General features: G+C 27.3%; 4 protein-coding genes and 1 non-coding gene across 15 annotated transcripts; 4 read left to right on the top strand and 1 right to left on the bottom strand.

Moving 5' to 3' along the window:
- The first annotated feature begins 8,990 nt into the window (after positions 1–8,990).
- Positions 8,991–11,979, top strand: LOC113873522 (transcription factor bHLH111). Its single transcript, XM_027511676.1, has 7 exons — positions 8,991–9,329; positions 9,893–10,628; positions 10,716–10,838; positions 10,948–11,019; positions 11,145–11,210; positions 11,686–11,724; positions 11,815–11,979. Exons 1-7 carry the CDS (start codon positions 9,022–9,024, stop codon positions 11,977–11,979), a joined length of 1,509 nt encoding a protein of 502 aa, XP_027367477.1. The 5' UTR covers positions 8,991–9,021.
- Positions 11,980–20,978: 8,999 nt separating this feature from the next.
- LOC113871758 (myb-related protein 308-like) lies at positions 20,979–24,144 on the top strand. The gene is made up of 4 exons (XM_027508860.1): positions 20,979–21,117; positions 21,435–21,564; positions 21,656–22,139; positions 24,037–24,144. Exons 1-4 carry the CDS (start codon positions 20,982–20,984, stop codon positions 24,142–24,144), a joined length of 858 nt encoding a protein of 285 aa, XP_027364661.1. The 5' UTR covers positions 20,979–20,981.
- A 9,382-nt stretch (positions 24,145–33,526) lies between these two features.
- Positions 33,527–34,894, top strand: LOC113871759 (transcription factor MYB23-like). Its single transcript, XM_027508861.1, has 3 exons — positions 33,527–33,659; positions 33,790–33,919; positions 34,309–34,894. Exons 1-3 carry the CDS (start codon positions 33,527–33,529, stop codon positions 34,892–34,894), a joined length of 849 nt encoding a protein of 282 aa, XP_027364662.1.
- A 12,503-nt stretch (positions 34,895–47,397) lies between these two features.
- Positions 47,398–51,596, top strand: LOC113872867 (protein indeterminate-domain 5, chloroplastic-like). 11 transcript variants are annotated; one of them, XM_027510735.1, is made up of 5 exons: positions 47,507–47,645; positions 47,796–48,014; positions 48,417–48,813; positions 50,324–50,727; positions 50,902–51,530. In XM_027510735.1, the coding sequence occupies exons 2-5, from the start codon at positions 47,876–47,878 to the stop codon at positions 51,426–51,428; spliced, it is 1,467 nt and encodes a 488-aa protein (XP_027366536.1). In that variant the 5' UTR covers positions 47,507–47,645; positions 47,796–47,875; the 3' UTR covers positions 51,429–51,530. The 11 variants fall into 11 exon arrangements, with proteins under 11 accessions (XP_027366532.1, XP_027366527.1, XP_027366531.1 ...); XM_027510731.1 differs by having other exon boundaries at positions 47,398–47,645; positions 47,848–48,014; positions 50,324–51,594; XM_027510726.1 differs by having other exon boundaries at positions 47,415–47,544; positions 50,324–51,566.
- A 6,483-nt stretch (positions 51,597–58,079) lies between these two features.
- LOC113873971 lies at positions 58,080–58,168 on the bottom strand. The gene has a single exon (XR_003506035.1). It is a non-coding gene; the product is annotated as a small nucleolar RNA snoR31 (small nucleolar RNA).
- Positions 58,169–64,769: the final 6,601 nt, after the last annotated feature.

Below are 64,769 nucleotides of genomic sequence, written 5' to 3' on the forward strand. Positions count from 1 at the left end.
TAAAGTAATAAATTATAACTCGTTAGATGTAAATTAAATGAAAGATTCAAATTAAGAATAAGAATTTTTAAACTTACATTAGCCTAAGAAAATTTTACTTTTATATATATATATATATGCAAAATTTCTGAACAAGGAAGATGTGAATGTGCATTATCAATGACCATATAATATGTTGTCTAAACGGATTCCAGTTAGCAGTTAGTAAAGTGATATATGTGATGTATACTGCTTGGAACGATGAAAAGGCATTCGCCACACGAAATGGTAGAGAGAAATATTGTTGAATGTCGTCACGTTTTTTCCTTCTAATAATTTATTCACTTTTACAGACATAACAAAGTTAATCCAACAGGAGCAGGTAGTACAGGGATTATCATGTCCTGCTTCGGAATTCTAATATGATTTGGTATTTATTTTGCCAGAAAAATAAGATTATCGGTAACGAAAATCTGCATAAAAAATTTGTTAGCTGTATATACATGACTAAACTTTTCACAAAAAATCTGTATAGAGAACTGTATTATTACAGTTTTAAATAACTTTTTATACCTTAATTAGTGTTGATACTGATTAATATTTTCTTTTAGATTCATTAATTTTCACATAAAGGAGTAGTTTCTTTATATTTTATTTAAAATAAACTTTTATTAACTTAGACATACAAAAAAATAAGTTAAAATGTTTATTTACGGTTCAATCACTTTTCAGTGCTAACTAAGACTTTGGGAACAAGTTCTCCAATTGTAATGTTCCACACTATAAAGAATATTAGGATAAGAGAAAGAGAAAGAGAAGAAATTCGTTTCGGCATATTTTTCTTGTAACCCACTCAGCATAAAAAGCTTAACAACTTTAACTTCTCTGTGAATAATATATGTATATATGTGCATATAACTTTAAGCTAAACATTAATGCTAGTTTTCTTCTCCAGAAAACATCGACATCAAGAACGTTAAGAGTACATCAGGGGCAGCCCAATGAGATTTTAATCGCTCTTTAAATGGGAGTAGCTAAGATTTATTATTATTATTTTTATAGGCCATCCTCCACCAACACCCAACTCCTAGTGGAATTTGGACTTGGAACAAAAGTGTGAGGAATCCCACATGAAAGTAGAAAACACATCACAATAGAAAAAAGCAAATGAAAAGCTCAATAACAATGCGGGATAACTCCTCCACAAAGAGAAAATAGGTCAACATGCTTTTATTATAAGTTGTGAATATACAATGTAGACAAGCAAGCACCACTAGACCACAAATTATTCTAGTTTAACAATTCTTTTTGGTTTGGATTTTTCAATCTCCAAAAAGTCTTGCCATATTTTTTATAATTACTTCAAAGGGTCGCGTGCAATGGCCACATCCAAACTTGTCCCATCCAAAATATGTTTTTAATTGAAAAGTAGAGGACTCGTGCTCTCTACTCACATGTGTAAAGGCGGTTTAGTAATTGAAATTCGTTTCTTAAAAGGAAGATTACAGTGTTTAAAGCATGTCAAGGTAGGACAAAACTGGCCATTATTACTCCGTTTATTGGATACCCTTATCTAATTTGGTTCAAGCCACTCGTATCGAAGGGTTTTGTTTATATTCACACCTAATTTGTTCTTTATACAGGAAGGTCATTGTTTGTGAAATTTGTCGTACCTAATGATGATGATGATCTAGATATATGACTAAGATTCTGAGTACTTGGCATAATGCTACTCGATGGGCTGTTGAGAAATACACCCCGCTGTTCGTGGAATCATACACCCCTGACCCAAGGGGAGAAGAAATTTGAGGAAAACGAAATCAAACTAGCCTTCATAATATACATTTTTGTACTTGTGATTAACTGTCACTTTTTTTTTTAATCTAAAGTTAGCTCTATTAAAAGTTTAAATAGATAAAAAATATGTAGCTTGTAGACACAAAGATGCATGCTTCGTACCTTTTACATATTATTCATGCTGCCTTAGGTTACAATCTTTAAGGGAAAAAAATTTGATCTCAAAAGAATTGAGCTTAAAAAAGGATGCTTAGCTATCATGATGACAGTAAATAGGTACTAATTCTAAGCGTAAACTTTTCAACAGTTTAGAAGGAATAGTAATTTCAAGAATGTTAACTCTTGCTCAGGTATTAATTTTTGTATCTTAGAGAGTTGCAAAATTATAAGTTCGCTCTTTTTTATTGTACTTTGATGATAAAATGTTTATTGATGAGGAAAGATGGGAATGGTATACACTTAAACAGGTAACTGAGGGAGGGAAGATACGGCATCTTCAGATTAATTCGATGCCTGTGAGTGATAGAGTTGACTCGCAATTCCAGCTTAGCCCATGAGTAATTAAATTTATCAGTTAAAATTTACATTTTAAATTATCTTTAAATTAAATATGTTGTGTCCTCATATGTGTGTGTATATATATATAATTTTTTACTTTTATCTAGCGTATACTTAGAAGAAAAGCAAAAGCAAAAACAAAACTTCTAGCTTTGTTTAATTAGGGGGGGGGGCGGGGGAGGAAATCTAACGTCAGTGTGTTCTTTTTATCTTAGATTCTTACATAATAATCGAAAAATATTTGAAAGCTTGATTTATGGAATGAATGGAAGTCGAAATTGAAATTATAAAGAAGCGTGGTAGGCCCTCATTTTGACAATCTTAGTACGACACTTTCATTGAGGTCAACTTCCAACATTCCATGCCTTGATATTCGGAAAAATCATAATCAAAGTGCACTGCTAAAAAAAATTGATCTGAATTGGCGTTGTGAAAATTTTGATCTGATTTAATTATATACTTTTTCATATTATAGATCAATAACAAGTTTGATTATAAAAGGGTAATCATATTAAACTTAATATTATTTTATTATATTTTGATTTAAATATTCTTAATTATCTTTCTTATATTTTGTTATTATTTATAAGAATGACGATTAGCTTTGGTATTTATGTGAAAGAAGAAAATATGATATATCTTTAGTAATTATAAATTTAGTTTAATTAAGAATTTAGTCTGCTATTTTAATTGATAAAAATTTGTTAAAATATATAATTTTAAACTTTTTTATTCTATTAAAAATTGATTTTTATAGTCATTAAATAAGTTTTATTAAATGATAGGTGGATTACTCATTATTATCGTGTGATATTATTTGATGTTAAATAAAAATAAAAATATTAAAAATTTCTAGATCAATTCATAACTCTTACTATTAAAGTAATTTGAGCATGTGACATTTAAAAACCGTAATTTAGAAGTTATTGTGTCTCGATTTTGTTTGAATTTCATTTTGTATTCTTCTAAGTAGGCAGCAGAAGGACAAAAGTTTTAAATAAAAAATAATGGTAAAAAAATTCAAAAAAAATAGAGTTATTTAATTATAATTTAAAAAAATTGTTATATTGGATGGAATTTTAAGTTGAAGGACTTGTGTAACTTCTTTGAATGTGTGGTTGAAAAAATTTATAAGAATATAATGCATATGTCCAAATAAAGTTGCTATTGTGTTATGCATAGAATTGAAAAGTTAAGGAGAAAATTCTTGGATGAAAAGATAAAATAACTTATTTTTACTTGCATGACTTAGAGTTACATGCTCCAACTCATTCTATCTTTTAAGCTAAATATCTTATTTTTCCAGTTAATACGTGTTAAATGTTCAAAAATACTACATAACAGTGATGAATTATACTTTTTTTTAATTATTTAATTACTTAACAAAACTTTGTCGACGATAAAAATTAATTTTCATAAAAACTAAATTCAATCAATACAATTTTTGTAGGAATTAAATATTTAATTAAACTTTATAATTTTTTTTTTCAATTAGGCACCTAAAAAAAATGTTAAACCGCCATGATTATAGCCGATGGTAAGAAAGACGTAGGTTTTTATTTAGCTACCCTTGTTTTATTGTTTATTTCCTTTAACCATGTTTAACTGTGGCCGCTACCTTTTAATTTTTTTTTCTTATTTATAATTTTAAAATTCGGAAAGATTAAAAGAGAAGAAAAGAAAGTATGAGATAAAATGAGTGATATAAGAATTAAACATAGATAAAGAAAAATACATTAAAATATTATTAAAATAAAATATAAGAATAGAATATTTTTTTAAAATAGTCACACTTAGCTGAGATATTTTTAAAATTGATTTGGAAACCGGGAGCATATTTGATCTCACGAATCTATTGGAAAAGGAATTAGTCAAGCTAGAGTAGAAAGAAAATGAAAATAAAAATAAAAATTATAAAAACTAGAAATAAACTCTAAGAACGGAAAAACCTGTGTAATTAGCACAAAATTATATATATATATATATATATATATATATATATATATATATTTGTTTTCATATGGTTTCAAATAATCATAAATTTCACATATACCTGTGACCATGAATCATCAATATTTGGCATATTAGAAATATATAATATTTATATTAATAATTTAATTTTTATTAAATAAAGACACAATCATAACAATAACATAGATGTTTTTCTTAATAAATGTCATTTTATAATATCATTAGTTTAAATAATTAATATATACCATGATAGTTTTCAATCTAATACACCTATTGTATCAGACACATCTTCCACAAGGAAATTTGCAACCCCTTTCGTCCCTGTCATGGAATTCGCAGCTTTCTTCCCCGTGGCACAAGCGAATTACATTTCTTAAGCTACAAGTTAAAAATCATTAGACCAAACTATTAAACTATTAGCTATCCCTCTCATGGTTATCAGTTGTTCTAATTGAACAGTATGACAAATGGACATGATATTAAAATAAAGCCACCTAACCTATCAACTTAACGTATATATATATATGGTCTCCTATCCAACTTTTATATCTTTCAAAATAAAAATACAGCTATTAAAGTATACTGATTAATTATTTGGTTATTATGGCTTGCTTTCTATCTTAATTAATTAATTTCATTGTAAAGTGAATGGATTATGTGGCTCAGGAACATCTCTTTGTAGTGGTGTGGCTAGTGCAGGAACTAAAAGGTTACTTTCTGGTTGAGCCAATGGTCTTCAATTCACAGATAAAGAAAACACTTGAATTTATGTTTTTTAAGGAGAAAATAAAATTGTAACTTTCACCAGCCTACCACATTTCTTTTATTCTTACGTACTTTCATGGATGTGGGGTGGTAGGTTAACAAAAAATAAAACGTTTCATGTATTACGAAGCTCTATATATATTGTTTAACTCATGTTGCACACGCGCATTTCTTACCTATCTAACTTTCTGATGGTGGAGCAAGAAATTCTATTTCGGAGTCAAAGACCAATTAAGTTTCAAATTCATGAGTTCTTTTTAAATCAATTTTAGGATTCAAGGATTCTATCCATTTAAAACCCCCTACAATTTCAAAGAGTACATTGGCTAGGTCAAACTCTTTTGAAATTAACCACAATATGTACAAAACTAAGTAATGATTATTTGGTACATCTTCTTCATTATTTGATTAGTTCCTTGATTTTTGGCTATAAGGTTTTTGGTCAATTACTCTGCAGTTGATAAAATTGAATCCTATAAAAATAACACAGCTTATGTACGTGTGTGGTTGTACACACACATCCATTTGTTAAGGAAAGCTTATAATATGTCTTACAAGTATGTATACCTTGCAAGAGTTTAATTACTTGAATTGACTTCAGGGGATAAAGCTTATGTGCTTATATATTTATATTAAGACTGGATCTAACAAGTATTTAATTAGGTCAAATAGCTATTTAAGTTTCTGTATTTAATGAAAACAGTGTATTTTTATCTGTTACCAATTATAAGGATTAGCAGCATATAATTTTTATACTTATAATTCAAATTTAAATATACTAATTAAAAATTATCATAATTTTAGAAATTAAAAATAATTTGAAAATATTATTTAATTATTAAAATCTTTCCAAATGCGTGAAGATAAAAGGAATATGGTATACCTTCCACAATTAATTAAGCAGATTAAAATATTTATGTTAGTTGCACCCACAGGAATGTGCATTGCGCTCTAATCAAGAACTGTGGCTGCAACACGGGATTGTAAGTTTGTAACTGGAATATGTGATGTTAGCTTTATTACCATATCAATTGTTACTAGACTTTTTAGTTAAACTTTTCCCCAAAACTAGTGGTTGAAATTAAGGTAAGTGCAAAGGGTGGTACTCACCCAAAGTGTTTAATTATAATATAAGCATATTGAAGAACGATGTTTCTAGTTTATGGTCGGAGTTTACATCACATTTGCTAGCTTTCCTATGAGGCTATGATGTCAAACATGGAAGGAAAAAAGAGGTAGGTTTCGTTGAATAGTTGCTTAAAATTATAATGGTATGAGATTAAAAAAATGGAATTGTGCCTCTGCTCTAAAGACTCATTTTTGGTAAGAATGGGGACTAGAAATTGGCTTCAGATTTCTTGCCTTTGCTAACTTTTTATGGGCCTGAACCTCGAGACAGAGTTGGGTTGGTTTGAATTGAGCTTAGTTCTTTGTCTTGTTATGTCAAAAGATGTGAGAAATTTTGATTATGGCTTTGGAGGTTAGTATTGGTGTTTTTTAGTTTTTATTTTTTTGTGAATTTTAATTTTAAATTATAAATTCAAATCATTAAAACTTTTTAAAGTTTGGTTCTTTTTGTATTGATTAGAGTTTATAATTGATAATCACAAAAATAAATAACACAACACCAAAGTAATAATAATGTAATAATGGTGTTAGTTGATTGTGATAATTACACTAATAACAATAACAATAATTATAATGATAATATTTGATGAGAAATAATGGTGGGTATAGTGGCAAGTATCACAGTGATAGTACTAAAAGTTGTAACTACAATAACAGTAATAGTATATGTATCTTTTGAAACAAGTAAAAATTAAATGGTGTAAAGTTATAGTTAAATATTAAAAGAAATTATTTTTTTTAAAACTAAACTGGAAGTGTTTTAAAGTTAATCAATTAAAAAATAACTCAATTCTATTTCAATTAGATATGTTTAAAAAAAAATATTTAAAATAAATAAATAAAAATCTACCACCATACCAACATGCCACAAAAATTGGTTGAATTTGAATAAATGATTGTTTTAGTGTGTCAAATGAAAATTTATTAATGAAAATTTACATGTTAATTGAATAAAAAGGTATTAATAAATGATTATTTTATAGTGTGTCAAATGAAAATTATTGCTCTTTATTTACCTATTTTTTAGTCAACTCTTTCTATGCCTGTTTATATAACAGTTTGAGTGCCTGCAACCAGGAAAAACAAATGAAGGCCCAGGGCACTTTTGAGTGGTGAGCAAAGTCCATTTGACCCCAAAAACAGACATATAAGGTTTGTGTTTGGAAAATTGATCCTTCCTCACACACAGCACCTACATTGCTACTGGTGGGTTCTACAAGCTCAATTTAGTCAAATGGACATGAAAAATATATTCAACGAGTCCAAAAACAGAGCATGGGATGTCAATGATTAATGGTTATAACTAGTAAGTAGTAGTAACACGTCATTTTTCAACTTTTAATTAGGGATTTAGCTCCTCTAAACTAAGGAAAAATGCAAAGTGAGAAAGGAAGATTATATTCACTGTTCATTGAAATATGTAGATATAATTGACTTAAAATTATGCAGTAAATATATTCTTATTTTCTCACTTTACAGGAGTCAAATCCATTAATTAGACTTAAAAAATCTGGCTTCAATATTTTTTTTTTCTTGTATAAGCTTATTTACTTACATTTCTCAAAAAAAAAGTTTTAAATAAATCTCTTAATAAATATCTATAAAAAACAAATTAAACCAAACCTATTGCTATACACACTTAACTTTTTCAAAAGTTTTCTTGATCTAATTATTTTTCCATAAGTACTTATAAACTTTTTAAAAAATTACTTTCTTACCTTTTCTGAACAAAAGGATTTTAAAATTAAGTTCTTCTCATGAACCATAACTTATCTCCACTCTCAAACCAAACTGGGTCAAAATCGTCGCAAAAGAACTTCATTAGATCTGCCCAATTTCTACCCCACACCCATATTTATAAACTATACTATGCCAAGGATGGGGATTACATGTAGTTCTTTAGAACTGGTAGATCCCATCTTCTTTTTTTTTTTTTGATAAAAAAGTAATTATAAACATAACATAAGCATGAATAATTGTATGCGAAATTACACTTTCTGCTCTTATTTATAGACCCAACGTTAATTTATATAAAGTTGGATCTTTTCATGTTATTAAATAATATGATATAAAAATATTAAAAAGAAAAATATATGATTTTGATTAAATTTAATGAATAGATCTTACAACTAATTATAGTGAGTTCTTATTCAATAAAAAATTTATATTTCACTTTTCTAAACGATTATATCATTTATTTAACAAATTAGAAAATTCAAGTTTAATTTCTATTAAATTTTTACTGTATTTAAAGAAAACCATTTGTTCCCATGGAATGAGCGGTAATACTCATCACGAAAGACAGGAAAGGAAGTGCAAGCTAGATATATTGTGACCAATAATATTAAGAGTTGTTATTTTTTGTGAATCAATATATTTTCTACTATTTTATACTTTATATATATATATATATATATATATAGAGAGAGAGAGAGAGAGAGAGAGATGATGTATAATTTTCATTATCTAACATGAAAGTAATACAAAACAAAATTAATGTGTAACCAAGCTTTATATATTGATGATAAAACTAGCAGCCCCAAATACCATGCTTACCAACATTAAGCCAAACTCGTGCTGGCCCATCCCCTTATATAATAATTGCCCACGAACGTTAGTGGAAAAACTCAGGTTGCATATTTTATTGTCTCCCCTATAATTGATATAACCTACAAACTTATACGTCACTGAAAATGGAGCAATCCCCACCACAACAACAAAGAAACAAAGAGAGTTATATATCCAACCCTAGCAAGCTCCATTACATTCCACCAATAAAAGGGAGAGTAAGAAGGAAAATTTTGAGAGATATTAGAGAGAGAAATGACTGAAGAAAGTGCTGGGAACACACTTGCGACCACTATTGCCCCTCTAAACTGGTGGTATCTCCAGGCAAATTCTCTTTCTTCCTGGAACGATACTAATAACGCATGGAACAACCAACCAAACCCTAATTCTTCCTCTTCTGGTGAGGAGGATATATCTGTTTCCACATCTTTCACTAATGCTTCCAACCATTCAAGCCTCACTGTTGAATCCTCTCGTAGACTCGTTGATCCACCTGCACCTTCCTCCAACGAGTTGATGGGAGAACATGCTTCAGATAATCAACTTTGGAGTCATGTTCTATCGTAAGTTTGTATGTTAGTAATGATTTTACAATAAGTTAATAAATGGAATAATAAATATAGGTAATATGAATGAGAGTATTTAGAGTACTTATAAAAATAAATATAATTCGATGTTTATGGCTTTATAATCGACAGCGGTAGGCATGGATAATATGTATATGTAAGTCCTAATTATGAAGGGGTTAAGGTACTTGTATATGTTTGATTTTCATAATAATCTTCTAGACTTTTGCTTTCCACTATCTAACAGCTGTTATGTGCGCTACTCCAGTCAACAAATCGTCTGTGTGTTCATACTATAAAGCTATGATCTTAATTTTCTTTGTTTTTCTTCTTTTCGCTCACACCAATAAAACCCCTCTTGGACACTAGCTATAAGGTATACAACTTATATAACTGTAATATATCTGTTTTATTATCTTTGAAATCTTGTGTGTGTGTGTATATATATATATATATATGAAATAGTTTTTCGTAATTTGTGCACGAAATATTAATATTGATTTGATATGTTTTTCATTTAGTTTAATTACAACTAATTTTTTTAAACAAATAATTTATAGAGGTGTTGGATCAAATGGCGAGTTGCACAACAGCCAAGAAATTGGAGAGAACTTTCTGGATGCACTATCATCAAAAAACATTACAAACACTATGTTTCAACCAGCCTGTGACTACTTGAAGAAACTTGACACCAGTTGGGAATATAGTGGTTCAGCTTCATTCAATAGCTTTGAGAAGAATTTAAATGGGTTTAGCGAGGCGATGATTGAGAATAATGAAAGGTTGACCAAGTTATCTAATCTTGTAAGCACTTGGTCTATTGCCCCACCAGACCCAGAAGTTAGTGGCCACTTTGATCCACAAACAAACAACATGTCTATGAGTTCTTCCATGGATCACTTCCCACAATCTGATCACTTCAAGCAGCCTTTTGGAGACTCCACATCATGTTCTCTTGGAGGAGCAAGTAGAAATTCTGGAATGCTTCCTTGCTATGATCATGACATGAAGGTCAAGCAAGAGTATCATGCAAGTGAAGTGCCAGGAGCAGTATTTGGAAAATCATTAAATACAAATGGATATCAAAATGGATTTAATAGTCCTTCAGTAGGAGAGAGTAGCAAATTCTACCATGGGTTGCCCAATCTTTCTTCATGCACAAGAAATTTCTCAGATGTCATATCCTTCAATAGTCGACTAGGAAGGCCAGTTATTGGAATCCATGCACAGAAGCCTAGAATGAAGTACTTAAACTTAACTGAATCAAAGAAGCAGGGTCTTCAGACACCGTCACAGGTGAGGTTATAAACCAATTATTATGGCTTATCACAAAGCTTTTGCATAATTTTGTTTATGAAATATGTATCATATGAAATGATGCAGATAAGAACTATTAATGGAAGAGGAGAGGGGACAACACGTGAAGTAAAGAAGAAAAGATCTGAAGAATCTTCTGAAGCCATCTTGAAAAAGCCTAAGCAAGATGCATCAACAGCTTCTTCAAAGGTACATATATATATAAAATACCATACATTAACATGAATATAAAGAAAAGCAGAAAGTGGGAAACCTACTTTTGTGCACTGTTAAGAAACTTCTATTTTTTGTTTAAAAGGTGCAGGCCCCCAAAGTCAAGCTAGGGGACAAGATCACAGCCCTTCAACAAATTGTGTCTCCATTTGGAAAGGTTACTACACATTGCACTAACAGGCCCCTTTTTCTTTTCCTCTTCTTTATATATATACCCTGAATAAGTGCTCTACTTTTCTCACTACCTACTTCATAATAATCAATTTCTCTCTTGAATTTCAGACGGATACAGCATCTGTGCTGTTTGAAGCAATAGGATACATAAAGTTTCTTCAAGAACAAGTCCAGGTGGGTACCATTATGGAAAAGTTTCCTTTCATTGCATTATTTAACTATATAATATACAATTATTGTTCATGTTTCTTAATTTCTTCATATCTTTTATAATGCCAACGAAAGCAGACGTCTTGGATAAATTCCGTCTTAAAAGAATAAAAGTATGTTACGTACATTGAACCATTGCACATTTTCCTCAATCTCATGAGCATCATGCACTATGAAACATAAAATAAATTAAAGATAACCTTATTAGAAATTAATGCTTAATCACTGGATATCTCCAACATACAACAACGTGGAAGAAAGATGCAGTTTAAACCCCCCAAAATATTTTAACCATAACTAACTAATACAATTATCCTTCTTGACTATGACTAATTAATTAGTACGATAAAGACTTAAATTTCCTATAACCTAATAGCAGCTGCGCTACGCACTCCTTTAGCTGAGTTTACAGTTACATTAATTCATGAATATTTTGCAGCTACTGAGCAACCCTTACTTGAAGACTAATGCTCACAAGGTAAGAAAATTCTCCGTCTCTTTTAAAAGTCATAGATTTTCACTCTTGGCAATAATTAACCCTATTGACGTTGGTTTCATGGGATTGAAGGAACCATGGGGAAGCTTGGATAGAAAAGACAAGGAGGACACAAAGCTAGACCTTCGGAGTAGAGGTCTTTGTTTGGTTCCTACTTCATGTACTCCTCTAGTTTACAGAGAGAGCAGTGGACCAGATTACTGGACACCAGCGTATAGAGGATGTTTGTATAGGTGAAAAATTTGTCATGTCAAATATATAGTATGTGAATGTACACGTAAGTTGCTCAATCTTGGAAAATTATAAATTAAGGTCTAGTGAATAAAATATATATCATGGTCAAAGTAACTATTTCTCTAGTGTAATGCATGGGTTATACTAGTAAACACGTCTTTTTTAGCCTTCAAATGCATAAACCGGTAATTTGGTTCTTCAATTACAAAGATGAGTATATTTTTTATTGTCAATTAAAATGATATGATTATGTTAGAAAAACTTACAAATTTTGTTAAATAAAGATTTATAATAATTAATTACAGAATTTATTAATTAAATTTGATTAAAATTATATATATTATGAATAGATCTAAGTCCATAAAAAAATTTCACATAATAATAAATTAGTGTTAATTTAATCTTCATTGATGTAGCTTTTGTTTAACAAACAATTAAACTGTTAATACGAACATCTTACAAATTAATATTAAGAGCATGATATTATAGTAACGTACAATTAGGTTGTTATTATAGAAAATTATATAATATATATTATTGACTCATCAAATATTACTATAATATCTATATTAATAATTTAATTTTTATTAAATATTGATAAAAATAATCTGAATACTTAACATATATATTTTATTTGTTTTTAAATAATATTTTTGTAAAGCTTGTGACAGTCTATTTATGTACTGAAAACATTGCAGAACTACATATTCAAAATTATTTTAAAAGATTAATTTTATGCCAACTATTAACGCAGATTAATTATAACTTTTTGTATATTTTTATGAGAAATACTAGTAATATGATTTTGTTTATTATCTTTAAAGAGCAGTCTTCATTATTATTGGTTAAATTTCGTAAAGTGAACTCGTGCTAAGTATGTGAAAAAGGTATAACGCTAGTATTCCATATTTATTATCATTCTTAGTAGATTAAATTGTAGATCTTAAGAAGGTTGGATTTTGATAGGTCATCAAGAAAGTATGATCACTGCCAGGTTAACCGAAAGATTATTCCCTGTTAATTTTCCTTACCCATAATCAATTCAGATCTCACTCTATTCTACGACAGAAAAATAAAATTGAAGGAAAAAAAAGAAGCATATTGTCTATATTTATATACCAATGATATAATATGACATGCATGTCTAAAGTCCCAAAAAGAGAAATTGTTGAGTATATTCATTTTGGGGGTTAATTCTTGCATTATGATCAAGTCATTCAACTGTATTTCTTCATGAAGTGTTAGGTATTTTGGATAACATACTTTTGCGTGTTAAGGAATACAATTTTGACTAGAATTACAGCTTGTAGTTTAAATTTGTTACAAGAAAAAAATTTCTTAAATAAATTTAATTAAAAATAACTTTTGCTTAAACTAAAGTTGTAAAATATTTTAGACCTTCGAGCTTATTCATTTTTAAACTTCAGTGAATTAAAGAAATCTTTGTATAAAATTATTTTGTCATTTATTAGTAGTCATATATGTACAAATAATTTCATTTTTAAAGGACCTCTTTAAAAAAGTGAAGAACAACAGTATGTTAATTAAAAGTTTCTCGATACTCTTGGTTTCATTGTATTTTTTTCAAAAAAAATAATCAATTATAAATTATTATACCATAAAAATCTAAGAATCTCAGATTATATAATACTATAAATATTTTTTAACTAATTTATCAAAATCATCATCTTTATCATTTTTATCATCATTCTCAACAACTTAACTCAATTTCAAATGATTACACTCACTAATGTTTAGTACACTAAACAATACATTTGAAATATTGCATGAAATGATATATACAAAAGTCTTTAATAATTAAATAGTCATTAATAAAAAATAAAAGTTATTTAAATTTGTTATAGTTTAAAAAAATTAAAATTCTAAAATATTTTACAATTTTAATTTAAGTAAATTTTTTAATTTAAATAAAAATTACTTTTTATTAAATTTACTTAAAAAAAATTCATTTAAAGAAATTTAAACTACAACAGTCTCACCAAAACTAATACAATATGTGTGTCAATAAACTACAGTTAACATTCAAATACGAATCAATCACTCCTGAGTATTCCTTTTCCCAGCTTATTGAAACAAAATTTTTACCACTATTTATTCATCAAATTAAACATAACAACAAATTATTTTGTCCTAGATAGCTACCTCAAGTATTTATAAGTTGATTACATTAACACGTGTGATTAAACACGGGAGGGCCCAAAACTGCAGCAAATACATGGTCCTCCTGCAGAAGAAACATAAGTTCCCCTAAAGACTGCAACAAAAGTAGTCGAAAACAAAAGTTTGAGAACACTTTGAAATAAAAAAAAAGGTTCGATCTGGGTCTTGGTTAGATGTTATAAAGGTTAGAGTATCCAAAAGGTTACATCTTGGCTCACCTTAAAAATTCGACATTCTTTTCCTTTTTCTCGGTAGTATATTAATTCCATATAACATTTAAAGTGATAAATATGTATTGTTTTAAAAGTTGAAGAACTTCTCATACTCTATATTAATAAAATATATTTTTATTGATAAAAAATTGATATCAACTTTTTCTTATGTCAATTGAAATTTGAAAAAAAAAAAATAAGAAACAGAAAACGGCTTAGCCTATCATCTGTTTCATCCTCATTACATGGCCTTCTACCAAGTAGCCAATAGGGAACTGTTGAAGCTTTCTGGTTGAGTTTTCGTCCACACACTTGTAATATGCTCAACTGATTAGATGCACTGAAAAATTAATGATGATTCGAATTTTGTCACCAAACTATAAGAATGCAATACCTGCAAAGACTATTGAATGATGTCTCTACATATAAGTCTACTTCAAATTGAGTTTGGCAAGTGTGCATGATCACACCAAAAACTGTAGGAATAGCTGACACTTCCTAGCTTCCCATCTCACTAGTTCTTACTTCAGAATTGTTGATGTCACGTATATAGGGTCTTTGCACAAAAAGATTCACACTTCTGGGAAATCATTCAGTTCGATTAGTAGAAGAATATTACATATATATTTTTCAGAACTTCACCTGTATAAAATTCAATTGCCCACAGTGCAATCTTTTAACGAAATTCATCGAAAGGAACTTCTTATATTGCCAGATATGCAGAACATATGCTTCCAAGCATAACCTCTCTCTCTCCGCGCGCAAGAAAAGCCAACACAATTTTATAAAACTAATAATTTTATTAAAATCCATGACCTTAAAATTAATTTTAAACACCTAAAAGTAAATTTTTATAATTTTTATATAGGAAATATTTTTTATTTTTAATTGTTTAAATAGTCCTTTTGAAAACAACGCTAAAAGCTGATATTCCTAAATCTAGTGCAAAATTTGTGAACGGCCATATTATCACTAGGAAACCTTTAATGTAAAATTTGTTACCACTATTGATGATTAAAGAGAAATTGATAATGTTTGAAAAACAAATGAGTATTGAAAAAATATAACAAAATTTCTTCTTTTTTTTTTTAAAAAAAAAATTCTACATTGAGTCACTTTTCTTTTGTAGGCTTTTTTTAAGACTTAAAGTTGACTTTTTTTTAAAGCTTAACCTAACTTAAAAGTGTAATAAAGTTTTATCTTTTACATAACGAAAAAATATTTTTTAAAATATGTTAAGAAATCTAAACTTATATTTAATTAAGTTAATAAATTTTAATCTCAAAATATTAAATTCGAAACTTATTCTATTATTAATATTTAAGAATAATAAAATATATTATTTAAATAAGCCAAGATATTAAATTTGAAAAAAAAAATTACGCTAATCTGAAAGATTAATTTTCATAACTAAATATAATTTTAAAAAGACATTGACTTAACTTCTCTAAGACTAAATAACCCGACCTAACTTATGCTTAACGTAAGATAGGCGATAACCCCTCACAATCTTCCCCACCTGTTTTCACACTTGCAAATGTAGATGGATGATTTAAGCTACTAAACCTAGTTTATTGAATAGCCTACGCTTAATTATGCTAACTAGTCTCCTCAAACAAGTTGAAACCAAAAGAGCAACAAACAAACTAAGTAATAACTTGGTTAAAAATTTAAAATGTGGGGGGGGAAAAGCCACGGTGGAGCACCATGAATGCATTTCACTATTATTTACATAAAAGCTACTCACACGTTAGATCGATTTAAGAAAATGTTAGTAGGTGATATTTTTCAATGTCTTTTTTATATTACATACATTATATTTTTAAGATCGTGTATATAAAAAAATAAAAATAAAATATCGGCAATTAAGTCTTCTTTTATTAAATAAAATTGGTTAAATAATAAAACAATTTAGGATCCCTAAACAAGTACTGGTTCTAGAAGTAAGCATGACGTAAGCCAAAAAGTTATGAACAAATGAAAAGTGGTGAAAGGAGAGATGAGCATAATGCAAATTAATGGCAAGGTTGCATTGGTGGTGCACTTGGAGATGTCCATTCGTACTTGATATAATGAGAACCAAGACAGAAACCTCTCTTCTCTTGCACATACATAAAGAACAAGACGTTAATGAGTAGTTGAATTTATTATAAATTTTTGTTAACTTTAAGGACTCAAATCATAAAGATAAGTAATTAATAATAGTAAAATTTTATTAAAAAAATATTAATTATATTTTTATAATTTTAATATAATAATTATATATTTTTTTATAATTTTTTTTTATTTATAGATATTTAAACTGAATTTTAAGAGTTGAGGTTAATAAACTTTTATTATTATTATCTTAATTATAGGAGTAGGAAGCTAGTGCATTTGAACATGAAGTTCAGAAAATATTGCAATTGGCATGTTTTCAAAACTACAGTGGAAAATTGATCACAAAATTTTCTTCACAGCCATCATTAATTTTTTTCTTTATCTTCCACATTTTTCCATCATTTTCATTGCTCATCTTTTGGTGGTAAATTACATCTTCTCGTGAAATTCAAATTACAACGTACTTCCTTTTATTTTGTAATTAAAAATGCATTCCTTTATTAATTGACATAAAATAAGTCACATTGTAGTAAGTTGTAATAAAACGCATCCTCTTAATGAGTGTCAGTTATGAAGAAGCCATTTAAAGAATGTTTTCTTCTTTGAGTAAGACTAAATATTTTCCATTTCTCAGATAATGTTTTTTTTTATAAATCGTGTTTTTTGAAAATAGTAATTTTTCAAAATAATATTAATATATTTAATATGCTTAAAATATTTGTTATGGGTACGATAAAAACTTTTCAACTTTTATGGGACTTAGATTCTCACTCCTATAAAAAATATTTTGCTAAGAAGCATTGTTAAATTTTTTTATAAAATATTAATTTCTTAGAAATATTTTCTTATAAAATTTTTAATTTAAAATTACTGAGAAACCTAGAAAGAATTGGTCCCATACCAAAAATCTCCTTAATTGATGTTACCATTAATTAGGTAATTTTGGGCAGCACTAGTATATATATTTTACTCTGAAATTATAAAAAAAAAAAACTATAGTCTTAAAATTATTGGATCAAGGATGTCCAAAACTTCATTTCACTTTATAAGTTCAAAGTCAAGTATTCAAAAGTAGTTAATAGCTAAGCTAATAAGGCCTAGAGTTGCAAAAAAAATTGGAAAATGTTTAACAGTGCTATAAGTTATTAAGAAGTTACGTTTATCCTAAAATTATATATATATATATATATATATATATATTATTTTTAAAAAATAATTTATAAAATTATTGACAAAAATATCTTAAGAAATGGTTTTTTCCTTTATTCTGTGCGACGTTCGTTTGTCGGAATGTACTTGCAAAAGAAATAATATTGTTCTAAAATTTATAAGATACTATAAAAAAAATCATACAAAATATAGAAAACTTTTAAATTATAAGATATTCAAATTAAGCAGGTCGACTCATAACTCGTTAAACTTTGAAATATAAATATTATTGTTAATAAAAATTATCAATAGTCATTATAAAAATAAATAAAATTTTATATATAATTTATAAGTATAATTTTTGAAATAGGATATTTTTAGAATTATTCTCAAATAATAGAATTTATAGAAATAAAATTTTCATCACGTCAAATAATTTTTTTATTTTTTAAAATTTAGTTTTTATAATTTATTTTAATTTTAGTTAATATAATAAAATATTTAGTATTAATAATTACATTATTTTTATAGTTTGTAAAATTTATTAAATTGAAATAAAACTTTTAAATAATTAATTAAAAATATATTATATACTTGTTTTAAATTTTAATAATTTTATAAATTTAAAATATTATAATTATTAATAAAAAAATTATTATAATAAATAATAAAAATATATAAATTAATAAGAAATGGTGACTAATAATCCAGGTGTTAGAATATATTGGTTAAACACTAAATAAAAAAATACAAAATATATTAGAAATCTTTTTCCGTTCATTATTGTTAAATTGCTTCATCGTATGCGACACATGCATTGCATTGCATTTCTGGGAGGGACAGAGAGCGATCATTACAGGAAATTTACTTTAAAGGACACGTGGCGTCTTGGGCATCACTCGTGCATTGTCCACGCAGATGCTAACAAGTTTAATATGTAGAAGACTTTTATTCATACATGATGTAAATATTTATCACTATGATATACTTGTTAATATGATTATTTTCATAAAGCAAAAAACCATAATTCAATTTAGATTAAAAAATAAACTAAGTTTCATATGAATTGTATATGCAGCATGTACTTTTAAGACATCAATTAATGTTATTTTATAATTATTATTATTTTGAAGCTTAATTCGAGTTGTTGAGAGATAACAATGGGGTGTTTCCTCGGACGGGGTGAGGTTAATCACTTGTGATATCAAAATGAAATTTCAAATTTTTTTAAGTACCAAGTTACATGTCACAACCTTCCTAAAGCGACACCACACCTAATGAAAGACTGCTGAAGAAAACCTAGAGCCATGGATGATAACTTCTTTGGCTTAAACATGTTTTTTAATATTTTATTTTGGTAATTTTTTTTTATTTTAGAAATAAGTGTTTAATTTTTTTAAAATTTAATATTTTTTGTTCCTTTCATTTATATGATATAATATAATTAATTATGTAATAATTTTTTAAGTAATCACATCATTATTAAAAATAAAAAAAATTAATTTCAATATACTTATAATATAATTTTTTGTACAACTATTCAATAAAAAAAATTGTCCTATTAGCAAAAATTTCTATTTTTTAAAATAGTTGATATAAAATTTTTATGTACAATATATTCTAGTTAGTTAAAAGTATAAAAATTTACAATGATAATAAACTAAAATTAAATTCAAATTAAAAACATTAAATTTTAAAAAATATATATCTTTTAAAGACTAATGTTAAAATATTTTGAAAATATAATAAACTTCATAATATTTTCTTTATAAAACTTAGATAATTATATTTTATGAATTAACTTTTAAAAAAAGATTGTGAGTAGACCTAAGACTAATTTCGTATATTAAAAAAATAAAATGCAGTAAATAAACAGATAAAGAAAAGAATGCTGGTTCTGCATTTTCAAGTAGAAAAGTCTTAAGAATACATTTTTAAAATATTATAAAATTATGATTTAATATGAAATTTTAAATTAATACTAATATTTACATGATTTTACAGTTTTTTTTTTAACAAATAACTCAGAGTATGTTTTTAGTATTTTTTTAATTATATGTATTAATAAATTAGTTTTAAATTATTTATTTATTTATTTAACATGAATTTTTTATCAAATCAATTACATTTTTTAATCTACCTCTATATATTAAATTTAAGTTTTATTTTAAATGATAGCAATTTAAAAATTATTTAAATTATGGAATTTTAAGATTTAATCATTCTCTTCTTATTAAGACAAGATCTTTTTAGCATTTATTTTTTATTTAATCTTAATTTATAATTTGTATGTTTTATAATTTTTTATTTAAATTTATTTATTTGTTATATAATAAAATATTTATTATTAATTAAAATATTTAAATATTCTCTTTGATTGAAGTTAAATTTTAGAAAAGAATGTGAGACTTTTGCATACCTTTTTTCATTTGAGAGTTTTAAAAAATAAAGAAAAAGAGTCTATAGATTCGTTCAATTCTCTCTTCTTCATTTTAAAATTACTGTAGTTCATGTATTTAAATAATAAAAAAATAATTTTAAAATATTATATAATTTTAGCTAAATATTTTTTATGTCAAATGAAAAAAAAATTTAAAAATTATATTAATTTTTTTATTATATTTTAATTTTTCCTCTTATTTCAATAAAGTAATAAATGTCGCTGTTATCGGAACTAATATGGGTAATTTCATTTTATTGTCAAAATACTTAGAAAGAGGCGATCTTCAGAAAGAGGATTTATTGAAGAATAATGCAAACAAGAAAGACTAACGTCAAGGTAGGGTAAGTAAGAACAATAACCAATTGTAAAAATAGTCAATAAATAAAATTAATTTGATTTGACGTGAAAAATATGAACTCCACGTTTTCTTGGGTTTTTACCCTGTTGATGATGAAAGAAAGAAATGCCATCTCTTCTAATTGATATAATTTCATTTTTTATCAATTGCAATTATAAGTTGACATCAAATAATTTTGGAAATTTTAGAAGAGAATATCAAGAATGAAATTTATGATTTCCGTTTTTTTTTATTGTCATTTCTTGAATAAATATATTTCATATTATTTTAAAAGTCAAATATAACATTATTATTTTTTAATTTGCTACATTTAACTCAGATTAATCAGATACTTCCTATTGTAATATTCAAACCTGACATAAAAGAGCGAGAAGATACAAAATAAATATAATAAAAATATGTGTGTAAAAATATAAGTGTTCTAAATTTATTCACATAAAAGCAAGTGATATGAGCAAGTATTTAAGGGAGCTAGCATTAACCCACAAAACCACGCGAGAATCCAACAACAGAATAGATTCACAACAACTTTGAGAACCCAAAGCATAGAGGAATAGAGAAAATGCCCAGAAAAACCAGCTGTGAGAATCAAGATGCTGTGAACAGAGGTGCTTGGTCTGCTGAGGAAGACCAAATCCTTATCAACTACGTTCAAGTTCATGGAGAAGGAAAATGGAGAGAGCTTTCCAAAAGAGCTGGTACATACATATGTGGCTATATGCAATGCATAATTATTTCGCTAGCTAAAACCACAAGTAATAACGTTTTTCATTTCGTTCCTAAACATATATGTGTGTTTCAAACCGCTTGATAACTAGTTTAGGCAAATGTTAATCCTGCATTCATTGAGGAATTAAATTAAAAAATTTCTCAGAAAATCTTATTAATATACCTTTTTTAGTAATTTTTAATGTATTCTAAAAATTTGCTAACCAGTAATTTAAATACACTTATTGTAGCAAGACCATTATCCTTTTTCCATTTTCCATTTCATTTTTGTTCCTTGTGAGTGTAGGCTTGAAACGAAGTGGGAAGAGTAGCAGACTCAGATGGTTGAATTATCTAAAGCCAGATGTCAAGAGAGGAAACATTTCTTCTGATGAAGAAGATCTCATTATTCGACTACATAATCTCTTAGGCAATAGGTATACATATTTTTATGATTATGCATTTGCTTGATTCTGATTTTTTTTTTCTATCATCAAAATAGAAATGGGTTTTATATATGTGGCACAGGTGGTCTCTCATTGCGGGGCGATTACCAGGCCGAACAGACAATGAAATCAAGAACTATTGGAACGCTCGTTTGAGAAAAAAGTTAGAGAAGAAAAAGTGCAACCATAGCATAACTCCACACCTTCATTCTAATAAAGTCCCAAGCAAATTAAGAGTTGAACCTGTAGAGTGCACAAAAAATTCTTCCCATGGCATTGCTACTACGAAGTCCTCCATCCCTACCAAGGTTATGGTGTCAAAGTATGCAGCCAATGATTCAGTCAACACAATGAACAGTGTAACGTGTTGGGATAGCCACAACCCTTCTGCATGCACCCCAGAAGATGATCATGACAATTGCTCTTCAGGTTTCCACAAACCATTTGAAATTTGTGACCAGCTAATGATATCATACGAGGATTCCCATTATGGATATGCATGTGTTGAAATACCCGAGCACTTTGGAGATGAAGCTACTTGCTGGCTTGATGATTCAATAGACCAAGCATGCCATGAGAGTTGGAAACTAATCGACTTGTTTCCACTAGATCAAGGGGAAGATTTTTCTTGTTTTCTTAAAGAATGATTTTGAATAAAGAATATTAAATGTATGTTATGATTTTAAGATAATATGTATCTGTTCTTTTTTATTTAAAACTTGTTTTATAAAGTAATAAGAACATTATTAGGTATACAAGTAAGAGAATATAAAAACTCTCTTTCCGAAACTCTAACAGGCATGGATCGAATGGTTGAAGTTTCTCAATGAAAAATAATGTGACTTTTGGTATGACTAGAATGAATTTTGTGAAGAAGCATAGCATCATTACCGTGAAATATTAGTCTTTCAGTTTAAAACTAATTAACTATTGTTTAGAGTTTTATGGCAAAGGTTAAAGAAAGTCATTACGTACGCATGAAAAAATTATGAGTTGGTCGTTTAATCAATCACCGTGTGCATAATATGAAATAGTTAAAATTGAAAACCAATAATTACCAATTATAACAGCTCAATTCGTATTGTTTAGTCAATTGTGTTTTTAATGTAAAATGGGAATGTAGCCATTTTTTTTTTAATTAAATTTAGGTTTTATATATAATTTTTTAATTATTACAAAAAGAATGATAAAAAATAATAAAATATTTATTATTGTATCCTCCTAAGTAGTGTTACAAAAGTAATAATTAAAAATATTCAATATATTGTATTAAATTAATGTCTCCTTTGTAAAAATCTTAAAAGCATTCGATTATATTATCTTCTATTACTTTTCAAATAATTAAAAGATAACATTTAATAGACTGTCTTTATTTTTAAAAAACCGTATCAAGAAATTACAAAAATACATGATTAAATTTTTAAAGTAAAACAATTCAAAAATTAATCTCAGTTTTCCTTCTTTCAGTTCACAGACATTCACGTTGTAGATTTAAAATTTTGCATCTTCAAAATTACGAATAGCCAATAATTTTAAAAAATAAAATAAAAACGGCTTCCTTCAACGTGAAAGCAGAGGGAAAAGTCCAAACACTATCCAAACAAAAAAGGTGGCATATTTAGGATTTATCATGACCCTTGTTTTCGAACCTACAACCCAATGAAGCCATAAAACATAGAGCTCACAGTAGAATGATGACATTTACATAAAAATATTGGATACAAAATTTTCACAACAGCATGCTTATCCCATTCATATCCCCAAATCCTATGTTTTAGCTGTTCTAATTGGACCGATTGATCGGATTCATCTATTTTGTCGTTTCTATTTAAATATTTTAATTACTTAAAAATTCATAATTATTTTACAATTTAATATGATATATCTTTCTCATTAAATTCTTTCTTATTTTATTATTTCTAACTAATTTCCTCAAATATAATATCAGCATTTACATAAGTTTAAAATTTTTACACAATTGGGATAGTTCTCAGTAAAAATTACTTAACTAGTGCATTTTTAAAGATTTTTTATAAAAATAATGTAAATCAGTATAATAAATAGCAGTTTATAAATCTTACAAAACTATGCACATTAAAAAAAAAACTTAAGTCAACTCTATGGGTACAATTTATGCAATTTCGTAATTTTGTTAAAATTTACACTATTAAAGTGGTAAGCTTTTGATTTTTTTATTATTTAAAAAACTGTAATTATTTATAATAATGTGGTTTTTTTTAATGCTTTTTAAACATAAAAAACGTATGTACATAATAAAAATAGAAGAAATATAAAGTTATGTAAGTTGGACTTCACATGTAAATATAACTTATACTACTTTGATAATTAAATACTTGTTAGGTAATTTCAAAATTACCTAAGTTGTGAAAAAAATGCCAAATCCTTCCATTCGAGGGACTTCTTCTGTTTTTTGTTTTCTACCAATGACTTTTTTATTGTTAGGTGACTCAAAAGTCGACAAAGTCCAATTCCATGTCTTGCTTAAATGAACAAAACCCATCAACGCTGCATGGTGGCACAACCATGTCCACTAGCAACTTCATTAAATGAATTCATAGTTGCGATTTTCTCCAGAGCACCTGAAACTTTCCATGCCCCTTTCGTGCGGCGAGTAATTTGCCTAGTACCTATACTTTATTGACAAACTTGCAGCTACATTAAAAGCGCATCTGGAACTCAGAAAGTTCGCTGCCTATAAATATTAGTTACTTCTTAGTTATGTTTGAAGTAGAACACTCGCAGAATCTGATATTGATTCCATATTGTTCACTGGCATTCTTATTTTTAAAAAATGGTTTTGAAGTCGAACACTCATAGGAGGAGTGCCCTATTTTGAAATAATGTACATTTTCTTTGTAAACATCCATCTACTGTTGTGTGTATATCATAAGAATATGAATATACAATGAGGTAAACATTCATTAACAAACCCATATGACATAAGTAAAAATAAATGAGTTTGACAGAATAGAGTAATTAAAATGGAAAGGTGAGGATCCCCAATTATAACTAGAAGGCACGTTTTGACAAAGATATAGTTTAGCTAATACTTAAAAGCATATTTAATTATAAAAATATAATATCACACTCTCTAATATATTTTTAATTATTAATTAAAATTAATTAAAAATAAAAATTCCCCCCCTATTTTAATAACTATTTTTTGTATTTATTTTTAATAAATTTGAACTAATAACGAATTAAAAAAATGTGCTACAACATATAATCTTATCGATCCTCACTAATTAATCATATATATTTCATGCTGCCCCTGGTCTTGTTGAAGTCATATCTAAGATGTGTATCAACTTTTTATTATGAGTTCAGCTAAACAAATGTTGTATTCAGACTTTACATTTTCAGAAATGTTCTCTTTCCACACAAATATATATATATATATATATATATATATATAACATTATTTTCACCGATTTATTCTCATGGAAATAGATTAAAATTTGATAAATTTACAACTAAAATAGATTTTACCTTAAATTTTATTAGTTAAGACCTACAAATAAAATAAATTATAAAAATATTTACATTTAATTTAGTTATTATAAGAGTGCAATAGTAGAATAATTTTATTTTCAAATAAGATATTTAATGATTTATATTTCCTCTCTCTCTTTGCCTCCCTTCCTCTCTTTGAAATTAAATACTCCGTTAGTTTTTTTCTGTACACTTTAAGGAGTGTTTTTTTTTTAACTTTACGTAGTGTTCCATTTTAACACTTATAAATATTGTTTAGGTTTGTCTTAGCTGAGAATTGGGTGGGTCTTGGTTCATCTGGGCTGATTGGCCTTGTTTTTTATCCTTCGACTGAAGACAAAAGTTTCTGTTCCCATATTGATTCACCGACTTGGGCATGTTCTCAGTTTCTTCTTAGGGATTGGATTTTAAAAAAAAATAAACTATCAGATTATGGTGTGAGTTTTTATTTGTGCTTGACTTGACAATTGTATGATTCTTCTATTTATTCATTTGATTTTGTGTTAAAATTTAATTTAAATGCTTCTATGATGTAATAATAATGTTTAATTATTAAGTATGTAGATTAACTAGTAAAAAAATATTTTACCTAAATATGTAGTCTTAAATTCAAATTATAATAAATACAATTATATTAATATTTAGAGATAGAAAATTTCTATAAAATATAATAAATGACTTTTTTTATATTTTTATTGCAGTTCAACATAACTTTTAATAAAAAAAATATTATTTTTAATTTTTTTAATATTAAAAATACTGACTAACAAGATTCTTATTTTTTTATCCATGAATAATTGACATCATCTTCACTTATTATTTAACGAATTTTTTTATTAAGTGATTTTGAAAAAGTATTTATTTATTTTTAGAAATAGAATGCAAAGAGTATAATAATTTGGGTAAAAGCAAGATTAAAATTCTATTGTTGCATTTTTATATGTGCATTATATTTCAAATGGCACGATGCTTTATATAACAAGGAACGAGCAACGTATTTTTTTAATATATTCTGTGTAATATTTTTTTATTATTAATTAAAATTTATTAAAAACTATAAAAATTATGTGAGTTTCACTTTTAAATTAATTTTTTGGGTACTTTTTTAGTTTTTAATATATTTTAATAAAAAAAGAGTATATTAAAGATAATGTATTAGAAAATGAATTACTTCCATCCCAGTTGTGTAGACTCTCATGATTGAATTATAGAACTGGCAAAGATTTCATAATGTAACCTTTTTGGAAATAGGCGTGCGTCTCCCTATACATACGCGAGTAAGTTTTATTCTATAAACATTAAATTTAATTAATCAGATTGTTCAATTAGATCACTTCTCATTAAATATATAATTTTTTAAAATTTAAAACTTCATTCATTAATTATATTTTAATGTATAATAATTTTAAAGTATAAATAAATGTTATCCCTCTAAAATTATATACATATTAATAATTAATCAATTTATTAGCATCAACAAGATTAAGTTTAAACTTTCAAAATCAGGTATAAAAATTTAATAATTTGTCTAGAAGATTGAAATGAACAAAATTAATAATTTATTTAAATTTTAATATATAAATAATGTATAACATATCAAATAATAAAAGCTTTTAATATAAGAGCGTAAGCAATGAATCTTAACGGTTAAATCTAGTCATAAAAGTTAAGATTAAAACATCAAATTACACAATAATTTAAAATAATTATACATTAGACAATTTTTAATTTTAATTATTGATACATGAGTATTCGTCATCTCTTATTAAAAAATTGACTTCATTGCATTTTTTATGTTTGTTTTTTTTTTCTTTGGATTGTTTACATTTAATTTCTTTAATTTTTAAAATATTCAAATTAATTCATTTACCTTAGAATAAAAATTTTATTTTATATTTTTTATATATATTTATTTATATAAATCAATAAAAAGTTATATTTCTATTAATTATTAAATAAAATTTTAAAATAAATATTTTAATTTAAATATTTAAAAAATTAAAAACACTTAATATAAACAATTAAAACTAAAAAAATAAAATTACACGTAAGTTAAGTTAAGATATAGGAATGAAAAGTGAAATTAAACCTGAAAATTTTCTCTCTTCATGGTCATCTTATCCTATCTTCTTTTGATATGAAAAGCCATTTGTCTCTGCCGTTATTATTAGACAAAGGCTTTAAACACTAAAGAAAGGTGTTTTGTGTTCTGCGTTAACAAGTGCTCATCATACTCACCAATCTCCGTATCTTTTCTTCTCTCTACGCACACCAATGTATATATCTGTTTGCAATTTCAAGATCTTTTCGCTCTTTCTCCACCCAAGAACTCGTGTTCTAGCTTTTGTATAACTTCACCTTTTTCCGCATTAACTATAACACTCCCCATGTTGACTAAAGAAAGTGCAACTTGATACCTGGAAATTGTTTATATATCACACTCAAAATTTTGAATTCAGTCGTTACTCTTTTTCAAACTGGCACTTTCTTTCACCAACCGCTCTGTCTTTCAGGCTCAGTACTTGTTGATATATCTAACAACAACATGTTGAGACAATCAGTGGTTGTGTTGCATGGTATTGGTACACGATCAATACGAATATTAATTACAATGAGATATCACAATATTAAAAAACTGAACATACATCTATATAAATGTTCAAACACAATTATCCGAACATAACAACATAAATAGAATTAAAGATATATTTGTGAAAATATTTATGATCAAAACTATAATAACCACGTATACAAATCACAAGTCAGAGTGGATGAGTTTAATTAAGTACAGAACCAAAAGAAGAAAACACTGAGTGGAAGGCAAAAGAACAAAACCCTAATTTTAACTGAAAAGTTGTCATTCATCTTTTTGGAAAGAAACTAATCTGGGTAGTACATCACGCGAACCTAGCCATACCCCAGCTGAACTATCAAAGTGCTCACGATAAAAGACACTTGATTTTAGTCTTAACTTTCTCAGCGATTTCTGTGGAGAGTCGTGCAGTGATTTTAGTGTAGAATGCATCGCTAATACGAAATATTTTCCTTGATGTGTCTTTTATGATGTACTATAGGTATTCCATGACTACCAACCAGTGTGCTTTTACAGAATATAAAATTCAAACTTAAATTATATTTTCATTATCGCAAAACATAATAAATAAACGGGTGACAAACAAATGATGAACAAGGATGCTTGGTCTGTTAAAGACAAAATCTTATGAGCTTCATAAATTTTGTGTTTATGGGGGAAGTGAAAGAGCTTTCCAGATGAACAAGGATATATAATGGTTTGTCACAAATAAAATTTATCATTACATTTCTGTATGTACATTCGTATTGAAGAGAAGAAACATTTATTCCTTTGTTTTTCTACAAAACATTTATTCATATGAGCTAATGAAGTGCAAGGGCGGAAGATGACGGAAGATTCTGGAAAGAGTTCTCCTTTGCAATTTTTTTGTTTTTTGGACAGTTCTTGGCACCTTGATTTTAATTAGTTATCCAAGTTTGTGTTTAGCCTACATTGCTGTTTTGGGCCTGGGCCCTTGGTTAGGTCAAGAACAATGACCAAGAAAACTGCTGAGCAAGTTTCCTTAAAGATTTTAACATTGGTTATTATGTTAACTTTGGCGTGACTGGTGTAAAGTGAACTTTGTGAAGAAATTTTGTAGTATTAGCAATGTACGTACCGTTGATTATGCTATGAATGTAACATCGCAATATAGTTGAATAACTATTTCGAGGGTTATGTATGGAACAGAGACTTTATTCTCATTTTTCGTTGCTTGTCTTTGATTTTAATTATTCCCTTTTCTGAAATCACGTGTTGGCAATTACCAACTAATTGCTTTCGGATTGTGATGAGATGAGGATGACATCAGTGACAATGTATTTCCTACAGAAAGAATATTAAAATGACATGAAAAATGGAATGATATTGATTGAACATGCAACTCACGCATTAATAAAGGTGTTAAAAGATGCTGTTTCATGAACATGATTGGATTTTGCTTTTGAACCTTTGCTACACATACTCGGGACACGAAATCCATGGCGTGAACGCAGTCATGCAGAGGTGGGGGACTCGGCAGAATGTTTGATAGCTGACATTTCATCCAAATTGTATCTTTTTTACTCCAACTATTTACAGTATACATCCACTAACATGCAATTTGAAATTCAGGATGAAAAGGAGTCGAATTTTACTATACATAGACCAGTTTAATTTATTCATTAATTATTAAATTTGAGTTCTTTTATTTACTTCATACAAGTTTTTGAAGCTGAAAATTATTTATTAGTCATATCTTGATAAATTAACTTCTATCATAATATGAATTTTTTACACAAAAATTAAAATATTAGTATAAATAAAATGACTTTATTTGTACTAATAGTATAGTATATTATATTGACATCTAAAATTCTTTATATAAAACATTTATATGTCAGCTATTAGTTTTTAAATATTAATATAATGTATTTTAATGTGAATTAGTGTTAGTTATTTTAGTTTAAAAATTTATAAACATGTAATTTAATTTATTTTACAAATAAATTTAAATAAAACTAATTAAAACAAAATTACAAATGCTTATAAAATTATGTGACCTGTATTTATCATAAAAACAAATATCTCATAAAACATTATTATAAAAAAATGTCATTTATTAACAACTAAAAGACAACCAATTATTAGGATAATATTTGTTGATATATTTTTTATTTAATAAGGAAAAATCATTGAAAAAGTAAAAAATATATATATATATTATATTAATATTTGTGTATTGATAATATATATTTATATTTTATAATGAGAAATATTTATTAATATATTATTATATTAAAGTGTTTATATTAAAAAATTAATTTTGATTTAAAAATTATACCAACGAAAGATAATATAATATTAAATTGTTAAAAAATGTAATCTATTTTATGATATGTAAAACCAATACACGAACATGTGTTGTGATCTTAGATTTGTTAGTTAAATTATGTAACACTATTTTTCTAAATTTAAATTTTAAACAAGCATTAAAAAAATAAAAAATTAAGAGTATTACGTTTATAGTCCTTTATTATTTAGTATTTTATAAAGTAAAACGCAAAAAAGAAGAAGACTCATGACTCATGAATCGATTTTGTCTTGAATAAATTTGCGAGAGACGTATCTAAAATGTGACAAGACAGGAAATGATGATATTCTCGTAGTTTGGGTATGGGACGGTGGGACCCTCTCCTCAGCGGAACCACTAAGATTTTCCCTCTTATTTTTTCCACTTTTTTTTTTTGTTTTTTCTGAATATTGTCAAAAAAGAGTTCTCGATATGACGTGTTACTTTTATCTATGACGCCCACTTTCTCTAGTTTAAGAAAGTGTTATGAAAAAAAAATGATTTTTTAAATTTTTTAACAAAGACTAATTGAAAAAAATCATTTTTATTAATTTAATTGTAGAAAGTAAAATATACATAATAACATTCTGATAAGTAAAGATAATGTGTGATAAAGAATACAAAGTAATGATTTAATAATTTTTGTAAGTATTATTTTTTTAATTCAGCTATTTAGCATTATAAGTTATTCAATTTAATAACACCGCGTCAAAGCTCGATTAGATAAAAAAAAGTTTTTGAGCTGTTTTTTTGCAGCTTATTTAACTTTTCATTCAATTTTATTTTTGTTAATACGAATATTTGGATTACTGAGTAAGATAAATTATTGCAGAATTATTTTAATTTAATTTATGATATTAAATTTGAATTTTAATAAATATATTTATGTTAAATATTAAAAAAAATTACTATTTATAATAATTTATTTGACTCAAATAAAATTATGTTGAATAAAAAATATATATGATTTAGACAAAAAAAAATTATTATAAATTATGTTTATATTGTATAATTTTTTATTTAATTTAATCTAAATTTAACACGGTGCTTATATAGATATATGGTAAGTAAGTTTAACATGCATTAAAGATTTTTTAAATACATAAAAATTTAAATTTATTTTTTTTAAACAATATTAAACCGTTTGTCACTAAAAATAATATTTATTATCGATTAACTAGTCAGATTAATAGGTATGGTTATATATTATACTAAAGTTGTAAAATATTTCAACTAACAAGTATATTGTGTTTGCACCTTATGAGTATGGTTAATATGATCCGAAGAGTTGATACGAATTTATAAACCATGTAATATTTTTTATATTAATAATTGTTTTAAACATATGAATAATAACATTAATAAAATTGATTATTATAATTTATTTATACAGAAATTCTAAAAAAATTACATCTAAAAAATCATTTGATATTAATTTGTGTATTGTAAATTTTAGTATAAACAATCCCTCAAAGAATATGAAAAATTTTATTCTATTAAGTTATAAAATAATTTTTTTATATTTTTTAAAATTTAAAGGACTTCATATCATAAATATTTACAAATATTTCAAAAACTAAATAAATATTTAATTTTTAAATAAGTTTATAAATATTATATACCTTTTTCTTATTATAATAATCACTTAATATATATGTCGACAAGCAGTATAAATTAATTATATCTACCTATCCCCCACAAAATAATTGGTTCGTAATACATGCTCTAAGTTTATATTAATGTGAATAAAAAAATTTAAATAATATATATATATATATATATATATATATATATATTAGTTTCACTCGTAAAATTTTAAAAAGCAAATGACAATTTTTTCTTTTTTATTTTACTTCTGTCTATTCATTAATTTCAAATTATTAATTAAATAACATTTGTATTCATGTAACTTTTTATTCACTGATTAAATTTACTTAGGAGGAAAATAGAGGAGAGATCTACTTGTTAAGTTTTGGTTATTTTGTTTTCTTTAACAATAAAATTCATTAATCTAACTATTAATTTAAGAATTTTTAATAAGTAAATTAAATATGTAAAAATTTATAAATTTTAAAAATTACTTGATACTACATCAAATAATTTTAAGTTAACATATATTATACTTTTTAAAATATAATTAAATATTAAGTATAAGATTAAATACCTAATAATATTTAATTTTTATAAAATTTGAGACAAATAACTACAAAGACTAACAAATTTGTATGTAATTTATATAATATATTATACTATATAATTTAATAAATTAATTAATTCCAATACTTATAAAAATTTATTATATGAAATAAATAATTAAGGCTTATTTTTAGAGTGAGTAGATTCTTTTGCCTTTTAAATGTCTAAAATATATTTGTAGTTATTGATCAAAATTTATTAAAATTTCTAAAAAAATTAAATTAAATTAACCAAAACAGTTTTTACAATTTTATAAATAATTTGAGTGTATATATATATATATATAATGTAGTTAGATACAATGTTTCTGTTTATTGTCGTACAAATGAGATTGGAGGGACCCGTGTGTTACGATAATTGAGCATGATACGCTGGTTTTTAAGCCACCACGTTGCCCTTTACTCGATATCTGTTCGTCATCATTTTCATGCTACTGTTTTTACTTTTACGTTTGATTGAAATGACATGGGCTACCACCTCATATTTTCGAATTACTTTCCTGTAATTCAGTTTTTAAACCTTACTTTAAAGTTTGTCATTAAAATTAATTTAACATTATTTTTAAATATATTTAATAGTTAGTTTTATTTTTTAAAAATGAACATCAAACGGTACCCAAGCAATTATGAATCCAACGGTAAGTGGGGTTCAAAAATATTATATTGCTTTACTAAAATTCTAAAAACATTTTGTAAGATTGAAACTTCTCATACAGAGGGGCTGATATATATATATATATATATATGGCACATGATTATAAAATAAAATGAAAGTTTTTGATAATTTTTTAAAACAAAATACCAATAAAAATATTTTCCAATTAAAATTGTTATATAAATTTATAAAATCAATATTGTGAAAAACATGTACAAATATCCACATTCAAAACAAATATTTGAAAATTTGTATATTGATGATATATTTCCTTAAGTGTAGTACAGGGATAGCGATGGAGATGAATAAATGATTGGCCTAAAAGTTCTTTTTGGTATTGAATTCAAAATGGTAAATAATGTTCGTTATTACAATATACGTATATGTCTTTGCCTCTCTGTTACCTTAACATCATGCTTATAAAAAAGGAATTATTTTATTAAAAATATAAAAATATTTTTAATATAATAAATAGTTTTTAATAAAATATTATTACTTTAAATGTTTAAATTAGTGTCATCACGATCGTGAACATAAATTAGATTTATTGAATTAATTTAAAAAAAACGGAGCAAGTATTTAAGGGAGCATTGGAGCCAAAAATACGCGTGCAAATCTAATTAAAAGGATAGAGTAGAAAAAACGTTAAGAACGAAACGAAGCATAGGGAAAGAGAAAGAGAGAAGATGGGAAGAAAGGGGAGTTGTGAGAATCAAGATGTGAACAGAGGTGCTTGGTCTGCTGAGGAAGACAAAATACTTATCAACTACGTTCAACTCCACGGAGAAGGAAAATGGAGGGAGCTTTCTAAAAGAGCTGGTATGGATAATTATTTTGTTAAAAGCACAAATGAATATTATCGATTTGAAATGCCTTGAAATATTTTTTATTCTTTTTTCCATTTTTTTTCATTTCATGATTTTGTTTGGTGTTCTTGTAATTAATGCAGGCTTGAAACGATGTGGGAAGAGTTGTAGACTCCGATGGTTGAATTATCTAAAGCCAGATATCAAGAGAGGAAACATTTCTTCAGATGAAGAAGATCTCATTATCCGACTACATAACCTCTTAGGGAATAGGTTTGATTCATTCCTTTTCTTGTTTTTTGCGAGGGAGATGGAATTACGTTAAAAAGAAAACATTTTATGTATGCTAAAAGTGAACACGTGGAACATTTTAATATACTCTCTTTATGCCTTAAAATAAACATATAGTGCTTAAAATGTGTATGATTAATATTTCTAAGTAAACTATGTGACATTTAAATTAATTTGAGTCTGATATTATATTAGAAAAATAAATGCAAATTTACTTTATAAAATTATTTCAAAGAAAGAAAATTATTATTTTAACAATGTTATCAAATTTAAGCAGTTTAAACATTAATATATATATATATATATATATATATATATATATATAGTTAATAACCATTTATTATTATTATTATTATTATTTTGTATCACAGATGGTCTCTTATCGCGGGGCGATTACCAGGACGCACGGACAATGAGATTAAGAATTATTGGAATACTTATTTGAGAAAGAAGGTTGAACAGAAGCACAATCATAACAAAGTTCCCAATCATAGCAACAACATTCCTATCAAATTAAGAGTTGAATCTCCTGGATGTTCAAAAAACTCCTTGGGTATTATTGATCCAACAAAATCCCCTCACCCTATGACGATTAAACCAAAATCAATGAGGTGCACCAAGGTTATGATGCCAACCAATGCAGCCAATGACTCAGTCAACCCAATGATGAATTTAATCACAACGAGTTGGAATGACCAGAACCCTTTTGGATCCACTCCACCACAAGATGACCATGATCATTGCTTAGCAAGTTTTTTGAATGACTTTAACATCAATGACCTATTAATGCCTTACGAGGATTGTCATTTTAATGGATATGCTTGTGTCGAAATACCTCAACATTTTGGAGATCAAACTTGCCAGGTTGATGATTTGATAGGCAATGCATGGTATGAGAATGGGAGGATTGACGACTATTTCGTACCAGAACAAGATGTGAGTCTTTTTTCATTTTAATTTTTTTTAACGCCAATAAAATGGTTGATGACTTTAAATTTAAAAAAAAAATGAAGGTAATAGAGTTTGGATGGTACCTTATGTGACTTTCGGTGTGAGTAGTGTGATTTTAGGAAAGTATATTTTATGAACTGCATGTGTTATTAGGAAAGTTATGCTGCTACAGTTATATTGCAATTTGGGTGAATTATCTCACGAGTTATGGAAACTACCAAATGTTACTTCAGTTCTTACCTTAAGTTTCTTGAGTTCTCTCATGGTCTTATAGATATTCATGTGCTTGAAATTTGATAGTGAAAAGAATTATTTTTTATGAATTTAATTCTTTAAAAAAAATGTGCGTGGAATGAATAAATAAGGGCACATAAATTATCATTACAATTTATTTAATTTAAAATAAAAATAAATGCATCTTTAATTTTTAAAAATATTTTGTTATTTTACTCCACTCAAATCATTTTTTAATACTGTTCCAATATTTCTTTCCCACTCCAATCAAGTCGTATCGATTTAAGAGATGATAAATATTTAAATTATCGTCTGCAATTTCTGCTTTCAATAATTAATCTCATCCAATGAGGAAAGCCCAGTCCAATATAGCTCTTAAATTCTAGAAACAAAATTGAAGAGGAAAGTAATATTTTTTATGATAAGCAAAAAGTAGGAAAAGAACCAACTTCAATTCGGAGAAAAGGGTTATATACTAACCCAATAACATATATATTAATCGTTAGACATGCTTCTGTCAATATATTTAAGAATAATTCAAATAAAGCATTTTCCAATTTCAAAATTGGGTATATTTATAGGAGGGCTGATGAAGTTTTGAAAATGGAGGATGCTTTCTATGGTTAAATCAAGAACTAGCTGTAAGGATCACGATGTTAACAAGCGCTTTGAAGATAATATTGTATTTGCCTTTTATGGTTCAGTAACATGTTCTTTAGGTTAAAATCATAGGACAGATATTCTACAAGTTTGTCCTCTAACGAATATATGTCACATGAAATTTAGATCAACAAACTTAATCCCCTGGCATCATATTCAGGCTTAATTTGAGATGAAACAAATGAGGCATGGAATATTAATTTCTCAATAAGCTTACACAAGAGGAGATGATTAATGTTCAAAATGTTTTATTATGATTTAATGACGCCGTCATGAAATATGGAATCATGTGTTAATCTAAAGTCTGCTGATGGAGAAAAAGGAGATGCCTTTCAAATTGCCTTGTGCCAAGTATGATATTTGACATCAACGAGGTTCAATAGAGTCAATACTCCGTTTGATGTTAGCTTAACGACTTACTAATTAAATGAATCCACACACCCAACCACGTGAAAGTTGCTTGGAGATTTTTTATTACCTAAACAACGTAGAATTGATTTTGAGTAATTATACCTTTGTCTTATTGATTTCAAACTTGTGGAATATTGTAATGATTATTGTTTGGGAGACGATGATAATCATTGGTGTAATATTTATGAGATATGTTATTTCGTGATTTTTTTTACGAACAATTTAATTTTTTTTCTACCATGAAAAAATAACTTCAAAAGTTTGTATTGATAACATGTTTGTGTCATTTTTCAAGTTCAATATTTCATGATTAAAAGAAACATATAAGCGAAATGTTTACTTTTATTAGAATGCGTTTGACGAGAGTAAATAGAAAGAACGTAATTGTATATATAAAAGCTCAATGTCTAATTATCGGTGTCCTTATATGGATTTGCTTGAAGGTTTTCTTTAAAAAAATATTGAATATAAGACTTGGAATAAAAATAAAAATACTTCAAATTAAGAGATAATATGAATTAAAAATAATTAGAGATTAATGAAAAGTTGAGACTTTATGATATGTTTAACATTATATTATAGATTTCTGTAAACTATGGACATATTATTATTTTATATTAAATAATTGAATAATTTTCAAGATATACATTTGTTCATATAAAAATTTTAAATTTTTATAAGTTCTTAAATTTTTTTTGGATTTTCAAATAAGATCTCATAATTTAAAAATTTTCAATAAAATTTATACGTGTTAATTTTCTAAAAATGGGTTCTCATTTGTTCATGGATATTAACTTTTACTAAACTGTAATAACTTATTTGAAAACTAGGATTTAATATAAGAACATGCTTTGTTATGATGTCAATTAATTAAATAGATCTTTATGATGTATGTTCTTTTAAACAGCTGTTAAAAAATTAATAGAGTTCCATTTATTATTAATGACTAAAGAGTTATTTTTTTTAAATATACGCACTTCATTAAAAAAATTTAAACTATAAAAACTTATTTAGAGTTTAATAAAATTATAAATGTTTACAAAGTAATTTAATTAAATTAAAAATTTACATTAATTATTTATTAAATTTAATTTATATGACTTATGGTCAAAAGCAGATAAAGTAAAGTTAAACTTTGTATAAGTAGTAGATTTATCTTGTTTGATAGTTTTAAAATTTAAGTATAGTTTATTATTTGTTATAAATTTTACATAAAATTTTGTTTGACATTCTTAATAATTTTTTTATATAAAACAAGGACTAAATATTCTTCTTATCAAGACATTTGATAAGTTATCAAATCTCTTTATAAATAGGTTATCTAATTATTTAAATAAATATTTATCAAAAATTATAAAATTTGTATTTAACATTATCAAGTTTAACATTTTATTTATTTCATATAATATTATTAAATATATTATATTTAATATATAAAAATTATTTATATATTATTATAAAATTAATAAATTTTAAATTAATCAATCTATCAAAATTAATAACTTTTTTTCTTAAACTCAAATTTAACGTATTTAACTAATTAAATATTTAAAAAAACATAAATTTAATTCATTAATTAAAAAGGTTATATTAAACTTTAAAAAGTTTATTTTATAAAAATTTTCAATCAATTTGACCTACTTTCATCTCATAAAAAAATTATGCGGTCCAAATTTGACTTTGAATGTGAAAAATGATATTTTATTTAAAAAATAATATTTATTGTTTCATAAAATTATGAAGATGTATAGCAAAAAAGATAAAATAAAATTATGAAGATGTCTCGTGAGGATGGTTTTTTTTTCATATTTGCATAATTTTTTTTAAGAATCTTATATATCTATCTTTAGTATGGTTTTCAAAAAGAGTTAAAAAAATACTTTCTGAATTTTTCAACATAATATATCTACAATATAAATTAAAATAAAAAATTTTGGGAAGGCAAAAAAGTTTTCAGGCATACCAAATATATTTATAGCATCTCAAAATCATAAAATTCCTAAGAAAAATAATTCACAAATCTGAAAAAGAGACCGTATAACTAAAATTTGTTCCAAAAAAACACATTTAACTAAAAGTGTGTGTATATATATATATTCTATTTATTTTAAAGGAAAAAATAATTATTAAGATGAAACTTTTTATGTTAAGCTTTATCAAAAGTTTTTTTTTTCTCGATACCAATTTTTTAAATATAAAATCATTTTAATTTAAACTCGTTTCAAGTGTCTAACTACTCCTAAGAAACTATTTTTTTTCGTTATTGATGACAGGCAAAAGGACAAGGAAACAATAATAGGAAGGCTACTGTTAAGCCCAAATTTCATTGCAGGCTATGAGCCTACCGAAGTGGATAAAAGGCCCAAAAGCCCGCTGCCAAAAACAGACAAAGCAACTTAAATCAAAGGAATGACTTTTGACCAAAAAAAAAAATCAAAGGAATGACTTAGTCAAAAAAATAAAATAAATCAAAGGAATGGGAAAAAAAATTCAAAGGGCAAGGTTAGGAAAAAAAAAAAACAAGGTCGAATCAGGAAGCGACTTTAGTTAGGCCAGAAAGTAAAAGAAATCAAATCCAACACTCATTAAGGTACAGTACATTTGACAAAAAATAAGGGGTAAAGACAGTGCATTTGAGAATATTAAGTAATGTTTATTTAATAAATTCTTTTATATGAAAACTTATACCATAAAATTTACTATCATTCTTTTAGAATAAATTGAAAAGAATTTATTTTAATAAATTATGCTATATTGAAAAGTTTATTAAAATAAATTAAAAATTATTCATAAAAAATTCTTTTTATAAAATTCATTTTTTGTCTGACCATAGAACTCTTCTAAATGCTCCAAAAATTATGCTAACTTTTGGCTATAGTTCCACTCAAACAAGGATGACCATCCAGACAAGGAGTAATTTTTCTATATTCTTGCATTACATGTTCTTTCGCAATATTTTTTTATTTTTTTATTTTTTTATTTTTGAAAATTTAGATTAGAAAAAATAATTAAATTCTGTTTAAACAAAAAAGATTATATACTTTATGAAGACTAACGTTTTTTCAAACAATACTTTTGCTGGGTTAAGGCAAAGCTTCCAAAACTATATCTTTGAATAGATAAATTGAGAAATTCAATTTCAATTAAGTTTAATTAATTAAACAAATTGATTAAACTTGTTCTAATTAATTAAATAAGGTGATTTGTTTACTATTTAACATGTGGATTAATTAATAAAATTTAAACCATGATTTCAAATTTATGTTTTAATAAATGGGACCGTATTAAATACTTAGAAATTGAGTTTTACCATGTGTAATAATCTTGTCTCACTCAGACAAAATTGTCTTAAATAAAAGATCCTTGTAATCTAAATAATTGTTTTTTTCATTTTTTACGGTTCAAAACAAACGTGTTGTTATTTTATTTTTCTCTATGGAAAAAAAAAATAGTCAAAGACCTTAACCTCTTTCAGGAGGTTAATGCTTATATGGCCAAATTCAGGTGGGCCTGGACTATTTCACACCTAATGGACTTGTTGTTTAATTGGATCAAATGCTATGATAAGTGTTTTACTTTATTTCGACCAAAAATAATATTGAAATACTAATTTATGATTGTATAATTGTGGCTCAAATAGGGGTAAGAAGCTAGGTATTGGGTAAAGTCGCCGGATCTTAGCTTAACCCAAATCACATATAAGAGATTGATAGGGTTCACAGGTAGGGAAACAATTTTGATCCAAAAAAGAAGAAAAGAAAGGTAACTTAGTTTACTTGCTATAAGAATATTATGTCAAGAGTTTTATTTGCATCTATCTAAAACAGCTTCGATGCAATATGTAATTGTTGGCTAAGATTTTTTTTCTTCTACTTATTAGCAATCTTTCGTAGTTGAAGCATTGATTGGTGTTCATAACTGCTATAGGATTCCTAAAAAATCCACTGATCCGTGTAAACAAACGGATGAAAATAAATGTTCAAACCTAAACTTGCCGAACTAATCACCATTATCACGTGGGTCAAGTTAATAAAGCAATGTAATACTTACTTTACCCAGCCCTTGCCTGCCCTTTTAGCTTGAGTATGCTTCAACGTAGGAAAAAGATAATTAATTTAAGTTTGGTTCTTATGTGCACAAACATAGGTTGTGGTTATCCAAATATGAAAAATGCACTATTCAGAAAAGTGCTATCTCAACATATTACGTATTGATGCGGTAAGAGAATGGTGTACTTGTAAAAACACTCTAATTTGTACGTCAATATTTATACTGGTAGATAATAATATGAATAAATTGCATATCTCATTAAATAAAATGTTGCTAATTATGTAGTACTTAGATATGGGTATTGCAAAATTAAGGTACAAGAGTAGGGCTCCATGATACGTCAATGTAGCATAACTGTGAAAAATTTTATGTATATATGAAGCGCTAAGTATGAAGACATAGGTTATGAAAATAAATATCGAGTTGAATAATGGATAAGAGCAAACTTGAGGTATTATTGTGAGATATTAGATCCTTCTAATTATCTCAAATCAATTATTTTTTAATTAAAATGACTAAAATATATAGCACATTAAAAAATATATAAAAACTAAAAGGTCAGTTAAATTTATATTTTATAAATATCATGAAATCTAAAATTTGTAGAACTTTTATGGTGCTAGGGAGGTAGTATGTAGAGCTTGTTGTTTAGCTCAAGTTGTTCCCGGAGTAGTGTGGCTAAAGAGGCTCTGATTAGAATCTGAATATTAAAGTTTATTTATTGTTTTTTTTTTTTTTGATAGGCAAAACAAATCTTATTAAAAAGAGTTCAAGGGGAACTCAAAACCCATATACACAAAAAATTACTAACTCAGAGAAATAAAAAGCAAAAATATACTTATGCAAAATTAAGACAGATGCAATTTCGTGGGTTCAAATACCAATCAGCTAACATAATAGCTTCTCCCTTACTAACAAGTGATAACTATTTCCAGGATCTCAGAATAATAGAATCTAGGACTTCCCACTCATCCAAAACACCATTGGAAAATATAATTCTATTTCTATGCAACCACAAAGACCACACTGTACTTACCCAAATAATTAATAAGCATATTCCTTCTCTTTTACTACAGCCAACACCAACCCAAGAAAGCAAGTGAGTCGATAAATCTGAAGGCAAAACCAGTGAGAATCCAAGCCAACGCGCAGTGAAGTACCAGATTTGAGATGAAACTGAGCACGTTAAAAATAAATGAGTTGGAAGTTCCTCCAAACCATGACAGAAACAATAAGTTATATCATCAATTTGAACACCACGGTCAATCAATAAACCTTTACAAGGAAGTGCATTTAACAACAATTGCCAAGAAAAAACCAGACACTTAAGAGGGACCTTCCCTCTCCATAGCCTTTGCAAAGCATCTGCCGTACACTGATCTACACTATTAGGACCACCAAAAAGTTCAAATAGCCATGAATACGCAGATTGCACTGAATAACAACCTGAAGAATCTGCCCTCCATACCCATTTATCTTCTTGTAGTAACTTAATAGAAACTCCATCCACAAGCTCTAACAAAAGATTAAAGCTCGACATCTCATGTTGAAAGAGTTCTCTTCGCCAACTAACATTCCAAACCCATCTAGTGCCATCATGAAAACCATTCTCCAATACACGTGATTCAGCATTTCTCGCCACTTCAAATAATCGCGGAAATGCTTCACACAATCGCACCCCTCCTACCCACTTATCTCTCCAAAAAAGAGTGTGTAAACCTGCACCCACACTTCTATCAAACTTCTCATCCAGCCATGAATTCGCTTGATGAATAACCTCCAGCAAATCACGCCACCACAAAGAACATCTGTTGTGAACTGATGAACGCTGAAGAGAAGAAGCTAATCTTCCATATCTAGATTCCAACACCCGCACCCACAATGAACTAGAACAGTTAACACCTCGCTACAACCATTTACCAAGAAGCGCCCAATTAAACCACTGCACATTCCTAATGCCCAAGCCACCATTCTTCCGCGGTCTACATACAGTTTTCCATTTCACCCAGGGGATTTTAGATCCATCCTTAACACCCTTCCATAAAAAATTCCGTTGGATAGTGACAATTTCCTTTATTACCGACTTCGGCACCTTAAAAAAGGATAACGAGTGCAATGGCATAGAATTAAGAACGGCATTAATCAAAGTCACCCTACCTCCAATCGATAAATACCTATGCTTCTATGACGCTAACTGCTTTTTAAGAGCCTCTAACACACCCTTCCATGCACTAGGCTTTCTCGGGTTAACACCTAACTGTAACCCGAGATACTTTAATGGGAAACTACCAATCTTACAATGTAGGAACTCTGCAGCCAAGTTTTCAAAGTCATCACCAGTGTTAATCCCCAAGTTTATTTATTGTTATATCTTTTGGTACTCTTATTACACCCAGATTCAACAAAGGAATGCTTTCTATGCTGATTTCTCATACAAAATGTTTATCCAACGTTACTTAATGCTTTGTCAACAACAAACTATGAAATGATAAGGCTCTTTAATCTAATTGTTAATAGGAAAATAAATAAGGGAAAGATGTTAATAAAATACTTTTTAACACACTTATATTAAAATTTGCACTATATATTGCGTATGAAACTCAATAAATGAGAGATAAGATATAATTTGGTGAGTCCAAAGTATATTAAAAGGAGTCCTGCTAGCATTTCTATTAATTTGGATTCTTAATTTATTGGCATTTCTTATTACTTGTTCAGTTGTCCTACCATATAAAGTACCCTTGTACGGAGGGAAAACATATAGTATTATAAAAATATTTTGTTTACCAAATAAAAAATATTGGGATTATTTTTTGTTAATATAATTTTGCCTTCTATAAAATATTATAATCTCTAATAATCGTTGAATATAAAATCAAAGGTTGAAATCTCAGCTGCAGAAAATCTAGATCCAAAACCTAAAATCCATAAGCAGTACAGGAACTCAAAACATCAAGATAGTGCATTCAAAACATTCTTTAGTATATGAATATATGGTAAAACTGATTCTCACATTTCTTCGTCTTCAAATTGATTATCCTTTTTGATTAATTTGTCTCACTTGTCTGTAGCTGATTTGCACAAAAGAATACCTTTAAGTGCAAGCAATGGAAACAAAACTATATTGAATACTCGAAAAGGAGACAAAGCCAAATCTCCTTGAGGCTTATTATTGTTCATCTATTTTATCTCTTAAGGGAGGGTCCTGGTTTGGGTACATAACCCCACACCATGTGTCTCAATTTTAAGCTTCTATCCAAAGGGAAGCCACACTGAATATGGTCCACTGGTGACCCTTCATGTTTCGGTCGAATATCAGTTCACATATTCACATCATGTGTTGCTCCACGTTCCTTCATCTTTTCCTAGATATTCCTGTTGGACGAGCCATATACATGTTTTTTCTTTCTTGCCATGATAAGATATCTTGCAAGTCCGTGGATTTTATTCTTAATCAATGTTATTTTAAAAATTAAATATTTTATCCATCATACCATTCAAAATAACTTTGCATTCATGTTAAGGTAAAACTTATTTTTTATACTTTTATTTTGAACATCTAAAAATGATTGTGTATAAAAAAATTATAAAAAGAGACAATTTCTTCATTGATATCTAGGTGAGTAGAGAATTAGTCTTCAATTCTTTATTAAGAAATATTTGGTATTAAAACAAGAAGTTTCACGCGTCTACAAAATAAAATTAAAATTGGATGTAATATTATAAGTAATTTTGTATTACTTTCTAAAATTTGAGTTTTACTTTAATAATTTACATGATAAAAGTTAGTATTAAATATCGACACATTACTGAGGTAAAATTCGAGTATTAATCGAAGAACGTGATCAAAATGTAGTGTTGTACCTAAAAATTTTGTTCAAAAGTATGAATAGTTATTGGAAAAAACTTATATTGAGTCCCTAGGTATTCTTGGTTATGTTTATTGACCAAAATTAAATTTTATTTTGATAATTTATGAGAACATTAACTATAAATATTTTATTAAAATAAAATATAAATTTTATTAGTAAGTGATACCAACAACGTTTAAAGAAAAACATATAAGTTTCGTACGTAACTATTTTGAATTTTTGAGAATGTAGAATTAATATTACAAAAATATTAAAAATTTACTTTTTAAAAATAATAATTTAAAATTATATTTTAAATTAATTTTATTTTTTAGATTATATAAATTATTTTTAACAAACAAAACATTATTTTTAAAATTTTGAATATTACATTTAAAATCAATTTTTTTTATAAAAAATAACAAATAATTCTCTTCAAATTAATTATACGAAAGCGTATAGAAAAGTATTTTTCTTCAACCTATAGATAGAAAACCTTGCAATCCATTCAAATGGCACAAGTGTTATTAGACACTCGCTGAAGAGAGATTAATTTACTTTAGAAATAATTTTTTCAAAAGTTGTTTTATTTAATAATTTTTTAAACATTAAATTTCTTAATCCAATCCTTATAAGTCATATACATAAAAAATAATTAATATTTTTTTAATATTTAATATAATTTTTAAATATAAATAAATATTAATTTTAAAGTCACATGTAATTTATTAAATCTTTATATATATATATATATATATATATATATATATATTTAACACGAATGTATATTTTTCAATAGTTAAATTGATAAATTTAATGTTTATAAAGAATTATTAAGTAGAGTAAGTTGTATTAAAGTTATTCTTAATATATTCAAAATTATAAATAAATAAAAAATACTTTCTTACTCAAATCAAAATGTAAACCTTAGCAAACATGCATCACGTCGCAATGAAACATTATATATTGTCTGATGTAAAAACTAAACCAAAAATACTTTTACTACCAAAGAAAACAAAAATCTCAGAACAAGTGTAGCAAAAAAGGCAAGCAGAATCTAATACATTTTCTGTCCATGTATATTAATTGTTCTTCAATTAAATAAAGGTGCTGTTAATTATAATTAATTAGGGAATCTTTTAATCAATGTATTAAATATAAGTTGAAAATTTTAATTGTTTATAGGAATTTTAATTGATGAGATTATAATTTATTAGCAAAATGATTTAATTATATTTTATTAAGATTTGACAACAGAAGTATTTTAAAAAGTTCAACATAATAGCAAAAAAAAAAAGTTAAACATGAAAGATATAGTAGTAGAGTTTTACAAATTTAAGGGGTAATATAATTTTTTTAAAAATATTATAAGAAAAAAGAAAATATTATTTTAACAAGTAGCAAAAAAGTATTTTTTTAAGAAATACGAGTAACATTTGAAAAAACACAAATAATTATTTCACTTACCCTACTAAACAAAGCTATTTTTGTTAAATAAGACTTTTAACTAGAAAAATAAGCATTTAACGTGTTGAAATGTCTTCTTAAGTACATACATAAGTACTGATGTTGATAATTTTTTAAAAAAAATTATATTTGTTCTTAATAAATAAAATTAATAAAATCTTGAATGAAAACAAATAAGTTAAATATTGAGGGTGAGATTAGGTTTAATGATATTAATTAAGGGTAAAATCTTATAAAATTAAAAAAAAAACAACTAATTTTAATTTTTTTATTAATTTGTACAGTTAATTTGAAAGGGCCTTATTTTTTAAAAAAATTAGAAGGAGTATCATTTTCAAAATTAAATCTATAACCAAACTTGCATATTCAGTTAATTTTTCATTTATTTAAGCTTTTAGAAAAAAGAAATATTGCAAAAATGGGAAACAAAATAATTACATTTTGAATTGTTATTTCTGTAAGTTTTTTAAAAATTAAAATTATTTTTAGATTCTGCTTAGTTTAAGGTTCAAATACCTTAAAATATCTTAAAATTTGATTTTTAACAACGATAATAATTTTTGGACCACTAAAAAAAAATTCTTTTAAGTATCTTTGTTATATTTAAGATATATCTTGGGATAGATGCATAGGAAATAAAAATAATTATTTTTAATATTATATATAATATATTTTAATGATTCAAACAATAAAATTATTTTAAAAAGTCTTTTTTTCACAAAATAATATCAACCAATTCACTTCTAAGCATCGTAATCATCATTTAAAGTGACAAATTCGCATCTCCTTGCACGAGGTTGTAAAAGGAATAATAAAAAAATATTTATTTAATTTTGGGGCGTATTTTTTAATTATATATATATATTATCCATAATAATGTATAGTTGTAATTTTTAAAATTTAAATAATATATTTATATATTTTTTTTATCATTTATGTTTATGGTAGTTGCAAGAGATTCTTTTGCTTGTTTTTTCATTGATTGTCGAATGATTTGACATTTTACAAAAGGTATATTTAAATATATTTTTATTCTTGACGACCTTTTAATTTTTGTTTTTTCAGTTTTATATAAAATTTAATTTTTTAACAATAAATATTTTTTAATCTTAGTAACTATTAAATAATGATATAATTAATTAAAAAGTTATTATGTGTTAAATATTTATTTATGTGAGTAAAAAAATAAAAATATTTTAGTTATAGAAATATAAAATAAGATTTAACGTGAATAAAATAAAAATTTGTGAAATATAATGAACACAAAATATTTAAACTTAAAAAATATTATAAAGAAAGTGTGAAGAAAGTAACGTGAGATATAATAATACCAAAAAGATCATTAAATTAAAGCAATTTATTAATAAATAACTAAAAATATGTGGTATGATTAATTTAAAATTGAAGAAATTTATATATTTAAAGGGATTAAACATTATAATTATTAATAATAAATATTATATTATATTAAATAAAATATAGAAGAAAACTATAATAATACTTCTAAAAGTGCTGCAGAGAATAATAATAATAATAAAATAGATGAAGTTGTGGGCTCGGAAATGACGAGAGAGGTTGTCTGGTTGTGGGTAATAAGATACGAAATAAGAGGAGAGATAAGGAGAAGGTGAGGCCTATGGGGTTCGGTGGCCCCAAACCATCGTCTGCTAAGGACACAGTAGCCTCTGCAATGGCAGTGTAATAACAGTGACATAAATTACCTCTCGCTGTTATTTTCCATCACAATTCAGCTACCAAAATATATATTATATAATATTATATAGGGAAGGAAAAACAAAGATATATATATATATGTATATATATATATGCCTTTTGGTGGACATGCTAGCAATAGCATGTTATGTTATTGTTAAGCACTGTTATTTATCCATCTAGATGACACCAAATGATTGAGAAATAACATGAGGGAGCAGCAGTAGCTAAAATTTATGCATATGAAAACAATAGCCACAAGATAAGTAGGTATATACACACAGAGTGATCAATTGTTTTCTTCTCTTCGTCTTCTGATTGCTTCTGTCTCCTTAGATACTTTCCTCTTGGTGTCTTTCGGGTTTTAATCTGTGAGTTTTTTTCTTTTTCTTTTTTCTTTTTCTGACAGACAAAAAACCTTCAGCTCCTTCTTCCTTCATTTCCCTGTAGTTTCCATTTTCTTTTTCTCTTATTCTTTCCAAGAGACAAGGAAACATGCAATTGAGTTTTTCTTTTTTCAGCAGAAGGATATATATTCAAAGATTAATTTGATAGGTTTTACTTTTGGCTCAGCAATTAATTCCAGATTCGCAAAACAATTATGGCGGCTGCTTCATCATCCACTCCATTCTTGGGAATCAGAGAAGAAAACTCAAGTCAGATTACACACCATCAACACTCCACAATTGCTCCAACCACAGTGCCTCAAAAGAAACGGAGGAATCAACCTGGAACACCAAGCAAGTAGCTTAGTTGATTTTGATTACTTAACACGCACACACGCGCACAATTTGCCATTTTTTTGTGGGTATCTTCTCAATAACAAACACAAGGAAACCCTAAATCATGAATATGAGTTAGAGCTCTCGATTTCGTCAATTTACTGTAGAGTAATTAAAATGGTTGAATTGCTTTCCTCCAAGTTTCTCAAAAGCATGAGGCTTCGAGTTTAATTTTTTTAATGTTTTTTTAACTTCTATTTTTTCTTATTATTGTTAAAATACGTACGTGGTTTCAAAAGTTAAAAAAAAAAAGAAAAAAGCATACTTCTTCAGTTCCTTGTGCATATTCAATTTGAGTAAGTGATTGAAGCATAGAATTTTCTAATAATTTATTGTTTGTCATTTTTCATGGTGTAAAAGATCCAGATGCTGAGGTGATAGCACTATCTCCCAAGACCCTAATGGCAACAAACAGGTTTATATGTGAAGTGTGCAATAAAGGGTTCCAAAGGGAGCAAAATCTACAGCTTCACAGAAGAGGACACAACCTGCCTTGGAAGCTAAAGCAGAAGACTACAAAAGAGCCAAAAAGAAAGGTTTATTTGTGTCCCGAGCCCACTTGCGTCCATCATGATCCTTCAAGGGCTTTGGGAGACCTCACTGGGATCAAGAAACACTATTCTCGCAAGCACGGTGAGAAGAAGTGGAAGTGCGAAAAGTGCTCAAAGAAATATGCTGTTCAATCTGATTGGAAAGCACATTCCAAGACTTGTGGCACTAGAGAATACAGATGTGATTGTGGCACTCTCTTCTCTAGGTAACAACCCATTTACTCTTAGCTACTCTTGCACATGATCAACTTTATGTACTCTTCACTGATTATGCGAACCAGTTTATGAAAAATTAGGGTTTCTTTTGATCTAGTTTTGTTTATTTTACACTAATCTATAGAATCTTTCAAACTTGGAGCATTTTTATTAAAAGAATTTAAGTGCATGTTTGAAATTCAGCTTATTAAAAAATATATATCTTTTTTTTTTTATCAACTTTAGGAATGAACTTTTAAAATAACAGTGATTATTTCTTTGAGAATTAAAAATTTGCACCAAACATGGGTTATATAAGTTAATTCTATCATATAATGAGTTCTAGCGATGTAGAGAAGAATATACTCGAAACAAAAGTTAAATGTGAACAAGAGATCTCTCCATTTTCCTGTAGTTTATGTCTGGGTGTTAGTGGAGGTAGGGCAGGAGACTGCTCGCACGTGAGTACACTGTTGAAATGGGGTACAAAAATTGAAATGTTTTGCGAAGAAAAAACAAGCAAGTTCAACTTTGGTCCTAGGGAACAGTGCCCCACCCTTATTCCCATTCACGTGTAGTTATGCAACAATGTGAAGGGAACATGCATAGTGATACTGGGTTTGTTCTCACATGTTGGAGATGCTGGGTTTTGTTCTCTTTCGGGTTGGCAATTAGTAGGGCGCGGTTCAAATATATATTCAGTTATTTTTGTTGCAATGGGTCCTATGTGCATAATTGTCACCACTGTCTCCCTATTTCTTCACGTAATTACTGAAACCAATTCTCGACATTAATTGGCCACTCTATAGTTTACCCTTCTCACTGATTTTTTGATAATTTAGCAATTCTTTGATGGTACGGTAGTATTCAAATGAATTCTCATCGTAGAAAATTGACAAGAATTGAGGCAGTTTGCATTTATTGAGCTGGCCCCATATTCGGCCATATGATTATTGACTTTCATCAAAGTTGCAAATAATTCCCTTTTATTGATCAAAGAGAGACCTCAAACTGGCAGTTCGATTTGGATCTCTGGTGTGTATCATATTGTGGCATAATAATCCCCTGGGCCCTCTGCTTCTATTTTAGTTTTCTTAATTTCAAAATAGTACTTTCCAATTTCAAAGAAATTATATTTCCCATTATATTTATAATTTTTTACATTTGTCTACCCTTTGGATTTTGTTGGCTATATGATTCATTTGGTTGGTCAGTTGTTAGGTTACCCATACTCATCATAAAAATAAGTATATGGTTTTATTTTAGAATTTTGCGCCCATGTGGTAGCACATAGTTAGGTTGTTTACCTGGTTAATTAGGAACATTTTGATTATGATCATATTCTCTCAGTAACTCTAAATACCACGTACTTCCAATAATTTAGGTCTTACTTGATACTCAACCTGATTAATTTGGTTTTCTATTATTTCCCAATGTCAATTTCTATAACTACAATTGTGATTAGGTTATATATGTAACATGTAGTTAATCTAACATTTATTTCTTCCAATATTTATGCAGGCGTGACAGTTTCATCACTCATAGGGCCTTCTGTGATGCGCTAGCACAAGAGAGCGCAAGGCACCCCAATGGCTTAAACCCTTTGGGGACTAATTTGTATGGCGCAAACCACATGAGTTTAGGCCTATCTCAAGTGGGTACCCAACTTTCCCAGCTGCAAAATCAGAACCAAACAGCCACTAACAACATTTTGCGCCTTGGCAGTGTTGGTGGTGCAGCAAAGTTTGAGCACTTGATCCCACCTCTAAATCAGTCTTCATTTGGACACTCGCCACAATCAATGCCTCCCTCAGCTTTCTTCATCACTGACAATACAAATCAAGCATTTGAAGAACACCAATCACATCAAGGACCATTCTCAAGCAAGCAACTACAAGGCCTCATGCAACTCCCAGATTTTCAAGGTAACACCAATAACTCCGATTCTTCATCAGTAGCTGCTCCTTCCAATCTTTTCAACCTCAGCTTCTTTCCAAATAGCAACAGCACTGGCACTATAATCACTGATCAATTCAACAACATAAGTGGTAGTGACCAAGGAACAACAACAGCACTCTATGTTAATAACAACCCTGCAGTTAGTGATCAAGTTGGTTCTGGTTTTTCTTCACTCTTTGGAGCCAATTCAATAGTGCAACATGAAAACTTGTCATCCCCTCATATGTCCGCCACCGCATTGCTCCAAAAAGCTGCTCAAATGGGCTCAACCACAACCCCAAACGGTTCTTCTTTACTTAGAGGAGTGTGTAGTTCCTCTAACAACAATGGTTCCAAATCTGAAAATGGACATCATACCACCAGTCTTCATGGGTTGATGAACTCTATTGCCAATGGTGGAAACACGTCCATGTTTGGAAACGAAAACAACCTTTTTCACAACGTGGAGGAGTCCCACAATAAGTTGCCACAAAATCTTAACGTAAGCTTTGGAGGGTCTGATAAGTTGACCTTAGACTTTTTGGGTGTTGGAGGAGTGGTGAGAAACATGAGCGGTGGATTTTCACAAAGGGAACAACAACGTGTCATGGGTACTATGAGTTCTTCGGATCCTGACCTAAAGTCAGCACAGTCAACTCAACATTTTGGAAGGTCAACGCTGCAATAAGGAAACGCAAGATCAGGGGGAGAGAAAACAAAATGCTTGTTACGTATGTATGAACTTGTTTAAAAGATTGTTCTTCCTTTTATTTTATGATCTTTTCCTCAAACGAAGTCTAATTGGTATATTAATTAGGGTTTCAATTCCAAAAATTGCAATCCTTTTGTTTTTCTTTAACACATCCCTTTCCATTCTCATTTTCATTCTCACTTTGACAGCGATAGACATCTAATAATTAAATTTACTGTTTCATTGAATTTCATGAGGCCGTGAGATAAAGTTTAATTTAAGACAGTAAAAAAGCATACGGTAAACCAGACAAGGTTGTGTACAATCTTCACCAAACGAGGATGCTCACTCTTGCTGAGAATCTTCACATATTGGCTATATTCCAATGCAAGCGACAAAGCCTGATTTCCGTTCGATTTCATCCTTGTTTTTTATAAGATATATAATATAATACCAACTAAAGCTACACAAGCATAAAAATAAAGCAATGGATTTTTATCCCCTACCTAATTCATTACTTATAAAGAAAACGTTTTTAAAATGATGTTAAAAAATATACCAAAAGTAAATCTAAAAAAATAATTATGAATTTTAGTACCCATAAAATATTATTTATCTAAGCGTCAATCTATTCTGATACAATTTAAGTCCGACCACATGAAACGCAATTAACGAATTAAGGCCCACACTATGTATGTGCGGTTACATCAACCTATATTTAATTATTAATTAAGATCTTGTTACCGACACTAGAACTTGTGAGAGTCCCTGCACATTTTCAGGTGCTTTTGTTGACATTCCTTAGTTTAACAATGACCCTTTAGGCTTTCATTTTTAAATATTCCTGACCATGTTGACCCATTTTGAAATTCATAGATATCTTCACACACACACACACATACACTCTCTCTCTCGCTCTCTTTCTATCTAAACTACTTAATTTGCATGCTAGCATGCACTTTAGGGGAGTGCCGTCGTTGGTTGGTATTAGGGTTAGGTCTCACGTCATTATTCATTTGGTGGAAGATTTTGATGGCGTTAATGAGGGTGTGGTGGCTGAACACACAGTGTTTCAGCATCCAACAGAAACAGTAGTCTCTGCAATGTTCGTTATTGTAATTATTGGTAAAGCTATTGCGACGCTTTTGTCGCACCCGATGTCATTTCCTTCCTCATATGGGAATCACCGGTCCGTGACCATCAAAGCCAGTCTTTTCATTTCGTCTTTATATAGTGTACCACTTCATTTTTCTTTTTTCTCTTTTTGGATAATTCATTCAAAGTTGAGGAAAAAGCTTCGCAATTCCAATTAATCCTCATTCCACATGTTATCATATCAAACGTGCTAAAACTCTACATGTGGGTTATCCAAACTCATCGGTTATTGAAAAAATCAGTGATATAGCCCTCTATTCATGAAAGATATATTTATAATAGTGGGCAGTGTTTTATTCCGTTAACATTTGAAACGATAGTATATAAATGTTTTAATATATTTAAAAATTTTGCAAACCTTCAGATTCTCCGTACACCAATAGCTAAGGAGTCTAAGAATTGCCACTGGGTGAAGTCCCATAAACTGGTTTCTTGAGTCTCAATAATATGTTTCGTACGAATAATATGAAAATTTCAATCACAAACCGGTTCCTTGAGTTTAGGTACGTGGAAGCTCTCTTCAAATTTATTTATTTAGTTTTTGTTAACTTTCAAAAAAAATAAATTAATGCTTGTGGGAAAAATCCATTTTTAAATACGCTATAACACACAAATGTGTGTGTATATATATATACAAAGTAGATATGAATAGTTTTCTGCCGCGTTGTATTGATAGTAATATTTCGTGAATTAAAGAATCTAACGTGAAAACCAAATTTCTGTATTTGTTTGTCGGTTTGCACGTGATATGATGTAAGCATGCGGCCTTTATCAACCATTATATATTTTGTATGAAATAGTTCTTGAACAAGGTACTTATAAATCGATAATGTTTCTTAAATAATAGTATTTTTATTATATCTTTTTACGTTATGTTTTTATTATTTTTAATTTTTTTATTTTATTTAATACAATAATATTTATTATAACAATTACAACATATTTTTAAAATTTATTAAATTTAAAAAAATTATGTAAGAAAAAGTTTAATTTAATGGTATCCTGCAGTATAAAAAATTACTAGTTAAAATTTAAAATATAGAAAAATGTAACAAATTGGATTTGGCTTAGGCATCAAATAATCAAGTTAAAACGACAATAGAGTTTTAGCATCAAATAATTTACATTGCAATATAATCATCAAATTCTTCTTCTTTTTTTTTTTTTTTTTTTTTTGCAGAAGATAGTTAGTTTTCATTTTTGAAATAAAATCATCTAATTTGTTTAATCTCGTCGATATTGTCAATATTATTTTAAAGGATCGTAAAAGAATTATAGTCAAACTGTTTTTTTATTAGCATAAATTCAGAGCAAATGTACGAGTCAATTTCTTCAAAGACACTTGTAATATTAATTTGATGTTCCAAAAACAAAGAAGTCAAACTAATCTATCAACTAATAAAAAAAAATCAAAATTAAAGAGACGTTTATTAAAGAAGTCAGATATGTTGATTTTTTCATCTTTGGTACACTACCAAGGTTATGTCAAGATATCAAGTGGGTATAATTCTAAATAAGAATTGGAAAAATGAATGATGGATGTAAAAGAATAAAATAAAATTAGAATCATAGGTCTCTGTTTAAATTGTAAAGAGAGGTTGTTAATGTAGTTAGTGCTTGTGCACCTCAGATAAGGTTAGAACTTAGAAGAGAGCAGGGTAAGACTTTAGGAGAATTCAGAAAGTACTCAAGGGAGCATTGTTAAGAGAAAAAAATTAGGAGAACTAAAGGATCATGTGAAGAGAACACTTAGAGGATACGAAGGTGTGCATGGGGATTATGGCCTAGGAAATGTTAATGCAGAGGATAAATCTGTCCTAAATCTTTCATCAATATTAAATTTTACAATAGCAAACACTTGTTTTTAGGAGTAGGAGGAACATCTATCACATGGGTGACATACTCCCCAAAATTGATTTCTTTTGTACATAGAAATCGGATAAAAAGCTTTGCATGGATTACAAAATCATAGCTGGAGAAAGCGTAACTGCTTAAGACAATCTTGGTTATGGAAATTAAAAATTAAGTGAAGAAAAAAAAAACCAAGATTAAGTGTTGCAAGGACCAAGCGATGACAATTGAAGGGTAAAAAGAGCTTTCAATAAAGGATTTTGAAGGAACGGTACTGGGAAGCCCAAGTGCTAATGATATATAAGACAAGATGGTAAAAGTAATTAGGGAGGTAGTAAGAGAGAATGTCGGTAAATCGAAAGAAATGGACCTAAAGGAGAATAATCTTGATAGTGGAATACAAGTGTATATGATAAAGTTAGGGTTAAAATGGAATGTTTTAAGCACAGTCATTATTCAAAAGTGATGAAATTTGATAATATATTAGGCAGCAAAGGAAAAGGTCAAAAAGGTTGTGAACAAAGCAAGAACTAGTGCTTTTAATGGGACTTACAAACCCTTAGGCTCTGACAGAGAAAAAAGTATTTTTATATGCTTGCTAAAGGTAAGGAAAGAAAGATGAAAAACTTAATCTAAATATTACGAAAAATATGAAAGAAAAAATACTGTCAAAAGCTATTTAATAAACGAGAATGCATTTTTATAGACTAAACACTAGTAAGGAAGACCAGAGTTATACTTTTTATCATAGGATTCTGGAGATGATGGATAGTTACAATGCAGTTGGAGTAGTAAATACTATGTTTGATCTTATTTATAATAAACTACTATCAATATTATTTTACCTTAAAATATAAAAAATAAAAACTCATTTCTCAAATATATTAATTGCTAATTTTTTATATCTTTGTTTACTGTAAAATTTATATTATCAATACTCACTCTTTATTGCTATAAGTGAAAATATTCATTCATTTAGGGTGTGTTGAGTACAACATTAAATTTAAACTAACGCACATTACAAGCATAGAAAATAGTTAAGTTTGCCCAATTTTACCGTATTTATCATATTTTAACATTAATGCAAACTCACGTTTAATATATAAGACACCAATTATTACTATAGATATTTCTAAAATAAAGGATAAATTTATAACATATAACTTTTTTTTTATTAATCTTGATGAAAAGTATTTATCTTTTATAAATTGAACTGAAGATAGTATATCTAGTGAAGTATGAAATGGTTTAGGAGGAAAAGAGGAAAATTGATTAACAAAGTTGTTTGACGAAATTGTGATATCTACAAAAAATTTAGACAAGTGGAGTAAAAACACTGTAACTTCGATTTATAACAATAAAGGATATGTACACAAATAATAAGAAAATTAAGTTCATGAACCATACTGAAGGTTAATTGTGGAATAAATATACTTACTGCAACTGATTGAGTGATGTTATTATTATTTTTTTCAAAAGACAAATATGCTTTTCAATGATTTGGAAAGAAAAGGCATAGAATAAGGTACCAACAGATGTATTAAGAAAAGAAAAAAACAAAAAAACACATATTACTTATGTTCGAATAATTAAGGATATGATTAGACGGTCATAACAAGGTGAAGTTACATTAAGAAGTATATGATTTTTGTTTGGGTAAAAATAAGATGGAGTGTATATATAAAGTATATGTTTAGAAAAAATCCCATATATCCTAACTTAAAGGTAAAAATTAAAGACCATATCTCACTAGTCATACTATTAAAGTGTTTAAATTTCCCAGCCTACAAAATGATGGAGAATTAAAAGGAAAGCGTCGTATGTGACAAGAAAAGTCCATTTAAGCTTATGGGAAAATTTTATAGCATCTATAAAGCTTATAATTTTATAAAGAATTAAATGCACGGCTATTAAAAACTAACAAAAGAGACTTAATACCATGACGATCAAAACAAAGAAAGACAATCAAATAGACCTGTTAGTATATATATCCCAGGACAGTGCACTAAGAATGACAAGTTGTGAATAGTAGTCAATTAATGGCTTATTATATTTAAATCACATAATTTTGTTTCCTATTAATAGTTTGTCAACGTAGCATCCCGAAACAGTGCACTAAATCTGTGTGTTCGAAATGCGTCATTCGCGTCGGTTTCAATCACCATATAAGGTGTATCAAACCAGTGTCACTTTAAGAAAGCTACCTAATTTTTTCATACCATAAAATTTAATTTCAATTGATATATATTTTTTTCACATTTTCTATTATCATTCAAGGAACGTAAAGAAATCATTTTCCTTGTGAAAATGTCAAACAAAAATGTTGTTAAGGCTTTTTTCCTTTTCTTTTATTAAGGTACGTGTTTTTTCGTCTTGTCTCCTTGCAAGAGGTACACGTATCGCCTTTTTAGGGGGGGATGTTCACGTTAGTTGTAGAAACTCCAATCCATTTTTATCTAGATCCAATGAATCACAGGTGAAATTTCTGCACATATCCTTATTTAGGTACAACCTTGAATGAAAGGCATTACCGTTGATTAAAACTTCATACCATATGCATCATACTCAAAAAATTGTACCGTTTGGATGCTGTACATCATGTTCTCAGATACTTGAAGAAATCTCCAGGTCAAGGACTCTTTTTCCAATTCAGTTCAAAAATGAAATCATTTTTTTCATTTCACTCTTATCATACCGTGATATTTAATGTATAATATATAATATATATTAAAATATATAAAATCTAAAATGTTAAAAGAAGGTAAAATAAAGCAGATTGTTCGCATATGCCTGAGCTAAACAAAAGTTCTTTATTTTACCCAGCATCTAATTCAGTTTAATCAGGACTGTAAGAACCAAATATGACCCTTTCTTTTTCTGATAATCCTGAACTTATTATACATGCTGGTTTATCCATCACCCATTTCATAGCTTCTACTGTCAATCATTAAGAAAGTATAGAGCTTACTAAGTAGTTGTTTGCATTGGCATAAATAGTATCAAGAGCCCCAGTAGCATAATCCACGTAAGAATTCAAGCTACCATTCAATTAACACCTAAAATAAACTAGTTCAAAAATAGTTTAAAACTAGGGGGAGGGGGGAGCACAAAGACGATTTCTACAAAGAGAACTCCATACTTGATTTATAAAGTATCCTAGACCAAGTAGAATAAACATCAGCATAAAAAATTCATTATCATCAGCAGAGAATGAAACTAGAAAATTCATTATCAGCATAAAGATCTGTGTAGGAAGGTGTCCTAACATTTTTCCAATTTCATCACCAGATGAGAAGAAAAGACCAAGATTACATAATATCAAAACAACAGAAAATGAAACTAGAAAGCAAATTAACATGCATGACTACATCTTTTCTAACCATTGCCATTCCCCATTCAAACATGCAAAGTCTACTACTGAGACGATTTTACATTCAAAAGCATAAAAACATTTTACATTCAATGGTTAGACCATTATAAACAAAGGCATCAGCTGGGTAACTTATCTGCTCAAATGTTCAGGGTGACAAACTGGGACAAAACGAGGTTCAAGACATATACTCTAAAGAAAAAATAAAAAAAGAGAGGACCAAGATTTTACATTATACACAACAAATGAAAATATTTGAACCAAATATAAAGGTAGATTCAGCAGCAATTTTTTTCTTACCATCACTCGTGATAAACTCAGATCAAGTGTTGGATTATATATTTTGCCTCATCCTCATCTACCAAGCCAAAACATTTCAAACCAAGTCCAACGTTCATATGATATTGTTAGATCATAGCAGCAACAGAGACTTAGTCACCGCTAAAATGAATCCAATTTTACAGCCAAATATTAACAGCTACTAGTTTCGAAACATTATGTTCCAATCAAAACAAATCATTGTATTATATCTCTGAACTATTTCCCTCTGTAACATCAACCCAACTATAATGTAATGCAGCACAAAATTACAGCATAGTACAGCAACACAACAGGTACACCTTTTTAGCTTCAACTAAAGATTGCCAAACGCAATAACAGAACTATTCTGTGCAGAGTTAATTACAGTGAAAAATGAAGCACTTTGAATACGCTAACAACACCGAATTGAAAAGACCCTAACTTTCATAGACAATTCACATCCAAAACGCATCGGAATCTAAACAGTAACACTATATGAATCAGTCCATTACATATCCATTAACTAATAAATGTTATCATAGCTCATCAATCTTCGGTTATTAAATTAAAAGAAAACAGGAACCAATAATTTTTATATAATTTGAATAGCTAAAGTATTTTCCAGAATCAGTAGCTACAAAGCAGCTTTGAGAAGAGATACGAAAAATTAAACAGAATTGGTATTGTGTTGAATGCAACGAATCAAACAGATGTAATTGAAATTGAAATCAAAATTCAAACATGGCATTTAGAAAACATTTACCGCGAAAGAAGAGTGAACGAAAGGAAACCCTAATTTCTAGCTGTGCAGAGGAGAAGGGAATTGAGTATGAAGACGAGGTACGGCAAAAAGATCAGTCCAATTTTTAGACCCATCTGGGGGGAAGTTGGCCCATGTCAGGCCCAAATGAAGTCAGGTCCATTTTTTGTTTGTTTTGCAATGTAAGAAAAAACCTAATGTCCCAAAAAAAGAAGACTGAAATTGTTTTCCAATTAATTGGATAAAAAATGTAGTGAGGAGTCATTTGAATGTGGGCTTTTGTAATCATCATAGAGATATGTTATGAACAACAAAGATTTATCTTTTCTTTTTCTAAGCTAGTTGTAAATTAGTAACACCTACAAATTTATCTTTTTGTAGGATATTTAATGCTTTTGTTAATTCATTATCTTATATAGTTATTGGATATTAGTAAGGATTGAATGAGTAAATGGGAATTAGTAGTAACATAAGTCACAAAAGAATTTGAATAAAAAATTTATTGAAAAGATGTGAGTGAATTTATAAATATTCTAAGCTTCATCCATAATTTAACTTTTCTTTGCAAAATCTTTGATCTTAATATCCTTTTTCTTTCTTATCTTCTGCCCATGCACTATTTTCTTTTTATGATTTACCATACCTATCATGGTTGTTCAACAATCATAATAGTAACTATTGAATAACCTTTGTAGAGATGGTGTTTTTAAAATATCTGTAATTTTATTATATTAATGGATACACTTGCCCAACCAAAAAAAAAAAAAGTCAAATCAGTTGTTGAATATGTGTGGATTTAGTTCCTTACATATGTATCAAGTTTTATTGCATGGTTGATAAATAAAAACAAGACAAGTTGGGAAACACAATCATCCTTAACATATTTGACTGTCAATGTTTAAAAAATTTGTCAACACTAATCTGTACAGATAATTTTAAACAGTAATTTTAAAAAAACATTCCACTTTTATAATAAATATATCAAGAAAGAATGTATTCATTAAACAAAAGTAATTTTGATCAAATATTTATTTTTTCAATAAAAATTTTGTTAATTATTTAAAATCAATCATAAGCAGCGTTGTTAAGAAAATCGTTTTTTAAATATTTGGTTTAATTTTCTCAATTATGCAATATGCATCAAACCTTTTAATTGCACCGTTGAGTTATGAAAGACAAGCTAGGGGAATATAATCATGCACAACATACTTGTAATAAGTAGTATGTACATTACATGGATGATAATTGTAAAATATAGGTGAAGTATAAGAATAGTTCAAATAATATTTAGAAGAATATTAGTTTAATTGATGAAGATTATTTTTAAAACGACTTATAAATATTCATTAAGTCTTCTGTTGATTTAAAACATTGATTATTAATTGAAAATTTAATATAACTAAAAACGTTTATTGATTGAATGAAACATACCAAAAAAGAGTTAACGAGAACCGTTCTAATGGTGATCTGTAAATATTTAATTATATTTTATGTCGATGAAATGTTTTTTTTTAATTATCACACTTTTATAATAAATATATACAAACAAGAGGTATTTATTAAAAATAACATAATTTTGGCGTATATTTAATTTTTTAATAAAAAATTAATTTATAATTACTTATAATCACTCCTAAACAATGATGTTAAGAAACTCAATTTTAAAATTACCAATTTAAAAAGCTGGACCAAATAAGAAAGATAAATTTTGTATAGATTAAATAATTAGTTAAAAATAAATACTTTATTTTATTTTTTATGAAAATTTAAAGGAAACATGTTACAAATTTAGAAGACACATTGATTACGTAAACGTATAATATACATGCAGAAATTGTTCCATTATCAAGAATAAATGCTCTATATAAGAGTGGATCGGTGCATACATGTAACATATATAATGGATCATCAATTATTGAAAATTTTATAACAATTCAAGACTTCACTAAATTAATTAATTAACAAGGGACTAAGCATCTCATAGTTTTTAATGATAAAAAGTCATCCTAATTGAACATTTTGTACATGATCAATTATACATTTTAAACTAAATAATTAAGCATTTTTTTTTTTGTTCTTTGTATGTTCTGTTAAACGAATGAAGACTCCCTCACCCGGGAACAGTGGGTGGCTGTAGCCATGGAGTTGTTAAGGAAGATGAAAGAGCCAAACAAGGATTTGGGAAAATAAAATATAATACTAACCACTATTATTTGATGTCAGCACTCAGAGGGAAGAGATTCAACCACAGAATCACTTGAACCCCGTTGCTTAATTTGTGGCAATTGGTTTCCACTATAATACTCATGAATTAGCCAAGTTGCTTAAAGATCCAGTAATATAACAAATGATAAATGCATGCACTGTATATTTAACTACATTACAGCTGAAAAAAGGAATTGATAGGTAAATAATTCATCTAAATGGGTATTATAGAGTTGACACTCACCAAATTGAATGTTCATATTCGCACCCAGCAACTCCATTTCCCCCTAATTTTGAACTGAATTCAGGATTTAATTAATATCTTGCTAAAATTATATAAGATCTTGTACTAACTCATAGGTTGTAAGAACCAATTAATGCAAGATACTTATTCATGAGTAGTAAGATTCGACAACAATTTGATACGATACAGTTGTAATAATTATCAATTATCAATTATCAATCGTACGAAAATTATTTAACAATTATCAATTTCTTTGTCTACACACAAAGATGCAAAAGACAATATTCAAGCTTCAAGATGCCTGGCCTTTTGACCCATCTTGCAGACACCTCTATCAATTATTGAGCATATATGCACATGTTCACTACCGTATCATTTTGTAAATTAGAAATTTCAACAATTAGTAATAGTAAAACTTTACTGAATAAAAAAGTATTTATAATTTTAATGTAATAAATATGCATATTTTTCATAAAATTTATCTATTTATAGATAGTTAAACTTAATCTTAAAGACTGAGGTTAACAAAAACATAACAATTAACTATACACATGTTTGAATTACAAGACACGTTGATATACATACGTAGGGATATATTCAGTGGAAAACAAAAGTGGATTTTGACTCTTTCCTCCTCATTTTTGTTATAGATTCTCGCTACCTGTTCATGATAAAGAGATGAAGTTGCATTTTCCTTTTCATTTCCTCAACGAACAGAGGGATTACATTGGATTAGTCATCACCTACTCCAGTATAAGTTATAGGAAGAACATTGGTAATGGCATGTGAACATGAAAAGTTTCCATGTTTGTCTCACATGCGAAGAGCCAGTGGTAGGTGTGATACCATATATGATTATACTAAGGTCAATACAGACATGCTTTGAGTTTTCTCTTTAAAATCAACCGACATGCTTTGAGTTTTCTCTTTAAAATCAACCGACATGCTTTAAGCTGGCTTTGATAGCTCAATTCCATTTTTAAAATAATTTTCCCCTTTAGATCTGTGTCTGGTTTTGGTATGCCATTTTCTAACATTTCAAGAGACAAATATGTCTATTCTTAATTCATTTACTACTCTTCAAAACGTCTAAAATTACATTCGTCTTTTTTTTAAAGCAGAACCAAACTCATACATATTCAATTAGCTACATCATCTTGAGTGGTTTAATCTATTATTTTTTATCATAATAATACATGTTATGTTTTTAATCTTTGAATTCAAAAATTTTCAAATTAGCTATGTATGGTCTTTACAATTTTGAATTTTTTTTATTTTATCTAAATTAACTATGCATAAATTTTTAAAATTTAATAAAAAGTTTTAAAAAATGGTATGGTTTAAAACCCTCGTTAGTACTATATAAAAAATTGCAGGACGTATCCAGTCAAGATTATGGATACATACAATAACAATACTAACTCCTCAGTTGGTAGGATAACAAATTAATAAGAAAAGGAAGACATCGATATTTGCATATATTTTATTCTAAAATTAAATTATTTATATTTCTGGAATCAGTTTTGTTCCTAAGATAGAAGTAGTATAATTTCGTTAGTAAGTATTATACGAATATTTTTAATTTTAGAAAAAATTAAAAGTAAAAATATTTAAAATTGTCCAAATATGCTAAATAAACAAAATATATAACTATAAAAACAAACAGCTTAAATTTAAGAATAAAAAAAATAAAATATTACAAATTTTTTAAAATTAATTTCAGAGTAAAACTAGTTGAGATTTGAGATTAAATAATAACATATAAAAATTTTTAAGTGATTGAGGTTGAGATTTGATAATAATTTTTCCAACATAAATTAAAGCTTAAAAATAATTAATAATTTGATTTTTTTTAAATATTAAAAATGCTAAATAATAAGAAAGTCACATATTAATATAAAATTTCTAATCATATGTTGCCATATTTTTCTAAAAAGTTTTAAAATATAGAAAAAATGATTAAATACTGGTCTTCTTTGCAATTGCAATAATCAAACTCTTTTAACGCGTTAAAAATATACAATTAAATATAATTAATGTAAAAAAAAAAAACTAGATCAATTTTATACCGTTTAAATTGTTTTGTACATAACTTCTAGGATTGTATTTAATTTCCCTAGCTAAATGTGGGCAAAGTTACATGCGAACTCGTTCATCATAGAAATGAGACCATCGTTGGCGACAACTAAGAGCCCAAGCTGATGCTTAGGTTAAGACTTTCAATCAATTGATATTATATATATAATAATAATAATACTTAATTATTTAATTATTATATAAAATAAGATTAATTCTTAAAACTAAAACAAAAAGCTCATTAATACTTTATTATCTTTACCGAGTGTACAATACATACGAAGACTATGAGCAATTCCTTTTGCTTTTTAGTTTTGTTAATAATAAATTTCATTTTTTTTTTCTGTATTATGAATTATAATTATTCTCATCAGGTTGCACTGTGATCTTGTGGGAGTGTCCCCGTCCTTCTTTGGGTAAGGTTAATTCCTTGTCGCCGATTGGATTTTTTAAAAATTTTAATTATATTTTAACTTTTAACATTTTAATTTAATTATTTAAATTTTTTATTTTTTATTTTTTATTTATTTAAATAAAATATCCTTATTTGATTATATATATATATATAACAAAAATTTACAATGTCTTCAATAATTTTTTATGGTATTGTCTGTTTTATTTTTCACTTCTTTTTCTACAAATCTTTCATAAATTATATTTTTTTATGTAAAAATTTATTGTATTAGTAGTATTACTCTTTTTTTTTTTTTTGTTATTGAGTACTATTACTCTTTGATTTATGATTTCTCGTCGTATCTCGTTCGTTTTCATAGGCACGATGTTAATGGATCAATGTTGCACGGTAACGAGAACATTTAAATCGCATTGACTTTAATATTTGAAATTCTTTATTTTTTAAATTTTAGAAGAACAATGTTTGTTAGACAAAAAAATTATAAGAAAATATAAGATAAAATGAGTAATGTAGTTAAAAAAATTAAAATTCATTATTGTAAAATTATTTTAATAACATTATTATTTTATAAAGTAAAAAATAATGATATATTTTTTATAACTTTATTTTACTTTCAAATTTGTATTATATTCTTTATTAAAAATTTAATTATTTAAAATTTATTTTTGTTTTAAATTAGTGTTTCCTTAAATCTATTAGAATCTAAAAAAAGCTTAAACTTTTTTAATAATTATTAAAATTAATTAAGATATTTCTATAAATATGACATTTGTCTAATGTATCAAAAGCATTGAGATGCCAATGCTAGTTGTTCTTCGAGACTTATTTTTACTTTAATCATAGAATCTGTATATTTTCGTAATGATAAATTATATTTGTTTAAGACTTTTACTTATTACTAGCTTATAATATGTGTCTTCAATATTGATGTATTTATTTACCTATATACAAATAATTAGATG

This window comes from Abrus precatorius, unplaced genomic scaffold (assembly GCF_003935025.1).
Source record: "Abrus precatorius isolate BTA unplaced genomic scaffold, Abrus_2018 Scaffold7, whole genome shotgun sequence".
NCBI classification, from domain to species: Eukaryota; Viridiplantae; Streptophyta; class Magnoliopsida; order Fabales; family Fabaceae; genus Abrus; species Abrus precatorius.

What these genes read in the sequence shown, in the direction of transcription:
- LOC113872867 (XM_027510731.1), top strand. Translation starts at nt 47,876, where the DNA reads ATGGCGGCTGCTTCATCATCCACTCCATTCTTGGGAATCAGAGAAGAA. An exon ending in GAATCAACCTGGAACACCAA is followed by an intron (nt 48,015 to 48,416) that starts GCAAGTAGCTTA and finishes ATGGTGTAAAAG; the next exon opens with ATCCAGATGCTGAGGTGATA. An exon ending in TGTGGCACTCTCTTCTCTAG is followed by an intron (nt 48,814 to 50,323) that starts GTAACAACCCAT and finishes ATATTTATGCAG; the next exon opens with GCGTGACAGTTTCATCACTC.
- LOC113871759 (XM_027508861.1), top strand. Translation starts at nt 33,527, where the DNA reads ATGGGAAGAAAGGGGAGTTGTGAGAATCAAGATGTGAACAGAGGTGCT. An exon ending in GGAGCTTTCTAAAAGAGCTG is followed by an intron (nt 33,660 to 33,789) that starts GTATGGATAATT and finishes TAATTAATGCAG; the next exon opens with GCTTGAAACGATGTGGGAAG. An exon ending in CATAACCTCTTAGGGAATAG is followed by an intron (nt 33,920 to 34,308) that starts GTTTGATTCATT and finishes TTTGTATCACAG; the next exon opens with ATGGTCTCTTATCGCGGGGC.
- LOC113873522 (XM_027511676.1), top strand. Translation starts at nt 9,022, where the DNA reads ATGACTGAAGAAAGTGCTGGGAACACACTTGCGACCACTATTGCCCCT. An exon ending in CTTTGGAGTCATGTTCTATC is followed by an intron (nt 9,330 to 9,892) that starts GTAAGTTTGTAT and finishes AATAATTTATAG; the next exon opens with AGGTGTTGGATCAAATGGCG. An exon ending in TTCTTCAAGAACAAGTCCAG is followed by an intron (nt 11,211 to 11,685) that starts GTGGGTACCATT and finishes AATATTTTGCAG; the next exon opens with CTACTGAGCAACCCTTACTT.
- LOC113871758 (XM_027508860.1), top strand. Translation starts at nt 20,982, where the DNA reads ATGCCCAGAAAAACCAGCTGTGAGAATCAAGATGCTGTGAACAGAGGT. An exon ending in AGAGCTTTCCAAAAGAGCTG is followed by an intron (nt 21,118 to 21,434) that starts GTACATACATAT and finishes TTGTGAGTGTAG; the next exon opens with GCTTGAAACGAAGTGGGAAG. An exon ending in CATAATCTCTTAGGCAATAG is followed by an intron (nt 21,565 to 21,655) that starts GTATACATATTT and finishes TATGTGGCACAG; the next exon opens with GTGGTCTCTCATTGCGGGGC.